Source organism: Blennius ocellaris, assembly GCF_963422515.1.
Source record: "Blennius ocellaris genome assembly, chromosome: 8".
NCBI classification, from domain to species: Eukaryota; Metazoa; Chordata; class Actinopteri; order Blenniiformes; family Blenniidae; genus Blennius; species Blennius ocellaris.
In genome coordinates this window covers 15963979-16036067 of record NC_137657.1, presented here as the reverse complement: position 1 = coordinate 16036067, position 72089 = coordinate 15963979, and the positions used below count along the sequence as shown (strand labels likewise).

The 72089-nt window shown below is 39.1% G+C and overlaps 4 protein-coding genes across 4 annotated transcripts; 3 read left to right on the top strand and 1 right to left on the bottom strand.

Moving 5' to 3' along the window:
• Positions 1–33337: 33337 nt before the first annotated feature.
• gnl2 (G protein nucleolar 2) lies at positions 33338–44152 on the top strand. The gene is made up of 16 exons (XM_080500304.1): positions 33338–33529; positions 34419–34503; positions 34583–34677; positions 35389–35528; positions 38028–38212; positions 38327–38393; positions 38479–38637; positions 38724–38837; positions 40138–40266; positions 41150–41254; positions 41404–41562; positions 42283–42390; positions 42470–42936; positions 43267–43349; positions 43532–43608; positions 43744–44152. Exons 1-16 carry the CDS (start codon positions 33466–33468, stop codon positions 43885–43887), a joined length of 2181 nt encoding a protein of 726 aa, XP_080356430.1. The 5' UTR covers positions 33338–33465; the 3' UTR covers positions 43888–44152.
• A 140-nt stretch (positions 44153–44292) lies between these two features.
• On the bottom strand, positions 44293–46169 carry dnali1 (dynein, axonemal, light intermediate chain 1; the record flags this gene model as incomplete). Its single annotated transcript, XM_080500507.1, has 6 exons — positions 44293–44325; positions 44423–44587; positions 44883–45061; positions 45210–45379; positions 45603–45739; positions 46089–46169. 6 exons carry the CDS (start codon positions 46167–46169, stop codon positions 44293–44295), a joined length of 765 nt encoding a protein of 254 aa, XP_080356633.1.
• A 661-nt stretch (positions 46170–46830) lies between these two features.
• On the top strand, positions 46831–49670 carry snip1 (Smad nuclear interacting protein). The gene is made up of 4 exons (XM_080500435.1): positions 46831–47108; positions 47306–47435; positions 48052–48596; positions 48744–49670. The coding sequence occupies exons 1-4, from the start codon at positions 46960–46962 to the stop codon at positions 49003–49005; spliced, it is 1086 nt and encodes a 361-aa protein (XP_080356561.1). The 5' UTR covers positions 46831–46959; the 3' UTR covers positions 49006–49670.
• Positions 49671–51246: 1576 nt separating this feature from the next.
• LOC308133069 (mitogen-activated protein kinase kinase kinase 5) lies at positions 51247–67275 on the top strand (the record flags this gene model as incomplete). The annotated part of the gene is made up of 28 exons (XM_080500338.1): positions 51247–51586; positions 51689–51828; positions 53290–53477; positions 53651–53819; positions 54224–54330; positions 54545–54715; positions 54920–55032; positions 55983–56142; positions 56291–56441; positions 56999–57103; positions 57367–57416; positions 57965–58060; positions 59145–59229; positions 59531–59664; positions 60652–60779; positions 61509–61645; positions 61836–61941; positions 62045–62202; positions 62437–62638; positions 62995–63163; positions 63422–63587; positions 64355–64540; positions 64653–64758; positions 65116–65353; positions 65478–65590; positions 66242–66339; positions 66436–66512; positions 66905–67275. 28 exons carry the CDS (start codon positions 51247–51249, stop codon positions 66999–67001), a joined length of 3990 nt encoding a protein of 1329 aa, XP_080356464.1. The 3' UTR covers positions 67002–67275.
• Positions 67276–72089: the final 4814 nt, after the last annotated feature.

Here is a 72089-nt window from a genome sequence, read left to right as displayed (position 1 = left end):
AATGGTGCAATCATACACCAGCTGATAAAGTACTTCTGCTATCTATCTATCTATCTATCTATCTATCTATCTATCTATCTATCAAAAAAAGGAAATAAAACACATTCGAGCAAGGACGGTGATGCTGGACATTACAATGTCTTGTTTGAAATGTCTTGTTTTGCTAGGAATCAAAGTTTTATTGAAACCCATGCTTTTCTTACTTTAAAGAGCAAAAAAGCAATGTGTTAAATGCATCATTTTCCTGTCCCACTGTGCCATTATACCAACCTCAAAACCCTCTTGTTTTCAAAATATCTTATTTTTAAGTGAGATCTGTCACATGGACGCCAAAAACATAATTAGCGGTAAATTCTGGATTTTACACGGCAACATTTTGCCTCTGAAATGTGGCTGACCGTGAGTTCAGCAATGGCAATTTGTGGGTGATTTCATCCACTCCTGGTGCACATTTGAACTAAACTTAGTTTGCATTACATTCTAACCATAACCTCCGCTGGTGCAAGCCAGCCGAGCCAAAAATGACAAAAGGAAAGCAAACAAAAAGAGATGAGGCAACAGAAAAAGGGAAACGACGTGTTGACTGAGGCTTAAGAAAAACAGACTGAGATTCATCATCATCATCATCATCATCATCATCATCATCATCATCATCATCATCAACCTCAAACATGCACTCAATGACCTATATTCTGAATCTTCAAATGAAGAGTAGTAGCAGTTCACACCATCTGCACCAATGTGGCTGCACCGCTCACACCCACAGAGGATTTAGATATTTTTTGTAATCACTTCCTGTGACCTGCAGGGAGCCCTTATAGAGTTGATAAAGCCAGAGGTTACATATGCAGCTCACTGACACTTTCCTCCTATTAAAGCATCACCAAACTCCCTCATTTTGAGTTTGTACATGGGGAATGGAAGCTCCATCAAACCGTGCACAACTCATTTGGGCACAGATCTTCTCGCTGTCAGAGATTCATGCAGCACACTGCCTATCTGCACTGCAACGCTCCTGAGAGAGAGAGAGAGAGAGCGAGAGAGAGAGAGAGAGAGAGAGAGAGAGAAAGGACGGACCTCTATCTGCACCAGTGAAAGATTTCAAGCTGCCTTCTCTGCTCTAATGGGTTGAAATCTTTTCCTGAATTTCCATCACTTTGAAGCTGCCAGGTTTATGCAGCTCCAAGGAATCACGCAATGCTGGACATTCAAAGCATCTTTAAAAAAAATGTCAAGAAAAAAAACACACCAATAGTTGTTTTCCCTACGTAAAGGTTTGTGTAAAATTGAACTAAATAGTATGCCCAAATAATTCTTAGATGTAGTTAATGGATATGTTCAAATGTATTTCAAGTTATTATTATTATTATTATTATTATTATTATTATTATTATTATTATTATTATTATTATTATTATTATTATTATTATTATTAATAATAATAATAATAATAACAATAACAATACATTTTAACCTATGATCGTTTGTGTTTGATTAATGATTCACACCGTTTGAAAAGAGCATTATCCCTCATTTGAATAGTTTCCCCATTAAATATAGACAAATAAAAAATGTATAATTCAATTGTAAAGAATACAAGAATATTAAAGCGGCTCACCTGCACATCGAAGTCCGAATAAAGCTGTTTATTGAACGGTGGAGGCTCAATTTCCTTTTTATAGGGGAAAATCCGTTAGTGGTATGGCTACAAAGAACTCCTCCTACAGGATGCCCTCTTGCAACCTTTCTTTCCTAATTCAAAAAAGCATATTGTCTTGATGTGCCACAGTTATCGACTCCCTGTCGAGTTGTTTCAAGGAGGCACAAGGAAAGAAAATCCCTACATCAAAAATATGCATTTAAATTATAAAAAAAACAACAACAAAAAAACACATACACGTGTGTGACGTCCCACTGACTTTTCTGCGTCCTCTCAGGTAGGTGAGTGTGGTTGCGCTCAAACACCTGCGTGGTGCGCGTTATAAATCCACTTTAAAGCCCGAATTGCATCCAACACGCACAAGTAGTTGCACAGCCATGATATTTGCATCCAAATCCCCAGCACTGCCATCGGGCATGACAGGCCCCACCCCTCACATTTTCACTGAGAGATGAAAAACCTGCGGTGGACTCATGCAACTGTTGCTGCTAGACAGCAACTTCAGATTCTACCCCTGTTTATTTAACTATTTTCTATCGATGCTTTATTTCTGCATGGGCTTTGATATTGAGAGGAAATGTGCTTATAGCTAAAAACGTAATTAATTAATTAATCACAAAATGTTGCTGATTATTATTATTATTATTATTATTATTATTATTATTATTATTACTAATAATAATAATAAAAATAATAATAATAATAATAATAATAACGTATTTCTCAGAGCAACATTGCATTAAATGAGAATTAGACAACTTGTGGCATTGGATATAACTTTAAATTGTAGGGGAACTCAGTAGCAACTTGTGAATTCAAAGTAAGAAGTAGATTTTATGGTTAAAATGTTGTATGAAATAGTAGTAATTAAAAAGGCACCTTAGAATACTACTTTATTACAGCAATGAGAGCATTTGTCATTATTGGCTTCAACTGCTGCAATGATTTTTTTTAATGTAAAGTACATTACTCTAATTTCTATTTTTACATTCCACTTAGTCCACGTTTAATTAAACTTTTACTTTAAATCTTCATCAATCAAGATGGGAGTTAAAAAAGAATGAAACGACTGAATATAATCAATACACGCTACGTCTGCACTTATGTCTGAACTGATATGAAGTATCATTGCGTTCCAAATAGTCCCCATTTCCTCGTTATCCAACAGGGGGCCATAAAAAACAATACTTGGAGATCCTACAGACCAGCATTCCTTGTATCGAGAGTAGGACATTTATCAACAGTGTTACGATGAGAAGGACTACTGGATAAACACCAGACACATTCAGTTACACTCATCCCGATGAAGGATTTATCATGAAAATGAGGCTACACTGCAGCCTGTTTGTTTTTCCACTTCGTCCCCAAGAAATAATGATAGCCAGAAACCTGAAAACTGCAAGTCATTGCTTTTTCCTCCTATAATGGCCAGTGATCTTTTCATTCAATCTCTGCATGCATAACTAGCAATGTGCAATCACACCGAAACATCAAGCTCTAATTTTCATTCATCCCTCCAACTTCTATAACGCTTGGATTCTGTTCAGGGTGCATCCTGTCCTTGTTACTTGTCTATCACAGAGCAAAGACAGACATCACATTTACATTCACTGGAAACCTTGGAGGAATGTATGCACAGGCAGAATGTGCAAACTCCACACAGAAAGGCCCAGCTGGTATTTGAGCCGATGACTCCTTGTTATGAGGCAGCAGTACCAACCGCTAAATAATCAAATTCATCTGAAGTCTCCAATCAATTGTAAGGATTCAATTGAAATGATTTGACCCACAAAAGAGGTTTTTTTTTTTTTTTTTACTTTGACAATAGTAACGACTAATAGCGATTCTTAAATGTTCAGATGGAATTTATTGTTGAAACATTTCTGAGCCAGCCTGACGAGAGGCAGACTCACACCACGATCATCTGATTGTCCTTGATTGTTCTCAGAAATATTACTATGTAAAGTTCCATGCATCTAATTATCTTCAATAACACTTCATGAGTCCATCACAGGACAAATTGCTCGTTGAGCTCCATACAATAACTGAACAATTAAACTGTTTGTTTTCACTAAATAGTGTAAGTATTAAACAGAGACGTACATGGAAACCTGAATTTTTCATCCCTTTTGAAGGATGCCCACTTAATAACCATTTCGCTACCTCCTGTGAACCCTCCTCCACTAACAATTATCTGGATCTGCCCCTGATAGTAAAAGACATTGAAGTCCTGAGAAGATCTACTGCCTATCAAGAGACAAAAAAACAAAAAACTGGGAGCCCTAAAACTGAACCAGGCAGTCATTTTTGTATCAGCTGTACAATGCATGTACATATAAATATTGTGAAGTCGACAGCAGGACAGCCAAATTTAGAGAGAGGCCTGAGGTTCAAAGATGATCAACAAAAGTGCTATTACTGTGACGCTGCAGAGCAAAGTGGATGTGGGAAAAATAATGCACAGATATTCTTCATTTTTGTAATATACGAGAAGAGTCTTGTTGTGATGAGTTCCTTGCATCATTCATCTTTCATTATTTTAGGGAGATTTTTTAAATCTGATTATTTGATGTCTCTAAATACCAGTCATTCATCCATTATTCTGTATATCTTTATTAAACTTAGCCACCTATCAGCAGGATACACACTGGACAGGTCGTCTACTCATCACAGGGCAAACAGGGAAAGACAGACTCACGTTCACACGATCAGCCAATTTCAGTCACCAGTAAACCTGGAAGGAAACTGGTATGCAGAGAAAACCCACGCTCACATAGGGAGAACATGCAATGCTGAATGATCTCAGGTAAACAACTTTACAGCATCCAGAGACGGTTGCGTGTACCTATTTTAATGGTCAAATATCACATAAGGGCTAAAGTGTATTCACCGCCAAGACAAAAATGTTGTTAAAATTTTGTTCGGATGAGGAATTTAGGGTTACATAGTTTCAAAAGAGTGCCCAAACAAAACAATGGTTTCTAAAATATTTCTGTCTGAATATCGTCCGTATGATGTGGTATGAGGTAACAGGAGTTGATTATCTTTGTTCTCAAGGAAGCCCCCCCCCCCCCTTTCTTTGGACACATACTTTCATAGCCTGAAGGAATTATTCTGAACTTGGCGGCTCTTGCAGGATGTGTCAAAAGTAAACAAACTTGTTAAATTGTTTCATATTTCTATGCGAGAGCCATACGGTACTGTAGCGTGTCTCAAACTCTTCTGAGGCTTGCTCCAAAGTTGGATATCTCCCCAGTCATCACTGCAGAAATCCTCATGACTCCCAGCTATTGCATCCAAAGTACACACAAGCTGTAGCTCGCTCACCATACACACACTCATAATACATAGTGTGCAGTGCCTGAATGAACTACCAGTCACATGCGTCCAGATAAGATAACAGATTTACCCTGGACAGAACAATTTATACATTATAAGCTAATAAATAATGACCAGAAAAAAGAATGGCAGGAAATCTGTAATTGAATTACTGTATACACATTCCAATACTTTGTTATCAAAGCCAAGCTTTCATTTTATACTAATTTCATGCTTGTGGTTCCATAAAATTTAAATCAAATGTGATGCATTATTACACAGAACACACAGTACTGACTGGAATAGAAAAAAACATTTAATCTCAACTGGAAATTGTGCTTCTTATCTTAAATAGTTACACAAGGGTGTCAAACTTGTAGCCCACGGGCCAAAATCATCCTACCAGCAGCTTCAAAAAAGCCCACAGAATGGCCTTTGTTTCTCAAAGATTAACGGCTGTACGCACAATACTATATTTACCTTCTCAGATGAATAATTCTCGTGATATCTGCGGTTCTGTCTTGAACCGATGCCTCCATCGTGTGACTACAGACAACGTAGAATAGTATCATTGTTGTTGTTGTTACAACTACAACAACAACAACAACAATAACAATAATAATAATACTAATAATAATAATAAACTGGGATTGAAGCCAAGGTTTTGGCACTTTGGTGATCAGAGTTTGATTTCCAGAAAAGAGGATATTTGGCCCTGGCTTTGAGACAAATGATTTACATAAAGATGCCATATCATTTTACAGTATCTTATCTTACAATATACCACCGTTATATTGACAAAAAATTCCATTAAATAACAAATCGTTATAACCAAAATTCTACATTCAGGTGGCCACTTCTATCTGCTCCTCTTGTTGCTCTCATTGTTTTTGAAGTAACTTTTTGTCAACAGCTACAGAGTTGCTGTCTCTCTCTGTGTTGCTCTTTGTCCCAGCCGTTAACGTTAACCAAGTCTGACCTGTCCTCTATTATATTGGTATTGTTCAGTCCAATGATTGTGGTATAATGTAAAGCCCTTTGAGACTGCTAAAGCTGTGAAAATGTGTTTTTAAAGTGAAGTCTGTTCACCTCTAATGCACTGATGGTTGTTTACCTTAGCTTGCCTTTATTAGAGCTGTCTCCTGCAGTCCACATTTGTTATTCATCTCAGTAGTTTTAACGTGGCTTCTTCTTGGCATTAGCTCATGAATTCATACAACTGTGTTTCGCACGACTGCTGAAAAATGCATCCCCACTGTTGAAAACATCTGAATTTCAACAATAACTACAACAGATCAAAAAGAATGTTTATGCACTACCATTTCATTTCTAATGAGGTTCAGCATTAGTTATAGAGTGAATCAATCATTCCACCAGATGTGGGCACTTCTGATTCGAGAAGTCCTCTGTGGTTTCAAACTCCTTCTGCTCAAGCACATCTAAACATAATCAATGTGTCTTCAAGAAGCTCGGTAGCAAGAGTGATCCTCTCATTGCAATCAGGGTGTTTTCAAGCAGTACAATGTCACGCAGTGCAAATCAGGGATCAGCAGTTCACAGACTTTTAGCCCAACCAGTGTGTCACTGTATACCTACAACAACACAGCTATGTTATTATGACATCTTTTTTGAGAGCGACCATTAAAAGAACATAAAGAGATCAAGCAAACTCAACACAAGACAGCATCCAACAAGACTCAATCATCCTCACAGTGACTCAAGACTGCCAACTTTTATATAGCCATGCACTTCTTCGATGACTACTTGTTTTTCATTTTCAGTAACTTACCCAACACTGCTCAAGTATCACTGACTGAGCATGTCACGCCGTAATAACAGTGCGTCATGTCATTCTCTCCTGGCTGACCTTTAAATTTCACAAATGTCAAATCTCAAAAAGAAAGCCATATTTGGCAAATGTGATTGACCCAGTGGATCAGTAGATGACTAAACAGACTGTAAAGGCTCTGAGAAAGCAATAATAGAATTCAGAATAGCAGCAGACCAAGTGTAAGCTGTGACTCTTAGAAACGTGACCTTTTCACCAGACTGTCAGATGTACTAAAATATTCATATGGTTCAAATTTTTGCGTTTGGCGAACAACGAAATATCCCTCTGATCATGAAACAACAAACTATGAGGGTAAATCATTGTTATGCCGTCCTATTGTATCTTATACGTAAACAAAGCTCGATATCCGGAACTGTTGCATGCTGTTTATTGTAACACTAGTCATCTCTAAATTTTGTGCTGCAGAAGTGGCGAGACAAAAATTCCTCCTGGGAGATCACACACCATTTAGGCGATGGTGCTGAGAAATGGACAGCTAATATTGCGACTCCGGCTTGAGAACAAACATCTCTGATTTCAGTTCACCTTTGTGCGAGAAAGAAACAAGACACAATTGGCAGTGATAATGTTTTTGGGGTTTTTTTGCAAATGAGTGTTACCTGTTAACCCTCAGAGAAACACATGGACATCCACTTGGTAACAGATAAGTCTTGGTTTCACCAACAACACAGCAGCAACATGTCCATAAATCGTCCGGACTGTACCACATATCCAACTATGGGTTGAAGGGTTGGAGCTGATTTCAGTTGACTTTGGCCAGATGCATGATAAAACATGGACAGGATACCAGCCCGTCACAGGGAAAACTAGATCTCATGCACACACATTCACACCTAATGCTACTTCTGTCATCAATTAACCTGTAACACAGATTTTGAGAGTTTGCGTGGAAACTTGAGCCCCAAGAGAAAACCCAGAGAAACAATAACACAGGGTGAGCGTGCAAAGTCCACACAGAAAGAGCCCAAACATGACTTGAACCTCCATCTATATACTCTTGTTCTTCCATATTGAAAAACATTGAAATATTTTCATATTTCAAATAAATACAGCTATAAATAATAGTCAGCTGAAGGAGATGGCATTGTAGTATGAGATGCAATCCACCAGAAATTACAATGGAAGCCCATTTATTACACTGTTGCTTTACTCGCTGGTAGGTCGTAGAAAAATATCAAGTTGAGATACTGAGTTGCTTTTGGCTGTAATTTTCAGTCAGACTGAAAACAACATAAATGAATTAATTCTTCTCGGGTTTTCTACGGAAATCAGCGGCAGTGACCACAGTGACATGTTGTGAACTTCATCTATAATCTATAAGCCTTGTTTTGATCCAGTCCAGTTCCAGTCTCTCTCTTGTTGAGTGTCACGTCTTGGTTATTGGTCATAGTTTTCCTGGATGTGTTCCATGTTTAAAGTCTCTTCTCTGTAACTGTGTCGCAGTTGCTACATCCTCCATGTGTCACACCCTGATTACTCATTGATGGCTGTTTCTCATCTTGTCTACTCGCCCCCTTTGTGTGCAACGATCTTGGTCTGTCCTCGGGTATGGGTCTATCTGTTTAGTCTCTTGCTGAGTGAATCATTTAGTCGCCCTTCTTGTGGTTTGCTGCTTTTTCACATATTTTGGTTTCTCGTTAAATTAGTTTGGATTGTGTTTTTTGTTACTCATCGGATGACATCTTAGAGATAGCTGTGTGTTTCTTCGCTTACGTCAGCCTTTGGGCTCTCCGTACACGCATTGACAGTGACAATGAAATGAAACAAACCACCTGTAAGCTCAACACTTTCCCTAATGAAAGGCTGAGGTGCTCATCGTATTGAATCTTAAAAAAAAAAGAAAAAGTTTATTGCGTTTGGACATCCATGGGAAATGTTACTTTTAAAGATATTTTACACCTTTTGCAGCCCAGTTTATTCTGGACTGATTTGTGTCAACTCTTTATAACTACATCGTACCTTTCTCATGCATATGATGGAAGCAAATGCATAGATTGACATACTCTATTCTTTATGTGCAGATACTAAAATCACTTCTTTCATCTTCTTGATATTTTTTTACCCAACTCGTGAGTAACGCAGTCAAAATGTATATCCTCTCCAATTTCAGCTGGGGAGTAGCCATCTTTGATCGACCATCTAGATTACATAACCGAAGTGCAACCTAGAATTGTAATGTATTTGAAAGTATTTCAGCTTTGAATATTTTACATGTGGAGTACAATGCATCTTAGTAACAATGTACAGTAATAGCACTTCCAAGCCAACAAATATGTGTGGTCAAGGTTATTATGTTAAATTTCCCCTCATATAATAGTTTTTCATTTAATTGAAACATGTTGGACTTTTATAGTCTTGTATATAAGCAGTCAAGTAAACATCCTACCAATGAAAAAGCTGCATGAGACAGAGAAACATAAAAGAAAACATTGGTTAAAACTCTCAATGTTCCTTCTCGTGCCAGTGTCGTGTGAGAGGTTGGATCGCAGTAGTGAGGGAGCCTGTTGTTTTACTGTGATTGGATCAGTGGGTGAGGCATCCTTTGTTTCAAAATGTTTACTTCATGGATCTTTACATTGATGGCTGTCATATTTTCAAACCATAAAAATAACAGTAATATGTTGAAAGTGCAATGTTTTGTGTATGTTTAGGGTTTTTTTTTCTTCTCAAAGATATTTTTCCATTTTAACCTCAGTGTTTACTGTGGTACTTTTGAAACTCTTGAATCAAGGTCATGTTTATTGAAAAAAGGCAACTCACTCATTTGCAAACCTGCAGTACATTTGTATCCATCTGAGCAGCCATAAACAACATGCACACAGCAATTTATCACATCAGTTTACTCGAGAGCAACTTAATCATGATTAAGGGCACTTAAATAAATGTCCTTCTGTCATGGGAGTAGAAGATGTATGTCTGGGTCAAATGTTACGGGAAGCTTTTTTCTTTGAAACTCTTCCCACTCCTGGAAAATGAGGATGATTCGCATTTGAAAGAACGCGCACAGAGAGTCCCGTCCTGCCAACATGTGTTTGCCATACCGGCAGAACATCACCTTATTCCTAAACATGCAAGCAATGTGGTTCCTTTCAGAGGATGTGCACCGCCGCTCATTACTTGTTCTTTCTAAAACAGGTATCACATTTTTGCATGAATTCAAAGAAAACTAAAACCTTTGTGTTAATCTTTATCATGAATCAAATCCTTAATTTTAATGATTATTTTGTTTTTACAGCCAATGTCCTCAGGATAACATTAGAAAACAAAGACTTGCAAATAAATGTAATGTAACAAATGTTATTTAAAATTTACAAAACAAACCTTCGAAGCAACAGTCCCTACTTTAATTTTTTTTTTTTTTTATGAAATAAATCGTACTCTGTTTTGTATATTTGTGTTTTTATTTCCCTTTGGTTCATCCTCTTCAATGTCAGTTGAACATTTAGTGTTATTCTCTGACAATTTGAACCAGGTGAGTTTCGTGGTCTAAAATTTCAACCGAGAGCGAAGTCCAAAAGTAAGCGAATCTAATTTGCTCACTACAAAGGCTTCTAAATATGCACCTGCAATCTGATCCTTGTTTGCATGATGTGAATTATGGTTAAAAATAAGGTTTATTTCCAGTGCATTAGTTTAAGTGAAAGTCAAGTTAAAAGCCGGTCTCTTGTCACGAGCTGGAGAGTGAAACATCCCTTACGAATGTAAGAGACTGCAAGAGATGTCTGACTCATCCAGATGTGAAACTCTGACATTGTAGATGATCTGCTTAAATTTGATTAAACCAGAATGTGAGTGCTTTTTATTTATTTATTTTAAATTTTTTATTTTTTTGGTCATATTTTCCAGGTGCTGGGAAAAATGAAGGTCAAGGGATTATTTCTGTTTTCTGGAAATCCGAACAAAACATTGCCGTGGCCTCTTGTATTTTACCATTTTTTTCATGGTTGGGGCTTTTTTTATTCTCATTATATTTCTATTTAATATCGTGCTCAAACAGTCAGTGCGTGCTCATTTACTCATAATGGAGAGGGAAAGAGTTGTGCCCAGTACTTTGTTGGCAGTCTTCTCTCGTCTGCCATATTAAAACAGCGGGATACGACCCACAGCTGTACACAGGTGCACGAGTTCTTCCCTCAATGAAGCTCTGAGGGAGAATCTGTTTACTGCCAGTAATTTGACCTTTGATTGTCTTTCTGTGCAACCAATTTTCTCATTGCCAACAAACACTACAAGCTGATGCTAAGCCAACGGTGAATTTACACCTTTTAAATATTCAAACTTTTTGCTTAATCTTTACTTTGGAGTTAAGCAACAATTCATCAAATGAAATTATTAACGGCTCACTAACATCACTTCAACTCCAGGATGATTTACCGATTTACAGGGACAACTAGTAACCACCTGGCAGAAGGTAAACGTTATTAATGAGCCAGGCTCACCATGGCTTTATGTAGAGAACAAAAAATGTAGAGATAATTGTAATAATCTCCAAAAACCAGAACTCTCTTTAAAAGAGATGCTTTTTGCATCAGTGTTCTGAAAATTGTGCGGAATTACAAATACCACTTGGTCAGAAACAGGATTGCCTATAAAAGTCATGGTTTTCCATCTTATGAATCTCAATAAATATTATCATTAGATACTCAGCTGAAGTTGTACTTCTGTACTTATCGGTATTCTCATTGAAGTGCAAGTACCTTCCATTACAGTCACTTATAGTGTGTGATTGAGAATGTGAGTCACTGTAATAACAAGCTAAATGAACAACTGATCTAATCTGCCTGCAGTCATGATTAAAAAGGGTTAAATTTAAAGTACTCAGTGAATTAGACTGAGAAATCACTACTAATTGTACTTTTGTTGGACTGATGGATCGACAGCCAGGGAAAAAAGGTATTTCAAGGTGAGGAGTTTGCATGGTCATCGAGGTCATTGCTATAAAGCTGCTGCTGTGCTCTGGCAGAGGCACAAGAGGAGGATTTATATGAGTCAGTAGGACATAAAACAATAGCTCTCAGGGAGTTGATGTGAAATTGATGAACGCAGTTAACTTTTACTCCATTGATCAAAACAAAGAAACTCCTGACAACCTGGCTGTTGTCTGCTGCTGAGATCCCAGAGCCTCATATCACTCAATCTTGTTGTTATTTTCATTTTCTGCAGAAATCAGCCTGAGACAGATGTCAGAGGACCATTTATTGACTACTGAGAGGTAATCTATTATATTATTGTTAAATGTCAAAAGATTGGGTTCCTATCCAACAATGATTTTATATTAACCTCAAACACATGTCTTTGGATGCTAACTTTTACACCATCATATCCTTCTTCTGTGATGTATGCTTGATGATAGATGCATTTGTCATCTGCATAAATCAAATGCAAATATTTGCTCAGGTTTTACTGTGCTATATAATTAATATGCATGACAATAATTGAAACAACTGAGGAAACTTTGTCTGTAATGGCCATATCAGACTAAGTTTAATCATTATAAAGGGCACTAATCCTCAGATACAAAAGGTAAATTACAATGAGGGCAATCTTTTTAAATTCTCTAGTCAATTTTAGAGTACAAAATGAATCAAAAGCACAATAATACTATTAACATTTGTTCGATATTTCAAGCAATACTTAATGAAACCATAGGGGCAAAACACTACCATATTTGTGTGATAGGTTGGAAGCATATGTTTTCATCCTTTTATAATTTCTCAAAGCCGTGTTCAAAATCCACCTTTCACAAAAATACCGTGACCATGAGTGGCAACTGTGTGAATTGAATCAGACTCTATTTCATGCTTTAGGAGAGCTTTTAATGCTTGGTGAGGGGTTTTCACAGTGGGATGTGGAGCTTGAATGGTATTATCTGACAATGGGATAGCGTTTATCCTAGTTGCAACACAGTAAGCGCAATTCGTTTTTCCATTTTTTTGCAGTGTGAAAGGTCACATGGCGTGCTTTATTTGCCTTGACATAATCTATACTAAAAGCTGAAATTCCTCTTTTTTTCCTTTGCCCTTGCTTCTACAGCTCACTACCAATAGATCAATGTGTTGCAAATAACACCCGGGTTTGATAACAACCTCAAAGCACTAAATGGTCAAACAAGTACCTTCTCCATGACACATACTGTATGTCTTATTTCTGTGAGTCAAATTTATAAGTTCATATAAACAAGTAAAAGCATTGAAAAATCTGCACTAATATAAAAAGCATAATTTCTGAAAATTCATTGGTGGAATGTGGTCTGTTTCTATACTTTTACCATTTACTGTATATGTCAATGGTAATTCTTAAGGGAATAACGGAAGGAGAAATAGGTGATAAAACCATACTTCTCAGATTACTTTGACCAATATGCAGTTTTCACCCCACTTTGTGAATCACAGCTCTTTCGATCTGCTGTTTTGTCTCATCCCCTTTCTCCGCATGGTGCATGGATTACACAGCTCCAGTCATGCTTTTTCTCTCTGACCGATATTGTTTATGTTTCACTCAACCGCGATTTGCCTCCCACAGATGTTCTGGAACTGTCCAGGGTGTTAATCACAAGTAACGTCCGCCGTGGTGTAAAGGAGCCTGGCTTCACTTCAAGCCCAAGCTCCTCTATAAGGCTGGTGTGTTTTTCCCATCCAGAGGCTAATGAGTTCATTAACACTTTAAACTCAAAGGGGCTCTTAAAGTCATAGTGGTAGATTGTAGCAGTTTACGGAAGATTGGAAGGTAAAAAGTCTCATTATTTGTACTTTCAAATTTATGATTGAAATTAACTTGAATTTTTCAACAAATAGAGCCAATGATCAATAATCCTTGACCTGAATAGTGACACTCAGTTATTAATTTTAAAAGATGTAAATCTTTAGAAAACTGAAAGTTATTTTATTATAATGAAGGGAAACCAGAACCCCATCACTGTTGACTTATTGTCGATATAGACGAGAATTGAAATAGAATACAATATAATAGGGGCTGCAGTGCAGTGTAGTGATTGGCTTGCTCTCATCGTGAGAATGCCCTCAGTTCCAAGTCCAGGTTGAGCTTGGATGCCTTTCTGTGTGAAGCTTGCCTGTTTTCTCTGGTTAGTGCAATTTCTTCTCATAGTCCAAAACCATGCATTCAAGACTAACTGGTAACTCTAAATTGCCTACAGTTTGGCCTGAGAGTGCGACTGTCCATCTCTCTGTGTGTTTGCAGTGAGGTGGGCTTGCAACTTCTGCTGGGTGTATCCTGCATTCATCCACTCAGTCAGATGGAATCAACTCCATCGCCCCACAATCCTGCATAAAAATACATGCAGCTATATAGAATATGGATGGAAGAACGGACCTAAGATATTGGTTCATTGCCATCATTTCATAAACAGCAAGCAAAATTATTGAAATCTAGAGAAGCAAGAATAAACAATTATTATCAATCTCCAATTCATAAGAATATAGCAGTGATGACATCCAAAATCCAGTTGTAATTCCAGTTAATATTTGCATAACTTCCTCTATTTCATAATTTTTTTTATTGCCCTATAATGACAGGATTAGGAGAAAAAAGGAAATAAAAAATGTTGATACGCACATGCCTATTACTTTCATCCATCAATCCCATTTCTACCCAACACACTCTATCCAACTTTGAGTCACTGAGGAATATAAATAGTTTCATAAAGTAAGTAAACCTTGAAAGCAATACATATACATATTGAGGTAATACATTTGGATTATTATCTTTATGTTTTTCTGGACAAATGTATGTACTAGTCCAATAAATGAACTATTTTCCAGAGAGCCCCGGAAGGAGAGATGTCTCAAGAGAATAATGCTAATGCTCATAGAGTTTTAATCAAGTTGTGATGTATCACTGTTGTGCCAGTCAACCATGTTTGTAGGTCTGGTATCCAACAAGAAACATCCAAATAAATAATCTTAGTTTCAGTGTTTAGAGTTGGATAATTGGTTTATAGAGTTGGTCTGTTGAAGAGCATGAACAGCTGTGAGACTTTAAAAGAAATTCGGCTTCGTCGTACTCCTCGAGAAACACACAAGGAAACAACTCTGTCCGAGACTGAAAAGGCCTTTTTCTTTAAAATCCCTAATAGCACGGCTGGATTGTGTCAGCACAAGAATGGATTGCCTTGCGTGACTTTACAAAATTGCAGTCAGTTATGTAACCACAACCCCTCGGTTAGTTTGAATGGCAACCAGAAGCTACAGGTCTGGTGCTTGCCATGGTTCTGCCGTGCCTGAGGGCTGCTCTCATTAGGGTTAAACTGTGATTCAGGGGAACATTGAGGACAGGTTTTGGGGAGTGTGGACAGACCTCCACAAACAGTGGTCTGAATAGACACACAGATATTCAGTTTGAGAGCATCCTCCGTGAAAACAATGTTTGTGATTGTGATGTCTGAATGTAGTAGGATCCTGAAAATACGTCGTACAGGAAATGCAGCAGAGTTACAAAAAAGGGACATGTGTTTCAAGATAAATATTTAAAGATTTGGAGAATAAACACAGTCTTCTCTCACCTTGGGGTGAGAATATATTGAGGGCTATGTGCTTTGAAGATTTCACTTTCTTGATGGAAATATTGGTTGTTAAATGATAGGAAAACAAATAAGTTGTCTGAAGGGTTGTTTTTTTCTAGTAGTTTCCTCATATCTATACAAAATATTGACTTTCATTCATTCAAAATTCTAACAATCAGCACATCAAGTACATAACACCTCTGTCACTTAAAGATAGTGCTTTGCTCCCACCGTGTCTGAATATATTGTTAATGTATTATTTACATCCTTGCTTTATTTTCTCTTGGTTTTTTCTGAAAAGGTCCACACTGCACATAGCAAGATAATTGCAGGACAATTGGCTCCTGTCATTCTGTCCCTCTGTGGAAGCCCTGTGAAAGACTGTCAACCTGTCCATGGTGTCTGTTATCATTTGTCCATTGCTCGCTGTTTTTGGCTCCAAACCCCTCTGATCTTAATGTAAAAAAGGCAGTTATAGAAGAGGGCTGAATGATGGATCATGTATTGTCTGCAACCTTTGCTACAGATATTTATCTAAACAGAACTTCTCAGCAAAAACAAAGAAAAATCAATAAGAAATGACATAAACGGGCATTTTAAAGAGGTTTTTAGGGAGTAAAAATGTGTTGTGTTGTTTAGATATTATCACTCTGAAGTCAGTGGAGCACATGTCTTGCACATTTCCAGTCTTCATCAAACTGTAAAGACCGCCAACACTCAATAACTATTAGTTTTTTTGAAACAGGGTTCATATGGAGCATCTGCAGCTCTTAATAAGCTTCAGCTTGTCACACATTGTGATTATCTTTGTTGTGATCTAAAAGGTCTTGCTAAGCAAAGGCCCTGCTGAAACAATGTGCTGGTTGTATGAATTCAATATTCTGTTTTGAACAAAAAAAGACTTGGAGGAAATGAGGGACTCCACATGTAATTTCAATCCCACAAAAAAAAACAGACATCAACAACATTGTAGTGGAATAGTGACCTTGAGCTGATTTAAGCTTTGGCACAGTTGGGTGTTTATGACTGGAATAGACCTTTTCTATTTATCTCTGAATGAAAATCATGCCATCCTGAAGCATTTCACTTTTTGAGGTCACACTTCATTACCAGTTACGGGACTGCCAATGCCAGATCTGTCTTTCACAATTTACAGCTGCATCTTGATGTTAACTGCTAATTCTAAAGTAATTGCACTTTTTGATGTGTGCAGATGTTTATTTTGTACTTTGGCAGTGTTTGGTGGAGAAACCTAGCCTGTCTAATGCAATCCCAAAAGCTACTCATTAAAAAACATTACAATGATGAGGCTTGCAGACTTAGATATAATCGATAATGTAATCTTTTGAATTGTTCAACCAAAGCTGACAAGATATGTTCAGTTAAAGGATTTGCTGGAACCAAATGTGATTCTTTTGGTATTAAGCAGCTCACCAAAAATAACATTTTGTTTTTTGCGCAATAATATTTGCTTCATTTATTTATATGTTCGTTTCTATAATTATATTTTCACATAGCCATGTCAGGCTGAAATTGGTTCATTACCCTGTAGGGCATTCTAACACATTAGTACAGGTTAAGATAAGTCAACGATAAACAATTCAGTTGATCTAAAAGTTAATACAAGTATATATGGCCACAACAGGCACACAAAAAAAATTGTGACATCTATAAAAGTATGAAATTCTTTTGAAAAACAGGAGGCTATAGTCCCAACATTAAGAGATTCCTTTAATTCAATAAGCTACATAAAGTGCTTGGGGGGGAATAGTGATTGTAGTCATGGAAGCATGACGTGCCTCATATAGTCAAGGCTCTGTTGTCAGGGAAATGTGACACTCCTCATGTAGTCACGCCTCTGTAGTCATGGAAACATGATGCAGTGTGTAGGTCAAAGTGACAAAGGAACAATATCAGTGCAAAAAATGGTACAAACTACATAATGTCGAATTCCATCTACGTTTACAAAATGGACCCTGGTCTGCAGTAACAGCAGCACTCTCATTCTGTCCTCATTTTCTTTGTCGGTTCATGTTTTACTCCTGTTGTTTAGTCTTGTTGGGTTTTCTTGTGTATCATTCAATATTTATTTTTGTTTGGAGTTTTTCCATTCCCCTGAATCCCAACCATTTTGCCTGTATATAAGTAGAAATGTTGAAACATGAAAAAGAACATAACTTTCATCATTCTATTGAATGCCAAAGCCTCTGGAATCCCTGAAAGGTTTTTGGGCAGAAGAAAACCACATAATATTCCCTTGTTTCTAAACTCAGCTGTTAATCATAGAAAAGACTTCCTCTGTTCACACTTTGTTGATAATGTAGTGATAAGGAATGAATAATAGTGATGTGGAAATGGTCGCTGTGTGTTGGTAACGGAAGCTGTGACTCAGGCTAATACTTTTCGCTCAAATGTGTTAAATTGCACTTTTGTCAAGTGTATTTACCATTCCTGTTGATTTTCTTTGTTTTCCATGCCTGGTGATCATTACTGATATCATGCGGAGTTCAAACGTGCAAGATGAATAATGCTGTGTTTCAACAGTTGTCGGTTTTTGCTTTGTTAAATTTTTTTAGTGAGTCAACTTTATGTTATTTCAGTAGTTTGTCATTGTTGAGCTTCACAGAATCACAGTTTTAGTTATTCATACTGAAATGCCTGTTAAACACGGCACAGCTGTTTTTATAAACCACAAAATTATCCTAACTGCCCCGAGTTACTCTTTTTGACGTCAACGCGATATAGGAAATACACTTTCACTCATATTCAGAGTAGAAAAGTGTTTTCAATCTCATGTTTCCTCACAGTGAGGAGATTTTGGGAGTATTAAAATTAATTTAAAGGTACTTGAGTTTCAGTTTCCAATTCCAACTGCAAACATGTTTCTCGCCCGAAGTTGTGATCCAGGTCTGACAAAAAAAAAGTCACGATGCAATTTACCTGCCTGCTGCACTTACTTGACAACTTGTTAGGATTGGAGAGGCCGTTGATAACCCACTCCAAAATAAACACATTTTTGTAAGTTAAGTCCTTCTCTTGGTTGGGCCGGGAAACAGATGTCCGATCTGGCTGATGAATCGAAAACATCTGAAACAACTCTTTTAGCCCGACTTCAATAAATATACCTTTCAACACATTCACAAGGAAAAACACAGAGGCAGGGACATTGTGGTTAGTCTTTACCTGTAGCATTTAGCCTTATAATAAAGAGGTTTATTTGAATGTTAATTATTATTGAAGATAGTACTGTTTTCTTTCTCACTCAACTCTACGGATGCCATTTGTAGATTTCTTCTGTCCTGCTTTTAGACACATTTCTGAAGATCTATAAATGACAACTATTGAGATGGTGTTTTCTCCTCAACCAAATGAAGGGGTAAAAGATATTTTCTGTCAAATTTGATTCCATTCTGAAGTTGTTTCAGGTTGTTGGCGATTTGTGTGTTGATCCTGCAGAATAGGTGAAATTGGTCAGCCTACATGTCAATCCATTTCCCATAAATGAAAAAAAGTGTTAGACATGTCAAAGAGATATTTTTTCTCATAATTTACTGACATAAAGACAATATTTGGAGAGCAATCGCCATCGTACTTGACATCCACAGCTTTATTGTACATTTGTAGAATTTCTGCATGTTTAGAGCTCAGATGATAAACGAGGACGACTGCTCCCCTCTTTTACTGCCACTGAAATTGAGTGACATACTCATGTTCTACAAGTGTATTAAAAAAGAGCAGCCCGATCTGTTATGTTCAAGTATGACTTCTGCCTTATGTGCATCTTGAAATATCAGCATGCCTATGTTCAGGTTTTGTTTAGTTTTTTTGGAATAAGTCATCCAAAGGCTGTCTATTGACACTGAACGTGTCTCAAATTCGAAGATCGCTGACACCACAAACACATGCTGTGTTTTCGAGATCTGAACGTGTTGGTGATTTAGCATGCCCTGCGCATACGTTCACACAGACGTATGCACAGACATGTGCACTTCCCCAATGGCCTCTTATAAACATTTGCAGTAACAACTCATAATTGGGCCTCAGTAATGACTTCATTTATTTAATTTGCAAGTGTGTAAGTGAAAGATAGGTAATTATGGAGGAAAAAAAGAAGTCTGACAAAAGTAATTTTTCCCCTAAGGATTTAAGACTTGGTTAAACTGTCTACAAATTACTCACAGCCCAATAATTGAGCTCAAGCATCGGTAGGCGACAGACCCTATGGAGGATGAAACAACTGATTACTTGGGAACAGAAAGTATGGGTCCTAGCACAGCTTTGTTCAAGAATGGAATTGTTAGGTACAGTAGCAAAAGACCTGACATTGAATGGGAATTCCTATTAATTATGTGTTTTAAATATAAGATTGGAAGGAAGAATGCTACCAATTTGGTTGAGGATTCAGTCGGACAATACACACACTTGATGATGATACAAACTCTTAATACCTTATTTCACCTTTGTTGCTGTAACTACTGAATGCAACTCATTATCAATTTTTAGATTTCTTGATTTTATTCCAGCATTATCAGTGACCTGTGACCTGGGCAGTCAAAGTCATTCATTAGTTTTTTTGGTTTAACTATCATGTATCAAAAAGTGGTTTCAACAATTCGTGATACATACAAAACAGTACGGCATTTCAGTAAGGCAAGTATTATGGAGGCCTCAACAGATAGAATGAGTCAAAATGACCACAGAGGGACATTAAGCAAATCCCAGACATGCTCGCAAAAGAACAACACATGGGACACTGATCTTGGTTTTGTTCGAATTCGTCCCAGCTGTCTGAAAAGGAACCACGGCTTTGTTGCAGAAGACAACATTTAATATCCTGTGTTTGATAGAGTGTAAAAGCATTCTTGTGTGACACATTTTCAGACCTTTGATTCACTTGGTGCTCATAGTGGATAATCACATTTCCACTGATTCTTTCAGCCATTAAATGATTGAGCAAACACGACTACAGGATATGGGAGATTTAAAGCTGCTTAGTTGGGGACTCACTGATTACAACAGACTTTTATTAACCTTTTTGCCCCCAAGTGAGGAAAATAAATTTCACCTTGCTCAGTGTGCTATTGACATGTTTTCATTGATTTGTTCCAAATATATATTTTTTTAAATCCAGAGAAATTTTGCACTTCATGTTTTCCCCGACAAACTGATTTTCTTTCACAGAAAGGAATGCAAGGGTTTTCACACCAAAATAAACCTTAATATTTTACATTTTCTGGATCTTGTCTGTCTTCTGAATAGATGACTAATAAAACTAAAAAAGTAGCAAATAAAAGTATTTAACAGGAGATTAAAAATGGAGATTAGACCCTGCAGGGTGCCCACATGACTCAAATGATGTCTGTTTCACAGTTTCAGTAGTTTCACAGTCCTGTAGTGCAAGAAAGTGTAGTTCACACATCCTATCTGCTCGCTCAATTTAAAGGTTTTGTTGCATGTTAAGTGCTTCTTAATTTTTCATGGTCCTCAGCCCTTTAAAGCTGATTCCTTAGAGATGTGGTTCAGAGAGGTGAGTGAGGAAACACCAACAAATACATACTACTCCACTCACACGCACACAACAATACATACACATAAAAATGCATTTCGACAACACATGCAAAAGCTGGAAGAGCTTCCAATAATTCTTTAGTTTTTCTTTTCATTTCTAGTCAAAATACAAATTCAAATAGTTTTCACATATGTTTTTTCTTTTTCTCGTGTTTGCCTGAAATTCTAGAATAATACAGATAGCTTTCATTTATTTAAAAAATCAGAAACTTTTAAAAAAATAAGAAGAAAAATGATCCCTGCAGCATCTGGCTAACCACAAACTCTGCTGTTAGCCCAATTACTGTCATGATGAATGAAGACATTCCATATCTGGATCAATCATTGAAAAAGCTTAAGGCTTTATTAGTTTGCATGGTTCAGAAACATTCAGTTTCAACAGACTCTGGAATAAATAAACAGCAAGATGATCAACTCCAAAAATGCTACATAATCACAAACAAAGGAGCATCTTCTCATTCACAATACATACACCATACTGCATTTTTCTGTGGCTATTTGGCCAAACCTAGAATCCTATACCTTCACTATGAACATAACTGCGAGCTCCAGCTGTTGTCGCTCACACCCCTCTGAAAGTGTGTTTGTGTGTATGTGATCCTAAGTGCCAACCACAGCATAAGATGCAATATTCTAAAACCTTTGAATGGCTTGTAAACAACAACATCGAGCAACTGTGTTTGGATTTGTCTTTCCCACCATGGTGGGATCCACAGTGGATTGCCTCTAGGAAGCAACATTTATCATATCTAATTTTGTAAGATGACTTTTTTTTGCATTCTACACCATTTTCATGAGTAGGAATTAATGAAATCGAAAACAATATAATTCTGGAATTGTTTCAAATTCACTCATTTGCCATTTTTCATCTCTGTGAAGAAAATTTAATAAATGAAGACACTTTCAAATGCATTATAAATACTTAAAATAAGCTTTTTGCTACCTCAAATAACTACACATCCATCCATCTATCCATCCAATCCCAGCTAACTGAGAGTACAATCAGGTCGTACATGGAAAAGTTGTAAGACCATCGCCAAAGATACATCACCTACAAAATAGCGTAGCGCATCAAAACGGCACACATCATTTGATTAGCTGAGATAGTTTCATTAGGTTTTACAAGAATAGACACCAAAACTGTTCAGCTGAGCAGGATGTTGAAAGCTAATTTATTGGATTGAATTGACAATTTCTGATAGTTTAGAACTGAACCAAATCAACATGTTTCATCTTGTGTACAGCAGACTTGATGTGCTCCTATTCTGTTAAAAATGGTCTTAGTAAACAGTAATTTGAAGGTAGTAAGAGCAAAATACATTCATTCTAAAACACATAAAACAAGTGGATCACACTCCTGGGAACAACATCTGAGCAAATATGGATTGATTACAATGTTGTTGTTTTTATTCCATTCGCTGAGGATTATGATATTTCTTAAGCTGTTTAAAGATGATACTCCAATTTTGAAAAACTGTGATGCCATGGATTTTGTGATATCAGCATCTTTATTCTGGTATCCACGAAAGTGATGATACTGCCCCTAAATGTCTTCACCAGAGTTTTCATTGATGTTATGTTTGCCTGCTAACATACTGTATGACCACAAAGAAGAAATGCAGTCACAAACGTGTCAAAATTGCATCCAAGATTGGGAGACTGGAAAGAGTGATCCAGAGAATCTCACATCCATCTACACCAAACTTAATGGTGCACAAATGATGGAATGTTTTTGAAAGTAGGTGAGGCATGAAAGAGACCATAAATAGGCTACCAGGCCCAGGGTTTTGGAAAGGTTCAATGCAACATTACCCCAATGCAAAACACCACAGGAGCAAGCTGAGTGTCTTCATCTCTCCTCATCCTCCAGACAGACGGAGTGAGGCGAGAGGCAGATCGACCTCAGTAACACCAAAACTCAGTGCAAAATTTATGGGACCCTGCACAGCGAGACAGTCAGGGTGAAGCCAAATCTGCTGTTTTTGTCTGCCCGCATAGAGAACACATTTAGGTTCAGTCAATTCATCAAAAAACAGGGGCTTTGGGCAACCGTGTGTAATTTACAGGTCCTCAGGCCCACCATGGAGAGAGAGTTATGTTTGATCAGTGCTGTCTCGGGGCCAAAACTGAAGCCGATGGCAGATCATGTTCTACTCGGGTCAGATCAAAGGGAAACCATTAGAAAAGAAGGGAAAGTCACTAAAAGATCTCAGGTCAACATGCTCTTGAAAAATGTTGCACCCATGAGCATCAGCAAGTGAATAACGTGGAAACACATCTTACTGGCACATCAAATCCGACAGATGCTGAGTCATGTAGTTGTGGGGCCTGAATCCATTAGGAGCAAATTTCCCCCAGTTCATTGGACCCAGCGCGTAGAGTCAAACACAAAGACGAGTGTGGAGGAAGAAGAAGGGGGGCAAGAGGGCATACGGACTACATGGGAACAAATAATCCCTTCACAATGGTCGACCAGTCTGGGTTCTGATCTGCTCCACAGAATCTCTCTATGGTCTGAAACATTCCTTCAGACACATGTTTGGTTCCTCCGGGAGACGGACGCAGGTTGGCTCTTTATCCTAACTCCCCCGTCGAAGCCAATATATCAGATCTCATACAGCTCCCAGCAGGAGGTTGGCAGACTCACTAATTATCATTTTTAGAACAATTTTGACCACTCCAGAAGAAGTTTTCTCACCACCCACTTGTAAGGCTCTACTCTTAGAGGAGCATCTTGCTTATTTGTCGATATTCCAAAAAGTTTTTTTGGGCCGCAGGTCAAAGGGTTTTGCCGTGTAAAACATTGTTTTTTTTGGCATATTTGTGGATAGAGGTCTGAGCTCCAGTCAAGTGGGCCAAGAAATTGTTTACAATATTTTAGATTGCATGTCAGAATTGATTTATGTTGAGGAGACCAGAAAAGTTGAGGCTTCTGACAACTGGACCAAATCAGAAACTTGACAGAGCCCTGCAGGTCTAATGCCACTTATCTCCCATAAACACAGTTTCCTTTTGGGCACATTGTAAATTCAGAGCATGAACTCTTTTGTCCGTGTTCGTTCTGAGTAGATTCAGAAAGCAACCCCTGATTGAGCCAATCTTTCAGCTTATGCCTATGAGGATAATTTGTTTCCAAACACGGCAGCTGCTCTGATAGCCACAGTGAGGGGTCAGGTGAACTCCATAATCAGACTACAATGAAAAGCAGATAGAAGGTTACAGTGTGGTAAATGTTATTGTGAACACAGGTCATTCCTCTAAAGCTGTATTGTGCTTTTGTCACTGAAATGTAATCCCAGAAACTGTTAAATGGTTATGTAATGCAGTTTGGCAGAGATTCTTTGTGGCGAGATAAAGATGTACTCCGTCTTTTGTCAGGTGTTCAGAATACAACATATACTTGACATATTGTGAATAGATTCATTTTTTTTAACTATATACTGTGATACAGTTCAATCACTCGGGTTATGCACAGAAGAAACAGTCAAATTTCTTATTCACACTTGAGATAATTCATGCCACCCACAACTATGCAGGTAAAGAAGATGGATGAATGCCCCAAAAGCTTAAAACTGTGGGAGTGCTGACCTTCATTTGTTTCTTTATCACCTGACAGAAGTGATAGTTCACCTCAGCAGAATCGTGGAGCAAGTACAGCCTGGTCCAGATGTCTCTAAACACCTGGTAGGACCACTACAGCTCTTCAGTAAACATGTTTCAGTGCTATGTGGGAGGAGGCCATCAAAGTGTGCCTGAGTCTTTTTGTCTTGTGTGGTTGCCACAGGTTAGATACCGCAGAGGTCCAGTGGAAACTTATACTGATGATCAGTCGCTGCTGAATTCTCCTTTAAAGGTAACATTTGAAGTGCTGTAACACTTTGCCAAGGACACACGGGTTGGGAAACGATAACATCTAGCAACAACTGGAGACACGCTTTATAAAAGACATGACTTGGTTAAATCAAACAGCTTTGGTTCTTTTTTTTTTTTTTTTTTTCCATTGGCAGCTCAAGTGGTTATGGAGCATTTACTTGCATTGGTGTTCTGTATGACGAGCCAAGTTCATTATCTACCCCACTGCCATGGGTGACTGCGATGAAAACAGAAACAAACAAAACCTTTTGTTCGAAGGAACCTCTTCCACTTTTTTCAGGATGAGAATGCGTGACATTATGAACTATCTACTTTTCACATATTGTATTTCATCAGAAAATGGTGACAGACAATGGTGCTGTTTGTGACAAACCAAGAAACCGTCAAATCATTATTAAGTGCAGTTGATATAATGTTTAACAGTTTTGTGTGAGTAATAGAGCCCCAAAAATGAATTTCTCACAGATACGTGAGGAGTGTGTATATCATTGCCATATGAATTGTCCATATGCATGCAACATGAATTCATGTCCAGACATATTTTCAGATGGCTGGGATTACCTTTTCTACCCTAAATTTCTTCCCCTCTCTCCTTGTCTTTTTAATTCAGTTTGCATGTGGAAAATTGAACTCTGCCATTTAGTTCAGGACCAAATGTGTCTCTTCTCTTGAACTGAGTAAACATTTGGGTATGTTTGTCGTAGACTAGAAAGAAGGATAATGTGTCTGCCAAACCACACTACTGGCCCATAGATAGGAATTTAGGAGCTAATTGGTCCAATGTTGTACTTACTCTTGTTACATCCCTCTGTGATTTTCAGTATTTTCCATATTTCTTCCGTTTCATAACATTTTATTCATTTAAGACAAATAGTTTTTTGGGTTTAGTGTAAAATGGAAATACATTTATTATTTCAGAAAGTAAAGATAAATTGAACTTATTACGTATTTTATACTGTAATAAATATATGTACAAATTGTTGTGGCCAGAAAATAAGAAGTTGTAGTGGTGCCCTTTCTGTCAGTGCCAAATCCTATTTATTCAATAGACCCATGCAATTTATCAATAGTCCATTTAGAACTCATCAGAATGAAGCCAAGCTTCTCATGTACACTTCAAAATTTGTCTTTGAAGATGAGTGATCAGGGAGAAGAAGTTTCAGTTCAAACATGTGAACGTGATGTTGAAAGCTTAGAAACATCGCCGTGGAAGTGATGGAAGTTCCTCACTCAAAGAGCCAGTGTTCTCACGAAGATCAGGATGGGAATTGAGAGGCTCGGTGCTTCTGCTGCTTTTCCCAGAGTGTCTCATTCCTCTTCAGGCCAAGACTGCTGCCAGGAGAAGTTCCAGGTGGTCTCCAGGCTGCCTTTGATCCTCACCAACTGGGGTCTCTTGGACAGATCAGTCAGTGTAATCACTTGTGTTTCAGAGTGCTCCGGGGAAACAGTAGTGCTTCATTTCCCTTTCATTGCATGACCTCAGCAGTGGCAACCATAGCCTTGAGGTGACACAGACCTCCGTCCAAATAGGCTTCTCTGTTGTCCCTATCTAATTGAAAGGGCAGCAGATAAATGCAAGAGACAAGCAGTCTTGGTGAGCCACAGCAAAAAAAGCACAGCGGAGGGAGAAGGGTGGCGGTGCCCACCGCCAGTGAACACTATTCTGATTCAAGTGGGGAAAATTTGTTGGCAGGAAGAATCAGGGCACACCGCCCATCCAAAACTCGCCATGCAACACTTAATTTTAGCTGACCCTTTCAGTTTACATCATGGCCATCGTACGGGTTTGTTACTGACACTCGGCATAGTAGAAGTAAAAACTGTGCTTGCATGAACACAACTTGGCAAGGCCAAGCTGGTGCTGCTGACCAGATGCACAGGCGTGATGAAAGGAAGGGCCTGAACCCCGTAACAGCTCATCTTTGGACTAAGCTGTGTTTGACTTGGACAAAGTAAAGACGGACCTGCTGCCAGCTACTTTGAGCAAGTGTTCAAGCAGCAAGTAAAAGTGCTTGGTACATCAAGATTACATGAGAGGAGCATTCCTGCAATTCACTTAAAATTAGTATTACCTTTCTGAGAAACTCTTGATACACATATTTTTCTTATCAGAAGCTAATGATCTTATCACAATGTTAAACAACATGTGATAACGTGCATTCTCGTCCTTCTTTTTGCTCAAGGTAAACAGAAAGGGTTGAAAATTAAAATTTTCTGTTTTACAGTGTGTGAGAGGTTTTCATTGATGCTGTTTTCATCAAATGTGCAAGACACAAACCTGTGTCTCTTTAATGCGTCATGTTCCGTGGTTTACCGCAAAACCTTTTTCCTTTAAAAGCCCTTTGAAATTGTGGTTATTTAGAACCTCAAGGCCTGTTTCTCCTTAATAGTTCCCACATGTTTTGCGAGAGATATCAATCTTATCAGGCCAAAGTACTAACCAAAACGGATTTGTGTGGGGAAAAAAAGCAAAGTGTCAGGCTAACCAAATGACTTCTTGTAAAAACCTAATTCTTCCCCCCAAAAAAGCCCACATTCAGTTTGCATGTCAGGGATAAAGTAAGCATCTATGATTTCTGCAAAGTGACACTTGTGAATGTTCTCAAGATTCTTAGTGACGTCAGAAAACTGTAAATATTTTGGCCTGATATTCATATTATCCCTCACACTGACAGTTGAATTATTTCGTTATTCACACGTTGCACACAGCCTGTACTGTCTACACTGAGAAATTGATTTTTACCTTATTGAGGCTTATCTTGACCCAAAAAAATTGTGGTTTACATGCCACAGATTAGCAGTCATAAACACCATTCATTTACAGGCTCCACAAGCACGTCCTAAAGGTCTTTGCCAACAGATTATGCTTTGATTTATATGGTGTGAAACTTGTGGCCACGACAAGCTACAAACTGAATGAGTGGAAGATTTAAGCTGAGTGGAAATAAATGGCGGAGGCTATTAAACATTAGTGAAACCAATTCTCTTGAAAAACATCTTCCATCATTTCATCTCCAGCTGGGTTCTTCCAACATTAGGTTTTCATTTGTTGATGATTCATGGTGTGCACTTCTCATTATTACCTCTTTTGTCAATTATGCAATATCCGATATTATCTTTCTATATAAATTAGGTGTTTGTGTAATCTTAAAAGTACTTAGCTGCAAAGAATCCAAAGTTACTAATCGGAATGTTAATATTTCAAAACGTCTTCTCAACCGCAATTTAGTTAATAGAGGTGATTCATAATTTGGAAATTCATCTAAATAATTATTATAAGGGTTTCATATTTAATATTCTATTGCATAGTTCATCGTTTTCACCTCTGACATGATTGCCATGGTTCATGACACGTTGTGCTGTTTTCTTTAAAGCAATGCACTTTTTAATTTCCATTATAAGTAATTAATTAAAGTAAGAATAATTTACAGAAACTATAACATTTTTTTTACTTATTTTGCTGATGATATTCAAAATGATTGCCTCAGTAAATGGCTAAATTTCACCTTCTGAAACTGTGTTTTTGCATTGATATACATTTTTTACAGTGAGGGTTTTCATCAAAACACATTAAACATTGTTTGATTTACTCATTACAGAATGGTGTGAGCAATAAGCACCTAAGTTGTCCTCCATGAAACAATTAAAGCAGAAATGCTGGCTTTCTGTCACACACTGTTTCAAGGGGGCAGTTACAAAGAGAAATAATCTTTAGGCCTTTGTCAAGCTTTCTTTTTTTTTGTTTAGTGAGGCCCGCCGGTGTCTGCACTCTGTCATCTATGTGGAGTTCCGATTTTGACTCAAAGCAGAAACTCTGCAAGTGAGCCAGGCTGAAATATTACCCACAAATGCAGACATCCACATGATCATTTATGGGCTGCTTCAATGCACCACTACTGAGATGTGAAATAGCATCTGTCACACTAACCCTATTTTACTGATTCCTGTCTTACTTTGTATTGTACATTTTCAAAACTTTGAATAACTTCATAATGTCGCCTGCAGAAATCTTCTGCATCTGGTATCTCTCATTCTGTGAAGGTGGGGGTGGTGGTGGTGGGGGGGGGGGGGGGGGGGTCCGTTTTGAAAACAAAGGTTTGCGATACTTGTAGCAAAAAAAGCGAGAACGTCTTAGCTCAATTGTGTTGTTCATGATTAAACTCTTCCTAATTTGTGCTGTAGCTTTATTTTTGCAGGTCTTCACTGTTTTTCATTAAAGCAATCACTTTCAAGCCTAGTTTCCTGTTTTTAGTTCTTCTTTCCTTTGTCTTGGAGAATCTTTTTTTCTCCAGGAGGGTTTAATTTCAACAATTGGACAATACTAATCGGAAATGTGTACACGTCCCTGTGTTGAAATGCAATAATCAAAAATGTTCAAGCAGGTGTGAGTCCAGAACTATTTCCCTTTTCAAGGCCAATACATTTTCTTCTTACCTTTTGATGCGTTTCACACTATTGTTCACTTCAAAAGAATATGTCATGTGTTTTGCACTGGTCTTCTCATCATTTATGTCAATGTGGAATGGGTCTCTTTAGTTGGAAACAAGCAATCTGTCAGACACATGGTGGAGTTAAGGTATTAATCTGCATGAGGTTCTGTCATCATTTTATCAATGGCAGGTGTTTGTGTGTTAACTGCTGACACTCTTTCCCTGAAACTTAAGTCTTCAATAGCAACCTGTGAAGACTAACGTCTGAGGTTGAAAATCTACTCGAATGATTGATGCTGCAGCTTTAGTCCCACTGTTAGACATAGACAAGCTGGGTGCTGCAAAAATATGAAAACTCAAATATCTTCATAATGCATCAAATGCTTTTCTTCTACTAATATTGTTGGCACTTTATTTTTGCATGTCTATTAAACTTGGGATATGTAGCAGTATGAGATAAACTGCTTCCTCATATTCCATGACTATGGTTAGATGAGAAGCCATTAAATAGTAGAACAAACATGAGGATAATGTAAATAAACTAAGCTGGTACAGACATAATAAAAAGTGGCCATCATTATTTGGTTACTTACTCCTCTAGATATGGATTACAAGAAACTGGTGGTAATCTCACTTGCATTAATTAATATTAAATTAACCAAAAAAACCTCTTGTTGGCATAAACAGACACCACAAAATGCACCACGTAAATACCCCAACTGAAATTAAACATGGTCGTAAATGAGATTGGATTACAACAACAACAACAACAACAACAACAACAATGTCAGATGTTATGTTGTTAAACGTATTGTAGTTTCTACTCCCTGTCAGGCTCCACATGTGACCTGTCATTACTTTTAAAATTCTATCCCTGCTCAGATAACCATCTGCCTCCATCTTACCACATCCCTGTCATCTATATCCGTGTCCTCTTTCACTCCACATCCATGACTCTTCTCTCTGTTCCTCCTCCTCTCCTCCAGCCTGGAAGCTCCATCTTCAATATCTGTTGTCCAATATATCCACCTCACCTGGTCTGTATTTGTCACTAAACTGTTCAAACTTGTCCAACCTGGTCACTCAAATTACAATATCAGCATCCCTATGCTCAGCCTTTATCTTTGATATAGTGTTACTCCCTCCAAACCATACATCATGTCAAGTCTCACTACTGTTGTAATTATTCTTCTCCATCTGCTCTTAGCTCTCACTGCAAAGTACAATGTCATCTGCAAACATAATGGTCCATGGCGCCTCATGTCTGACCTAATCTGTCATCTTGTCCATTAACAACTGCAAACAAAAACATACTCTTCCCTACCTCAGACCTATCTGTCACTTTGTACCACGCTCATAAGCTGTTCTACCAATTCTGAATTCCTCACATTGTACCTCAGTTTCTCTCCTGGCATCCTATCATCTGCTTCTTCCAGGTGTGCTGTGTTTTCATTCTTCGCAGATATTGTGAGTCGTGCTTCAAAGAGCTTAGAAAGTAAGTGGATCAGTCCTTGTCTGGTTGCCTTTCTGCATGCAAATTCTGTTGAATGCTTCTCCAATCAGTTAAGGGTCTTTGTGGTGGAAGTCTTGTCTAACCAGACATTTTCACGCAAATCACATGAGGAGGGTTGCATAAAGTTCAGCCAACCTGTTGGTTTAGCAGCTGTAAAATGTGCATCCTCTATTTACAGATGTGAGGATAGACAAAAGATACCTTACATTCATTATGATGTCAGATGACAGAGCACATAATGTAAACTGTGTTCGATTTCTTTTCACTGGCTTTAAGTGGCAGGAAATCTCATCAAGTTCTCCATGTGTCATTTCTTCCATCGTTTACAACATTTTGACTAACTCAGCTGTCAGAATAGTGACTTTAAACAGTTTTCAGATGATTGGTTTCATATCCTCTGTGCAAAGAGTGATCATTGACAATTTACCGGATGTATAGAAAAAAAAGACAGGAACATTAATAAGCTCAGTACGAACATTTTGCCTTGTAAAAGTCAATACAGCAACAAAATCTTCTCCACAGCTATGATGTTTTTCAGCTTTATGTTCTGCCTAATGAGGGAAACACAACAATTATCTCATTTTAAAAATCATTTGCTGCAGTGGCTTGGTGATGTCTGTTCCCATTTCATCTGCATGAAAATGAACAGAGAACATTCCTCAGTCTCCCTGCTGTATAAACTGAATACTGACTGGATGGCATCTCTCCAACCTGGAGTCTCTACGAACTTGCCTATGTTGGCCATGAGCCACACTTGTGCAGCGTACCGTATGCACTGTGAAAGCATCAGCATCACCACATCCAGACAAACGCATATTTCAAACATTTTGGAAGTGTCCGGTGGAAGAATTAGATCTGTTTGGCTTGAATGGAAATCATTGGCTATAAAACTAACCTCATCCCAATAAAACAGACATTCATGATTAGTCGATGTACACATATGGTTTATCTGCAATGTGAAGTTCTTCCAATTTGACTTGTTAAAATTTTTTAAGCAGGGCCACAGTCATCTCTGTGTATAGCATTTAGACTTAGACATTTGAAAAACCTGCAGAACATCTGCAGGAATGTCAGAAACAGAAAGTATACCTACATACATTGCTTTACATAAAAGCTAATTTGGGGGAAATCAGACTCATGGCGTCAGATGTCTATATCTAAAATCTTGATTTACCCATCCATCCGTCCATCCATCCGTCCGTCCGTCCATCCGTCCATCCATCCGTCCATCCATCCATCCATCCATCCATCCATTCCTCATATTGCTTTATCCAACTCAGCTGGAGCTGATCCTGACTATGCAATGGCAGGGTCCTTCTTGGACAGGCCACCTGTTCACCTGAGGGAAAACACAGAAGAACAGACACACACACTCACATTCACACCATCAAATGCATTCATCCCAGCTCATAAATGCATGGGTCCTTTATAACTTATTCTACTCAGTTTAAATGTCCAACAGCCATCTATGCTTCAAATACCTGGGTGTCCACATCAGCGAGGACCTCACCTGGACATTCAACACCACACAGGTGGTCAAGAGGGCCCAACAACGGCTGTACTTCCTGAGGAGGCTGAAGAAATTCGGCATGTCTCCCAGGATACTCAGGAACTTCTACAGCTGTGTGGTTGAGCGCACCTTAACCAGCTGCATCACAGCCTGGTACGGCAACACTACTGTCACGGACCGCAGTCGCCTGCAGAGAGTGGTTAAGATGGCCGAGAGGATCACCAGAACACCACTGCCCTCCCTGCAGAGCATCTACCAGCGCAGGGTCCACAGTAGAGCTGCCTCCGTATTAAAAGACCCCACCCATCCATAACACAGACTGTTCACGCTTCTGCCCTCAGGCCGGAGATACAGAAGCTTGAAACGCAAAACAAATGGACTCAAAAACTCTTTCTTCCCTATTGCCATCAGACTTCTGAACAGCTTCTGAACATGTTTACATTTAATCTGTACAATTGCACACAATGCACATCTCACTTTCTGACTAATATTTTGCACTGCTCTGTTATTTTATTTTATTTTATATTTTATTTTATTTTTATTCTATTTTCTTGTGTATATACTTATTTATTTATGTATGTCAGCACCAGGGTAGACAGCAAAGTAAGAATTTCATTACACTGTGAAACCTGGTTTTTACTGTTGAAATAAAACACCTTGAACCTTGAACCTTGAACCTTGAACCTATGTAATGAATGTCTGAAACCAGCATGGCACAGCAGGTTTACTCGTGTGGCACATTTTGTAGCACCCCCTTCTGGAGCATGGAAGCAGTGAAATATAGTTTGGGGTTTTTTTCTGGATTTCAATGTGACAGCTGGACATTCTATGGAATTTGTATGACGCAATTCTTCTTAGTTTGCAATTTACTGGGATTCATATGCGCGATTTTAAAAATATTATAGTGTATTTGTTATATTATTTTAACACTTTGTTCACAAAACAAAAACATATTTACATAATTTCCACAATAACTGACATAAAGCTTCAGATGTGCTGTTTTCTGTCGCCCCGCAGAGAAAGTGGAGCCTCTTATTGGCTCCTGTGGTTGTCACTCTTTGACGTCACATTTCACACTTCCTGTTTCACCAGGAGAGCACGTGTGAGGTGCTGGACTTCGAGCTGAAGGAGAAACCAACGCTCAAACTCCAGCTTTCACACACAGTTTCGTGTGTTCTCTTCTGTTTCTGTCCTCGAAAGGGTTTACCGATCAAGTGGTCAAAATGGTGAAGCCGCGGTTTAAGGGCAAAAGCTCCATAAACCCCTCTTCCTCCAGCAGCAACCCCGGTGAGCTAACTCCTCGTTAGCAGCAGTTTGTTTACAGCTAATGCTAACTGCTGCTAGCCGCTGCTGAGACTTGTTCCAGCTGTTTCAATTCAACCGGTTATGAAATAAAAACCGAGTCGGCACGATGTGTTAACATAAATCCCATTACTGTTTGTGTGATTTAACTAAATGTTTGCTCCAGGTTCTGTTATAACATGCTGCTTTGCTGCACTTGATCCTTTTACACGTTCAAATGTCTAGATTTACGACCACAATCAATACGTAGTGGAACTCTAGCCAGGTCTGTGATCAAATGATGTATTGATCTCGTTTGCTTGAAGTGAATGTCAGCAGTCCTCAGGTGTTCAGAGAGTTTGTTCCAAAGGTGAGGAGAGTTGGAATTGGAACTGCTTTACTTTGTTTACTTCACTTGGTAAACCTCTTCCTGAACACTTGAGAGTCTGGATGTTTAATATTCTACATGTACATTTGAGATCAAAAGCTTTATAGACCAGGAGTACATTCTGAAATTATCCTTTGATTTTATATATCTGAAGGACGCAAGCTGATTTTGTTATTGTCATAATGTGGTTGTGGTGGTGGTTGTATTATTTGCTGTTTTACTGTCAATAGTTTTTCAAACTTTATTGGCAGGTATAGGGTTGAGTCTTCAGACAAAAACAAGTAAAATGCTGCTGACAGTTGATTATTTAAGATTGTTTAAACATGTGGATAAATGAAAGTATTACAAGAAGTGGAGGGTAGAAGGATGAATATATTCTGATAAGACTAAAAAATAAAGCAACAAGACAATTGTTAAAGTTATACAATTGGAAGAGGTTTCAAGATGCGTTATCACTTTTGTTTTGGTGATGAATCATCAATGTCAACTCTTGTGTCTCTTTCACAGATCGAGTCAAAGGGGCTGGTGGGAGCAACATGAGGGACCGAGCCACAATCAACCGTCTGAATATGTACAGACAGAAGCAGAGATGGTAAATAAAATCAGAGCTGTTGTTACTTGTATATCTGTAAGTGTTGTATTGACGTTGAGGATGTTTTTTCTCTCCTCAGTAATAGCCTTGGAAAAGTCATCAAACCTCTTCAGTTTCAGTCAACAGTTGCACCAGGAACTGTGGCCAGAGTCGAACCTAATATCAAATGGTTTGGTAAGCATATGTCCCAACAATATGTTATATGGTATTGCAGTGTGTGCTACAGCAATGTTGATCATTTGGGAGGACGTCTTTTATCAAACCTTAAATTTAGTAAATTCCTGGTTTATTCCAATGGAAAGTTTCCAACTTTGAAAATTCTGAGTCTAGTGTTCACCAACATTATTTCACTGACTTTATTTAACTACTTGACACAAGATTTGCCAGCCAGAAACACAGCACCAGCATCTGAACACAAGCAAAATATAACATTTGTTTCAGCTTAAGATCACACCTTTAAAACTGGTAAAAAAAATTTCTCAAGCTCATGTTCAATGTGTGACTTGCTAGTGAATCATGCCTAATTAGACAAGTCTGAGGACTGTGTTGCTCTATATGTCTGCTTTCTGGGTTTCTTTTTAACTTTCTTGATATCATAAACTGTCTGGGCGTTTTAGTTATGAGAAGTGACGATGCCAAATCCTGTCAATGGTGATGATAGGTGCAAAAGTTTAAGTATTGACATTCTGTACTATGGCTTGTTGCGATAATGGTGTTTTGTGGGGGGGGAAAAGATTTAATGACCTGGAGTTGTGAAGGTTGTGGTTAGCGAATTAAAATTTGCCCGATGTAACTTGTCTCGGAAATTACAAAGAATTTTAGGAAAAGAGAGGCCATTTAAACCAATTCCCACCATTTTGACATTTGTGTCATTGTGTGTTGTAGCAAATACACGTGTGATCAAGCAGTCGTCCCTCCAGAAGTTCCAAGACGAGATGGGAGCCATACAGAAGGATCCGTATCGTGTTGTGATGAGACAAAGCAAACTTCCAATGTCCCTGTTGAATGATCGGGTCAAAGCCCATGTGAGTATGAACCAAACGGCTGCTTCTATTGGCTCTTTCTCGGTAGGGATTTTTTTTTGTGAATTAACACTTTCACAAATCTTGGCATCACTGCACTGGCATTTCGACATCTCAACATTTTTACGTGGCTCTGATGCAAATAAGTCCTTTTTCCTGTTTCCTTGGATTTTTGGGGGAGGGGTTGTTGTTTGTTAATCGTGTGACATGAAAATGAAAACAGATTTGAGTCCTCATTCAGCCTTGTCCTGCTGTGAAACTAAGGTCACTGGCATTGTGTTTAGCTTATGTGAAGATGCCTTCTGCAAAGTTATAAATTGACTCCAGAACCGGCGAGGCTGTAAAATAACAGCCTGATCTACCCGTCTTTCTTCATGTGCTGTACTCGCTCAACTGAGGCAGCTTAAGGTCAATAGATAGATTTATTGACTGGCCCCCCGAGCCATTTTTATTACAGTCGGCATGTTGTCGTTTGTGTCTTTGCCATTAACATCATATAGGTGTGTGTGTGTGTGTGTGTGTGTGTGTGTGTGTGTGTGTGTGTGTGTGTGTGTGTGTGTGTGTGTGTGTGTGTGTGTGTGTGTGTGTGTGTGTGTGTGTGTGTGTGTGTGTGTGTGTGTGTGTGTGTGTGTGTGTGTGTGTGTGTGTGTGTGTGTGTGTGTGTGTGTGTGTGTGTGCGATAGACATTTACTGATGGTTGGATTCAACATTCATGTTAATTGATTAGTGACATGCAGCACTGATTAATTCATTTAAGAATGTAGTGTATTATCAGTTATTATCCTAATAATTTATTAGTTTTGTCAGTTTGTTATTTAAGCAAAATGTCCAATTCCTGCTTTAAAATGTGTATTTGGACCGTAGGATGAGAACACGCCGGGTTTTGGAAAACTGCTTGACTTAAGCATAATCTACAGATTAATTGATGATGAAAGTAATTTGTTAGTTGCAGCTCTGTTCCAGAGGGATTACCTTCTTCAGAGGCAGATGAAGTAATTACGAGACTTTTGGTTTGGTGGGGGAAACATATCTTTTTTTTAAAAAAACCAGAGGCCCTGTCTGAAAAGTTTGGCAAGTGGTCAGAGCAGCCGACTGGAGGCTCGCAACAGCCTTGTTTCTGACAAAGCTTGTAACTTCCACCCTTCATTTCAACGTTGCAATAGCAGGACGGCTTGTGTTTTTAAGATCATTGGAAAATATAATCAGCACTGGCACAGCCTTCAATGTTTCACTGGCTTTGTCATTGCATATTTGAGGGTTCTGTTTTCTGTATACATTTGTTCTGTATTTCTGTCTTCAGCCTTCGGAAGGACTTTTTTTTTTCTTTTCTTTTTTTTTTTTTTAACTTAACGTTCCCTGTTCAGTGCACTTTGTGATCCCTTCCCTGTTAAGGTTTCTCTATAAATAACTTTCACTCTCTGTATCACTGCGACTGTGTCAAAAATTGGCTGTAACACCAAAAAACGTCTTTGTCGAGCATTTCTCTGGATGAAACATGACTGTGCAAGTCAAGTTTTCAGCAGTTCAGCTGTAACTCGTATATGTATTTTTCCAAGCATTTTGCTCCTACTGAAGAAGAACAGAGGCTGTTGAAACTACGTGATCTGATTGGTGATTTGAGGGACTGCTTCAGGGGTTTTTCCTCCACTTGGTGACGCTACCAGGACATTGTGGCGTGTGCAGTTTTAACCCCTAAGTTTTTACTCGGCAGATCTTTAAAATGCCATCAAAAGTGATTCATTGCAATTTTAAGACTTTTTTTTTTATCCCCCCCCAAGCATTGTCAGACAATTTAATCTGCAGAGCAACTCTAAGTATGTTTTTATGTTTTACAGAGCCTTTGTCAAGCTGTGCAGAAGTGATGTAGTCAGGCGGCAAATTGAATAATTATTCAATAATGCTTCACACGCAACAGACCAGAAGTTGGAGGCAAAAAAAACACAGAGTTTAAGGGAAAGTGACTAAAAACTGTTCAACTGCACTGCTTCTGAAAAACTGCTGTTACAAAATACAAATTGCATCAAGAGTAAATGGTATAATATTATAATCTCTTTGAAGGCAAAATCATTCAACTCTCGTTCAAATCTAATGATGACAACAAATAGTTGGGGTGTTTTTTGAGGGATGGGGTTAAACCAAAAAACAAACTTTGTTTAGCCTTTATTTACCCAGGTAAGTTATGAATAACATTTTCTTGAAGGAAAAGAAAAACACTAAACATCTGAGTATTTTTACGGCATTGTTTCAGACCTAGAACAAATACTTATTACACAATAATATAAAGCGAAACCTGCATCTATTTGTTTTTCTGCTCAACCATATTTTACCGGTATCAATTGTGTTCTTCGGGGCTCTAATATAAAGACAAAACCGTCCAGTGAACAAAAAAAATGTGGTCAAACTTTAATATAATATCTACTGGCATAATCTTGTAAGTTCTTGGAAAAATAAAATTTTCACAGCTCATACAAAGGTTTTTTTTTTGTTTTTTTTTTACGGCAGAATTCCAAGGTGCACATTCTGGACACAGAGGCTTTTGAAACCACATTTGGACCCAAAGCCCAAAGGAAGAGGCCCAGTCTCATGGTCGGGGATGTAAAGGGCCTGCTAGAAAAAGCCGAGGCCTCAGCCATGAGCTACAATGCTGACAAGGACAAAAACCTTGTAACTGAGGACACGGGGGTCCGGTAAGGGTCTCACTCAACTAATTACCAATATGAAAATCATCTTTTGCAAATCTGCTGGATTTTCATTTTTTTTTCTCTTTGGAGTAAAATTAAATTGCTTTTTAATGTCGACAGAGAGGAAGCACGAGAAGAGATTTTCAAAAAGGGTCAGTCCAAGAGGATCTGGGGAGAACTTTACAAGGTATCGTCTTCACAATTGAGTGCTCGTGTCGCTGCAGATCTTTTGCTGCGAGGTCGGTCTACATACCTCTCTCGCATTGTGACAGGTGATCGACTCGTCGGATGTCATCATCCAAGTGCTGGATGCCCGTGACCCCATAGGAACACGCTCCAAGAACATAGAGACCTACTTGAAGAAAGAGAAAGCCTGGAAGCATCTGATCTTTGTTCTAAACAAGTGTGACCTCATCCCCACCTGGGTCACAGTAAGTCTTGTTTCCCATTTGGCTGCGGGGGGGGTTTGGTGGTTTTGTCATAGTTTTGTTAATGTATGCTGCTGTCTTTGAACTAGAAACGCTGGGTGGCCGTTTTGTCCCAGGAATACCCGACTTTGGCTTTCCACGCCAGCCTCACCAACTCGTTTGGGAAAGGCTCGCTCATCCAGCTGCTCAGACAGTTTGGCAAGGTGAGCAGAAACTGGAACATCTTGGATTTGTTGTACTTATTTGCAAAAAGAAAAAAAGGGGGGGGGGTGGGGAGCATACCACGGCACCGATCGTAGTCTACTCAGAAATTGATAGTCGACATAGCTTTTTTGATTTGTAGATTAAGGCTTGAATACGTTGATATCTCTTTTGATTGCTCAGTGTTAATGCTATATGTAGGTTTTTTTAATGTAATTCTCCAAAATGGCAGCTTTATTGTATGAAGAGATTTTAAAAACGGAGCCATTTATTCACTGGTGTATTTATTTGATTGCATTATATCAGTTGATTTCCTCTTATAAATAATTTCCTTCTGCAGTTAATAAAGTATTCCCATTCTATTCATACTTTGTAAAATGCACATACAACAGTCCTTTAAAGATCTTATATGTAGCATTTTTCTATTTCTTAATATATAATTCCAAGAATTAATCAACCAATTAAGATCGTGATTTGAAGTCCTGCCACCATATGACCGATGTCAGCAAGTTTACTAGTCTATTTAACCTTGTGTTGCTAATTTTCACCACATGGTGGCGTAAGCACTAAATATGTGCACTGATTGATGTGTGCTAAACTGAGAAGCACGTGGCACGATCACCACATCTTCAACACAATCTACTTCCCCGGTTTCTAAAAAAGCTGGGACTCTGTGATTAACTGAGATAAAAAAACAGAAGGCGATGATAGACCATAAACAATGTTCACAGATATGAAATGTAGATGGAAACTTGTTCGTTTTGAGTTTGTTCTAGGTGACACATCTCAAAAACAGTTTGGATGAGGCAGCTAAAGGTTGCAGAAGTAATCATTACAAATGGTAAACAACTGCAGGTGCATTTTACAATTAAGTACGTTTATTGACAGCAGGTCAGTATATGTTTCATATATGTTCACGTGATGGGAATGAAAGGAAAATGAAAAAAAAACTGCCATGTTACAATTGAAAGTTAATGAATCTGCATTATAATCAAATTCAGAATGATCTAATAATTCCCTAGAATGTCTGATGTAGAGTTTTCTTTAAACTCCGAAGTTTAAAATGGCCTTAAATTGATCATGTTTTCGCTTTCTAGAATCTTTTAAATCTTTATGATAGTTAACATACAAATTCCTTTTCAGAGAGTTTTTCTGAGGGGGGGTGTTTGGAGTTGTGACAGATTTACTTGATTTATTGCTTATTGCAACAGAGACCCATATAATGGTTTGTCCTTGAACTGAGGGCAGATTGAGGCTTTTGTTTTAAATGCACCACTCATAACTTTTTTTTTCTTCTCTCAGCTCCACACCGACAAGAAACAGATAAGTGTGGGTTTCATTGGCTATCCAAACGTGGGCAAGAGCTCAGTCATCAACACTCTGCGGTCTAAGAAGGTCTGCAATGTGGCACCTCTGGCTGGAGAAACTAAGGTACTGTCAAAAAGCCTTTATTTAAAGGTAAAATGTTTGACTTGCATCGTAGTGTATGATTTATATGGCGGTGAATTGCTCTTTGACTGTGATGAGGTGCTGTGAGGTGAAAGAACTTGGTAATTGTCGATATCTGCAACAACAAAATGAATTGGCTATGTATGCTTCACTATATGACTAGAAATCTAAGTGCAGATTGGACCAAGAGAAAGAACAACAACATTTTTTATCTGTAATTTCCTCTCTCCTCGGCTGCTTATCCTCTTTGGAAACCAACACAGGCCTGAAACCTCCAGAGTCCATAGAAAGGTCAAGGGGAATGAAAGGAGAATACATCTTTAGCTTTCTGTGTTTGCCAAAGTTGTAAACTTGGACCACAACAGCAGTCTTTTTTTTTTTCCCCCACTTACCTATCCAATGAATCTGATGGGCTCACAGCCAACACTTCTTTATTTCTCACCTTGTCTTGGATTCGAACTGCTCATCCGACACTGGCAAATGCAACGCGAGCCTCATGATCTGCAGCACATTTTGACATTTTAGCATTGAGATGTGTTTGTTAGAATAGTACAGGTTCTCTAACGAACCACTTATTTGTTTCTGGATGCTTGAAATACTGTTCTTGTAGGTTTTCATGGAGGTTGAATACAGTCCGAATGCAAACATGAATACAATGTGCGGGAAAGACTGAGTTTAAACCTGATGGCGTATTGGTGCTGAGTTGTCTGTGTACCTCCCACCAGCTCGTTCTGTTGCATGGAGAGTCTAATTTGCTCCTGGATGTTTGTGTTGCCTGTCCATAGTGACGTCTGCCCTTTGCTGTGTTATGGTTTTTCAGTATTTGACCACACAAAGCACATTGTTTATTTGACTTTTCTCTCAGGTGTGGCAGTACATCACTCTGATGAGGCGCATCTTCCTCATTGACTGCCCCGGTGTTGTCTACCCTTCAGAGGACAGTGAAACTGATATTGTCTTGAAAGGAGTGGTGAGTCTCTTTCATTACCTGGCTGTTCAAGGTACCGTGATGCTCAATATCCGTTCAGGAGTCGGACGTTTACCACCTCGGCTTTCTCGCCGACTGGTTGCAGGCTATTATCACCACACTCCTTTCTTCCTCCTTTTTTTTCTTCAAAGGTTCAAGTGGAGAAGATCAAGAACCCCGAGGAACACATTGGGGCCGTCTTGGAGCGGGCCAAGCCAGAATACATTCAGAAGACATACCGTATCCCCACATGGACATCTGCCGAAGACTTTCTTGAAAAGCTGGCGTTTCGCACCGGGAAACTTCTGAAGGTTGCTCTTCCATTTTCTTGTTTAGACAGCCTCTTGTAGCTATCCTATATTTCTATTACCAATATAGCATTTTATCCCAAATACGTATTGCAAACTGCAACAGTTTATTGATTCTGTTTAAAAACTGTAATTTTTTTACTTTTTCATTAGTTTTTCCATGTTCTTTCAATTCAAACTGGCACGCCTAGAAATATGAAGAGAAAAAAACGGTTCGCAAAAATTATGAAATTTGAGAAATTTGAATTGATTGACAGATTTGATTTCATAACTGTGGTCACACTGCAGAATTCTGAAGCACAAAAACAGCAGCCTAAAACTGATGGTTCTGACATGCTCCTGGTAGGAACTTCAGGCAAATATGTGATCCAAAAGAGAAAACAAATGCAAATTAGGGCAAGAGAAAGAGAACTGTTGTTTGAAGAACAGACTTTAACGCTCATGGCCATTACCTTGAGCTACATCAAATCAAATTGTTATTGCATGTTGACATAATATAATAACAAAACAGCCTTAATTTGTCCTGCCCCCCCCACCCCCTCCCCCCCAAAAAAATATCTGCAGCATCAATTTTAACAGGGACGTATCAAAAAAAACATTTAATTCACTCGAAGTGCTCAATACTGGCAATCTGTTTTTTGCTACTTTATGTAGAATTTTTCCCAACAGCTTTCATTCAAACAGGGCTTCTGTTAAATATTTGAAATTCTGGATCTTTTACAGGGTGGTGAACCAGATCTTCCCACAGTCTCCAAAATGGTGTTGAACGATTGGCAGAGAGGACGCATCCCATTCTTTGTGAAACCCCCTGGACCTGAAGGAGATCTGGAGGTATGAAAAGAAAGAGATGGCGTTGTTATTTCTGAAGCAACCTGCGCACGTCTGTTTTCATCAGTGTATGTTCCTCTAGGAGGAGAAGCCTCTGCCAGTCAAAGGGCCGTCTGAGGTAGAAGAGAATGTACAGGAGGAACAGCAAGACAATCCAGACGCCACCTCTGAGCAACAGCAGGACAGACAGAAAGAGCAAGTCCAGAAGATTCTGGCTAACGTTCGCCAGAACTTTGGCAAGATCAATGTGGCACCCGAGTTCAGCGAGGAAGACTTGGTTCCAGTGGAGATGCCTGACCTGGATATGCCAGACTTTTCCGGCTCCGATGGCGAGGAAGGCAGCGAGGCAGACGAGGTCAAAGAGGAAGACGAGACCAGTGGCGAACCAGCCAATGAGGAGACGGAGGTCCCCGAGTGCAGTACCTCTCAGTCTGAGAAGGCAACCGGCAAAAAGAGTTCAAAGGAGGTGATCCGAGAGCTGGATGAGAAGATTGCAAAGTACAAGCAGTTCCTGGACCGAGCCAAATCCAAGCGCTTCTCCGCAATCCGGTCAGTGTGCAGTTTCCCAATCCTCACTTTCCATGTTTTCTTCTTGTATTGTGCTTATGATGCCACGCATGATGGGTGACCCCTTGACCACTGACGGCCATCAGTCATATTTTGGCGGTGTGTTTCATAGCTTTCATGTGTCACTTTGTTCTCTAAACTGGATCTCTTCCAGTTTAATTTCAGCCCACACACTGAAAAAAAACAAAGTCAAATACCGACTGCATAGTTACTCTACGCATAATTTCATTACTTTTATTTTCAGCAGGATCCAGCAGCAGTAAACATTGCGTTATGTTGAATAACAATTTACTCTGTCATTTCTTTGCGCAGGATACCAAAGGCACTTTCTGACAAAGCGTTCACAGACATGAAGACTAAACAAGCAGCGACAACAAAGGAAGCGCAGAACAAAGGTTGTCAACGCTTCTGTCATTAATCTCAGTAGTAATGATTCAAAATTTCCAGTTAATCAGAACATAAAACACAGATTGTGGTTCTGTCGTATTTACAAATGTGGATTTAGTGTTTATATTTTTGTGTCTAGACAAAGTTGATCAGGTAATGACATGTGATGTGTTAATTCTTGTGAATTCAGCCGTAAACCAGCGGGGCAAGAAAAGGAAAGCTGAGGATGTGGAGCGAACCCAATCACAAAAACTGACGTCCAAACAGGTATGTAATGTTTGTTCTCCCTGACATCAAACACACCAGTCTCCACACAAAATAAATGTCTGTTTCTCATTGATGCACCAAAGATTTGTCAGAAAGAGGCTTGACGACCAATTCCTCCTTTCTCCATCTCCACAGAGAAGAGCAGTGGATCGTGCTCAGAAGACAAAGAAAGTTGGTGTGCGTTATTACGACACCCACAATGTCAAAAACAAGAACAAGAACAAAAAGGTTCCAACAGCAGCCAAAGACGGTCAGAGGGTCAAAAGATCCAAACACTGAAATGCAGGCTTAAACACAGTCACACAAGATATTTAATAAATCCGTTTTATTGATACTGCGACAAGTTGGAAGAAGGTGTGAAGCTGACTGGTGAAAAGTCTGTCTGAAAAGGACTTCATTTTGTATCTGGCCTTTTAACAATGTTCTTTTCACTGCAGCCCACAACTGTTTGAATGACTTTTCATTCATCAACTACAAGTGAACAGTTCTCTTGATGTTCAAGAGAAAATCTACGGTAATTGTTTGAAGTATACTTGTCATGCATTGCTGTAATAAAAACGTATTGGAAAAACAGTCTGCTCGTATTCATGTGTTGCTGAGAAAGAAGGCAGAGTCCCTCCTTTATTAACATCGGTTACTCAAAACAGGGCCACTGGATTCTTGTTCTTTTTTTTCTCCCTTGAGTTACTTTGATGCGATTATCAGTTCGACCTGGGCCTGAAAAAAAGCAAGACAATTTAACACTTTAGATGGACAACATTTATGACTGCTGTTTGAAAGAAATATATAATTTTGGTTCGTGATTTGAAAATACCTTAAGCTGTTCGTTGGTTCTTTTCAGGAGATGAATCGCCTCAATGTGCTTCCTTTCTTCCAGCAGGCGCTTTTCAGCTTCTCTCTTCTCAATAATTTCACATTTAGCTTTCTGTTCATTCAGCTGCTTCTTTAGGTCATCTACCTCATTTTCAAGGTTTTCAACCTGGGAATATGATTGAGAATTGAAAAAGGCTTGAGGTTGTTTCTGAACCCAAGTCAATTCTGTTAGAATGTGTTTTGTAGTCATTGTGAAGTAGAGATTTGGTGCTCTCTATTGAGCAGAAAGTGGAATTACATTTTAATGACGTTTCTATGGCTGATGCATATAAAAAAAAAAAAAAAAGAAACCTATCTTGCAGTATTACAATATCTAAACAAGTCAAATGTTTTTGAAACCTTTTAGTTTCAGTGACTGATGAAGCTTAATTGTTTGAATGTCTAACCCTTATAAAACTTACTCTTTCTTCTGTGTAAATGTTGCCCTTCTCACTCTGCAGAGCTTTTCTTATGCCAAAAGCCACACTGCTTTCATACAGCGCTTGGTCGGCAGCGAGGGTCATTTGAATTTCATTTCTGACCCGCAGCAGCAGCAGGCCCCTCTCAGCACAGTTGATAGTGACCTGTCTGATGAGTTCATCTGAAAGGTGAATAAAATTATTCTTGGTTGGGGGGGGGGGGTTGATTTTTTTTTTTTTTGGAAGCTTGATTTAATCCATGACTTTTGGTTAAGTAACATCATGCATGTTTATTATGTGAATATCTGTATTGAAACGACGGGGACTTACCGAAACACTGGGAGTAGAGCTCCCGGCGGATGGGGCAGATGCCTGTTATTCTCGCCTGCCTCTGCTGGATCTTTGTGTCAAGTAGTTCCTCCAGGTTTATAACATCCACTCTTGTGCAAGGTGCACTGGACACATGCTGCATCCAGTGCTGATTCTCCTTTGTCCATTCCCTGTAAATGTACAATATTTATAGTAAGATTAATGCTTTAATCATCTCCTTTGGAAATTACTTCAGCACAATCGGGTAACCCATAGTTGACCGAATCACATTGGGAGCTCCCGATGTCAAAGACTTGTCAGCAGTGGGGATTTGAACCTCTGAAGGCCACTTGTCAACCAAATGGTGTGATTAGGTGTGAACTTTCTAAACTGCACATGCTGGAAGATTCTAACCTGGGTGGAAGGATGACATCCAGGATCTCCTGACATTGCTGCCTGGTGGCTTCCGCGGAAGGAGACTTTGGTTTGGGAGGAGGTGGAATGGGTCCTGAGTCAACCAGTTGTTGAGGGCTCACTCTCAAAGGTCGTGCCTGAATTGGGAAAAATACCCCCCAGTTCTTCAGTATAATGCACACTTAGGATGTGACTTGTGAGGAAACCTATGGTTGGAATGTGTCCAACAAGTGAATGACTGACTTTTCAAAAGGTGGTTTATTTCACGAGAATTTGATTCTCTGGCTGACCGGTTCTGGCCCACAGGCCGTAACTTTGAAACCCCTGTCACTGAACAATTGAACTATATCCTGTTAATCATGAATTTAAACAACAGACGTTTTACAGATTGCCCCCAATTATCAATCTTTCATACTTTAAACAATACAGTCTCTCATTTAATGCTCTTATGTCAACTGGTTAAACGTTAAGCTCTTGTGAACTTACCCTGGCTGATTTTGGATCGGTACTCTGGCTGATCAAAACTGGATTTCCGTATTTCAGGAGTGAATCTGCAGGTGGAATCATCGTATGTTTTGGTGGAAGATTTAAGAAACAAAAATAATAAAACAAACAAAAAAGTATACAAAGAAGTTTCTTAGTTTCGTTAAAGGCTTACAAAACAATAACACCGCTGCCGACAAAAACTGTGCTCTGTTTATGTTGTCATGACAACAGAGTCCATGCGTTTCATTTTATTCACTCCGACTCTAATTACCGTTTGTTTAAGCACAGCACATTAAAAAAAATTCTGTGAAACGTCTATGTTACTTATTCTTCATTAAAGAAAAAACAAGAATTTTTTGCTCTTCCACATCGATTTAATTCATACACACACACACACACACACACACGCGCGCGGAACAAGTAATTGAGAAATAAAACATTCAAAAATGTAACAATGTACGTTCTCGTCAACCACGTTACCTTTACTGTTTTATTGTTTGTTTGCGTTTTTTTTTTTTTTTTACAACAAACGTTGTGTAATACCAACGGTCGCAAACATCAACATAATATCCACTGAATATTTAGAAAATATCAGCTAATAATATTTTGCAATGGTTTGGGCTTTTTGTCGAGACAAAGGAAATAAATACGTTTAAAATTCACAGCGGAACCCATAGAAGCGTAGACAGAGACCAATCGGACATTAATCCTCGAAGGACCGCAGTAACCGGAAAGGCGTCGTGCGAGCCGTGTGGAAGTTTTTTTTTTTGTTTTCTCACTGCGAAGCTTTTCTTTGTTTTTCTGTACTTTGCCGACGGGATGGTGGTGCCTGCTTAATAAACGACACTCGGCCGAGTAGAAATCTCCGAGGATGGCTAAAGAGAAGCGGCACAGGAGAAGAGACTCTCCGGAGGTGAAGATAAAGCAGGAGAAGCTGAGCCCGGCTAGGCCACAAACATCCCGCCGCTCCAGGTCCATATCCCCCGGCAGCTCCAGTCCGCAGAGGAGCACAACAAACAGGTAAACCCGACAAATCCACATCAGATTAGTTTCATCTTCCTTTTTTATATTAAACTTAACAGTAAATGACACTCATATTGACCCGCTAAATAAAGGCAGTTGCTTCATCACAGTTTCAGTGTTTCGCAACTTGTGGCGTGTTTACGCAGACTGAACCGTGTTGACATGACTTCGGTCTTTTTCGTTTAATCACGCAGGTCTCCTGCTCGGACGAGGGACCGCTCACCGGGTAGAAGGGAGCCTTCCCCCGCAAGAAGAGGCAGCAGGTCCCCGAGAAACCAGAGGAGCCGCAGTCCTCACCGCGGAGGCGACGTGAAGATAAAGCGGGTGATTATATGTATTCGGTTTCCCATTCCCCGCAGTGTCGACACTGCGATGTTACTTACCTGTTGTTATAGTATTGACATATTTGAGCAATATGTTATATTTTATCTTTGTTGCTTTTTTAAATTACAAATTAGTCAATCTTTTGCTTTAATGACTTGAATATTTATGCTAAGGTGTTAATTCATTATCTTTCAAGTTTTTTTTTTTTATTTCAAACATAAAAGTATATATTAAACAAAAAAAAACCTATTGAAAAGCAGTAGGAATAAGTAAATACTTATAAACTCCTACCGCCTTCTAATACAAATGGTCAACAAAAATGCACCTCGGACATAATCTTCATCTCCACTTAATGTCTGCATGAGAAATATTTATTATGAGTTAACCAAAACAAATATACAATGTGACCCCTCAACTTAGCCCCTCTTCGTCTCCATAGCCTTTTGAAATAATCCTCCTACATCTCTTTTTAAAGTGCTGTGTAGTAGTGTCTCCATTCAACTTGTCATCTAACCCATTCCACAGTGCCACTCCGCAAACTCAAATACACTTTCATCCAGAAGCACAATTGGACTGAACTGTTTGTATGAATATATTCTTTCTAAAATTGTCACAGGAACGTGATGACCACAGGGGGAGTGGTGATGAGAGGAGACGACGAAATGATCAACCGGAAGAGAGGCGGAGCAGATGGGAGACCGACAGGCCGCCGCGAGAGAGAGAACGCGGCGGAGAGAGACACCGAGAGCGCGGTGCGCTTGCAGCCCAGCGCGCAGAGCGACAGCAGCACGATGAGCGGCGCAGGGAGAATCGCCAGCGCCGTGAAGAAAACCAGGAAGGAGCTTTTGGACGGTCAGTCGAAGAGGATGGTGACCCAAACGCTCCTCCAGCCGAGAAAGAGAAGCCAAACTTTGAACTTTCGGGGGCACTCACGGAAGACACCAACACATTCCGGGGGGTGGTGATCAAGTACAACGAGCCGCCTGAGGCACGTATTCCAAAGCGGAGGTGGCGACTGTACCCTTTCAAGAATGACGAGCCCCTCCCAGTCATGTACATCCACAGACAGAGTGCCTATTTGTTGGGACGGCAACGGAAAATTGCCGACATTCCCATTGACCACCCATCTTGCTCCAAACAACATGCAGTATTCCAGTACAGGTATGTGTTACGATCATCTGCTAAAAAGTTTCATCATTTCTTATGTTTTAGAATTAATAATCGGTACAATCAGTAAATGTTGAAGCGCTACATGCAATTTGTTTTTGTTGCTGTGCAATGAAATCATGCCTCCTCTTGCTTCTGCAGACTAATGGAGTTCACACGGGCAGATGGCACCACTGGCCGCAGAGTGAGGCCTTACATAATTGACCTTGGTTCTGGAAACGGCACCTACCTGAACAACCAGCGCATCGACGGCCAGCGCTACTACGAGCTCAAAGAAAAGGATGTTCTGAAGTTCGGCTTCAGCAGCCGCGAGTACGTCCTCCTGCACGAGTTCTCCGACACGAGCGAGGTGGATGCCAAGCAGAGAGAAGAAGAAGAAGAAGACGAGGGCCTTGATGAATGAGTCGTTCCAGCGTGTTGCTTTTGCCCAAATTAATTCAGGTTTGTTAAAGGCATCATAGGTGTCAAGATAATGAAAAAGAAAAAGAAAGTGGGGGGGGGGGGGGGGGGGGGGTGCTTCTGCTGGTGAGGGAGCAAACAAATTGAACTAGTATAATCAGGAATCAGTTAAAATATTGGAACAAGTTTGGTTTTGAAGTATATACTGTGTAATTACTGAACTATTACTTAAACTTGCCACAACAGTCTTGAAGAAGACTTCCTATTCTCAGGTTGTTTGTGTAATGTCTGTGATGCATCTTACATTGAACAGTGCTCACAATAAATTAGTGCTCAGTGCCAGATAGAGGAATTGTTTTCTATATATATATATATTGGGGGTCTGCACTGAGTACTAGCTTCAGTTCATCCATTCTGTAAGTGGAAGTGTACATCACATTATTGGAACGTAAATTCTAGTTATGTCTAGTAAGCTTTGCTTATTGTCAGAGTAAACATTACAAACACTGCTTGTAAAAGCCTTGTTTTTGGCTCTTTAGTGTGGGGAAAGAAATGGATGCTTTTTTGTGGTTCCTCAGTTTGTATTTAAATACTTTTGTTTTCATCAGTTCAGAAGTATTCATAGTCAATTTTCATTTTTGTACAATATAAATAAAGATTTAAGATTTACACGCTGAATAATTTCTTTTACCTGCAAGTTTTTGCTTGTTTATCACATCTGTTCAAGTCGCCTACCATAGATAGAAAACATTTATTGCAGGAATTATAAAGCACATTCACTTGAAATTGTTATTTGCAGAAAATCATTAATCTAAGGATATTTGCCACTATTGTGGTCTGTATGGTTTGTCGTGCTATTCTTGTTGACTTTTAGCATAGAATTCAACTTTTGAATTAAAGACTTCATAAACAGTGTAACTAAAAAAATCTTATTTGCATAGAAATAGTCTGCTGACAAATATTCTGCATACATTTATATGACACATTGCCAGTACTGCTCAATTCTTCTGAACATAGACTATAACATTGCTCTTTGTTTGGGCCACAATCATGTTATTCTCACTAAAAGCTTACTATTTAATCATTTCTGAAAATTGATTCCCAACCTGCAAAATATAAGTATGTGGGCCACCAGTTGCTGCAGTCGGCCACCACTTTATAAAGACATTCACAAATGAATGAGTCACTTTACAAGGCCAAGATGTCTTTTCCAACAGCAATCAAAAGATGTTTACTAACGTCTCTGAAAGATGAGAAACTTGAGCCAACACAAGATGCAAATATGTGTGTCTGTTGTGTCTTTAACACAAATGACATGAACTTATCAAACTGTTTTATGCCACAATTTGGTTGGTAATGCAACAATGTGCTACACTGTAACTTTGCATAGCTTTTATTCCTGATCATCAGTATCCAATCTGCTTTTTGCAAGTTGTCACAAATACTGACTTTACTGGAATTGGGTTCAGTTTGAGTGAAACTGCAGATTCACATCATGGGTGTGCTGCTGAAATATCTGCTTCACATTCAGAGGGAAAAAAATATTTTAATACAACACAACAGGATTAAGGATATATATATTTATTAAAAAAAAAATATATATATATATATATATATATATATAAAACATGGAGGTTTGTTTAAATAGAATCCTTTTCAAGTGAGCCAACAGAAAAAGCATGGCGTTAAGTACAGCTGTAGAATTAAGACATGACCTGAAATGCACTTTTGCTGCTGACCGTGATAGAATTGAAGAACTCTGTTGCTGATGACCGAATGTTGTCATTTTGGAAATGTTTCCGTTTTTAACCGTAGTCAGCTGAGATAGACCCTAAAACTGGATAAGTAAGACCAAGTATCTTGAATGATGGAGGAAAAACTAATCATTAATAGTATCAATGGGAGCCACAAAAAAAAAAGACGCAGATGGAAAGAAGAAAGCGTACATGTTGGTATTGACATTATGTCGCGCGAAAAGTTCTCCTGCTGAATAATATTTCACAGCAGAGGTCATGAGAGAGTCGAGGCAGAGAGGAGTCCAGTTTCAGCCCGACGGGCGGAGCGCAGTGGGAGGAGGAGGAGGAGGGGGCGGATCATGGCGAGAGTAGCACAGGGACTACAGTATTGGTAAATATGTGGCTCCTGCGAGGGCGGTGACTCACCTGGGGAATTGCAACAGAGCTGCACTTTAGTGGAAGCGGTCCGAACTTAGACTTGAGTTTGACCCGCGGGCCGAAGTGAGAACATGTACACGACGGAGCGCAGACGGATGAGCCTGAAGGAGCTGAAGAGGAAGGATCCGGTGTGGGTGTCCGCTGGGAGTTTGTGGCAGGACACTCTGGCCATCGAGCTGAGCGCAGGCGGCGGCCCGGGTAAACACATCGTGTCCCCGCGGAGCCGCACCAGACCCGTGTCCGTCACGTACATCGTGAGCGAGGACGCGTCGGTGCCGCAGACTGAGGAGAACTTATCCCTCAAGTGTCTGAAGGAAGCCTGCGCGGACGCACACGCCGTGTTTAAAACCATCTCGTTCGAGAGAATCTCCCTGGGCACCACAGACATCCTGGATAACTTCTACAACGCAGGCAAGTGCAGGCACGCAGGAGGGTAAATTGGCAGGTTTACGCGTAAAAGCGCGTGTTTTTACGCGTAACTCTCACGCGCACTGTGAAACTATCTTCCCGCAGATGTGGCAGTGGTGGAGATGAGCGACACTTTCTGCCATCCCTCACTTTTTTATCACCTTGGAGTGAGAGAAAGCTTCAGCATGACCAATAACATCATCTTATACTGTTACAAGCAAGACACTGATCTGCAGGCTGTGAAGGTAACGTGTCCCTTTGTTATTCTTATGAAGATAGGGTTGAAGATAGGGATGTACAGGGTGGGCTAAAAAAAAAAAAAAAAAAGCATTGCTTCTGCCCAAACCCTTTTTTGGTTGTGTTCTTGAAGGGAATATGCCATTGATGCATGTAAACAACCAACCAAAAATAAACTTAATTTCATTTCACATGATGAAACAAAAACATGTGTCTTAGACCAGGAGTTTTTTTCTTCTTCACCAAAACAAGGGACCTTGTGCACTCATAACAGAGTTTAGACAACATGCCCCCCACCCCCACCACCCCCATCTGTCACACTGCACAGGCCTTTCCTCTAAGTTGGATGAATGGCTTGGCAACTTAATGTCTTCCACCTTTCACCTTATACCAAACTGTTGTTAACAGGTCTTCAGATCCACAGACCATAGAAAGCACAGCTCTGTAAGCCAGTTATAGTCCTATTATTTGAAATATCTTATATAGTCTGCATCCACTTTCTTAGTCTTTTGCACTCCAGCCATTCACATGATTTCTTTGAAAAATTAACCTTACTTTACTTAAAGTGATCTACAAATATTATGTGCACTGTGCTAAAATGTGTCAGAAGAATATACCATAAATTATTTATATACTGCAAAGAAATGCCAAAATAATTTATACAACGTTTAAAATATAAACCAACAAGCAGCTAGTGATTGCATAATAATAGTAAATATTTAACTCTATGCACAGAAAAATGTATTGATACCTCAGGACACTCTAAATTATTAATCATAATGGCAATAATGACCATTTTCTGTTTATCATCTTGTCATAATTTTAGATTTGAAATGGTTGTTTTAGTTTATAACAAATGAGCTGCAGTTTTCAGTGGCATCACCCAAGTCAGTCTTTATCCAGAACTTGTAGGTACAACTTGAAGAAAGTCACAGATGAACGATTGTGATGAGGACAGTCAATGCAACACAGGAGTTGGGCAATTGTATTAAAAAGGTAGACGACAAGTGATTATTGGACTTTACAGAACGAAAACTGGATTGAAAAGCCATTTGAGAACATAAATAAAATAAAATTATAAAAACACAAAATCCTTGTAAACCTGCATTGGCAACACAAATATACAAAAATAGGTGATGCAAATAATTAGATAGTATAAGACAAAATACTGAAAGTAAAATAATGGATTATTAAAGAAAGATTTTAATAACTAAATCTTCCACAATAATGCTTTCCTTATCAAGATAAGACAGGTGTTAAATCCAAATGGTAGAATTGAAAGAAGCAACCTAGAGTCACAGATATTAAAAGATATAATAAACAGTATAATGATGCAACACATACAAATAGTGAAATATTGTCTGCATGATGAAAAATCCTTTGTTATCATTGATTAAACCATTTCGTGGTCAAAGGTGACACTCCAGTGTTAATTGTTCTCACATAAAGGCTGCATTGTTTCTTCCCAGGATCAGTGTGGGAGCTACACCTTCATTCCTTACATGGTGTCACCTCAGGGCAAAGTGTTTGCTTGTGACGCCACAATGATGACTTGCATCAATGAGTTGATGCAGCCGACTTTCCAGCTGGAGCCTCTCCTTACTCCGCTGGTGGAGAGGCTCGTGCACCTGCTCAACAACGTGCACGTTCAGTCCAGGTACCGGCAACGGCAGCGATCTCCTCATCATTATGTGCTTTGCTGAAAATGTGCCGGGAGGTTTCATATTACACATAAACGCTGTAAATTACAGCTTCCTCCACGTTCAGCTTGCGGCTTTACTGGAGATTGAGAAATCTAGAATTACTCATGGGGTTTTTTTGTGCTGACAGTGAGTATTTCCGGGAGTCAGTCAGGCACGAGATCCGGATGGCGCGGGAGAGATTCAGCGGCCAGGCCCTGAGCGAGGAGTTGAGCCGCATCCAGAAACGCTTGGATAGTGTAGAGCTGCTCACGCCGGACATAGTCATGAACCTGCTGTTGTCCTACAGAGACATCCAGGTTTGTATTTATATGTTTATATATCTGGGTGTCTATGGGTGACGTATGAAGTATAATAAATATCAAGGCTAAAAACAAATGAGACTTTTCAAATGTGTCATTTTATTAAGCAAAATAATGATGAATACAAACAATTATAGCTGTGATTGCAGAAATAAACATTCAAATGCTTGTAAAAGTTTATTGGTTAATATATTTTGAATTTAAAAACATTAAAAAAAAAATCTCAAAACGCATCAAATTTCAATAGATTAGATTCAATAGACACCAAAAATTATTCCTTTCCAGTTTTCTGTAGATTGTGTAGATTTTTTCTTTTTTTTTAAAAAGGGATCTAAATAATTCTTTGTGTTTTCATGCCATCAAAAGTAAATTGTACGTTATAACCGGGAATTGTTTTTCAGGACTATGATGCCATGATCAACCTGGTGGAGACTCTCACTGAGCTGCCCATGTGTATGGTAGCAAAGCATCAGAATATCAAGTTTCATTATATATTTGCTCTAAACAGGTACCCGCATCCTCATACCAACAGCTGCATGTCCTTGTTTTTTTCTGATGAGTCAGCAAAGTGAAATGTAAACAGTTTCCTGTTCTTCAGTTTCACTTTTGTGCCTCTTGCAGCTCTCAGCATTTTGTTGCTTTGTATATACACACAGGCAATATAGAAATAGCGTTGCCAAAGCTGAATCGTATGAATGTCTTGTTTTTTTCCCCAATGCCAGGAGGAATCGCGCAGGAGATCGCACAAAAGCTCTAGAAGAAATTCTTCCCATCGTAGAGTCGGGAAAGAAGGTGGGATCAGACGTCTACTGCCTGTGCGGACGGATCTACAAAGACATGTTTATGAGCTCAGGGTTCACTGACCAGCGCAGCAGAGACCAGGCCTGCTATTGGTACACTTTGTTTGTTTTCAGGCTCGTCATACAAACGTTTCCACCTGAATAAGGCAGCATTTATCTTTTGCTTTTACCGGTTTCATTTCATGACAGATCCAATAACATAACTTTGTATTACACAAATAATTCAATACATTTTAATGTGCAATCCCCCCCCCCCCCCGAGTTTATCCACTGGTTTACTTAATCATGATTTTGCAGGTATGGAAAAGCTTTTGAGACAGAACCAACGCTTCACTCGGGCATCAACAGTGTGGTCCTCCTCATGGCGGCGGGACAGGAATTTGAGACTTCCATTGAGCTGCGCAAAATAGGTGATTTATTAGATGTGTATTTTACCACCAGAGAAAGTCTTTGATGACCTGTTTGTTATTTTAACTTTTATATTGGGCTGTAAATGCTTCCGTATTTGCACTGCACAAGTTAATCCTGATCATTCTGGTCCAGCATGTTCTCAATGTTTTCCTACTCCAACACACTTGAATTTAATGGTTGAGTCATCATGACGCCTGATATTGAACCACTCATTACAATCAAATGCGTTGAAGCGAAAACGTAAAAAAAATCACACAGGGTTATCGCCCTCAAAGAATGACTGCCTTTGCAAATGTGTAAATGGAAATTTTTAGGATTTTAATTATGCCACCCTGTCTTAATTGCATGTTTCTATTCATCAATATAAGTTCAGATTGTCTTTGAGATGTACTATTTAGAGAACAACACATAAATCTTTATCGTTGTTCATGTTGGCACTTGCAAGAATTTACTTCAGCATTCAGCGCCTTTAGCGCTACATGTCATGATGTGTTCTTTGGCGTTCACACTAATCTTTAGAATTTATCCACCCACCCTATTTCCGGTACTGCTTTATTGACTTTGTGCAAAGGCATGATCACTCTGCACCAAGTGAAGTCACTATTCAATCACAGGTCAAACACAGAGAGACACACTTTGACACGCACTCACATTCACACCTACAGATAAATTTGATTCAGCAAGTAAAGTCAAACACATGTTTTTTGGATTGTGGAAGGAAACCAGAGTACCTTTGAGAAAGCCCACAAATGCAAAAATGTATTATTTTGTGCAAATGATGCACCTACCGTCACAATGTGCTGCTTTGTTTCATCCTTGGTCCATCCCAGCACACTGAGAGTTCAATGGTCTTGCATTTTTACTGGGGATTTTCATCCAGTGATTATTTCTAAGGTTTTTTTTATTTGTTGTTGTTTTTTTCTTCCATGTGTTTTTGTGTTGAATACAGGTGTGACTTTAAATAGCCTGCTTGGTAGGAAGGGTAGTTTGGAGAAGATGAAGGACTACTGGGATGTAGGTTTCTACCTTGGTGCCAACATCCTTTCCAAGGAACATAAAAAAGTTATAGAAGCCTCTGAGAAGTTGTACAGACTCAAGGCCCCTATATGGTGAGACTCAGTCGCTCATTAATAATCAGAGCTAATCACACAGATTCAATATCAACATTTCGTCACAAGTTTTGTTTGAGTTGTAGCAAATCATGTGAGTTTGGAAGCAGTTTGCAAGAGACCAGATTCTATATTTGTTGTGTTTTAGGTATGTGGCGTCCATTATGGAGACGTACATCCTATACCGCCAGTTTGCCAAGCAGCCTGAGGTCAGATCACCTAAACAAGACATGGTGGACTTCTGGATGGAGCTCCTTCTTCAGACCTGCAAACCCACCATCTCAACAGACCGTTGCCCCGTAAGACAACCCATAGTACTTCAATTTGAACTGCATCAATATATGCTCATCAAAAGCATCTTTTGTAAAAATGAGTGCTTCAGAAGCATGATCAGTTAGTTCAATGAATCAAATCAAATCAAATGTAATATGTGGAAAAACTGGTAGGATTGACAGGTGCACAGAAATCTATGGTCTTTTTCTAACATAACTCAGTGATCAGACTTCCGGACTAAAGTTGTTGGACATTACTTGTTCAACCGGTGTCTATAGATGGGTGGAGGGGAATGAAAAGCTTCCTTCCTAAGCAGTTTTTGCTGTTGTGTGGCCATTGTCTTGATAGCTGAAGGAAGTAGGTGTTTGTGTTTGTGCATATACCGTACCTGTCTGCTTACGTTTTGTTATTGTCGCCATTTTCCCTTCATTCATTCAAACATTTTTTTACTCATCGGTTTGCTCACGTTAGTGGATGAAGTAATAATATTGAAAAGGGGATAATATCAGTGAAAATTGTTTAGAGATAAGAACCAATGCAAACAGTGAAGATTAATTTTCTGGAATCATATATGTTTTTTCAGGTGCTTGTTCTGGAGCCCAGTAAATTCCTCCAACCAGCAATAGTCCGTGTTAGTGAGGAGGACGAGAGTCGCACCGTCCAGTTGCAACACGTTACATTGTTAAAGGTATGCAGACCTCCTGTACTTCAATCTCTGTCTTTGCACATGCTCAGAATTGCACAAGTAAATTAAGGTTTATTTCTTGTTCATGTTTGTTCTGAAAAATATAATGCCGCGTTGTTTCTACGGTTATTTGTGTGTGTGAGAAATGTCTTTTTCCCTTACCTCAATAGTCGTTCACTTTTTCTTTCACATTTATGGAGATGCACTGGAAAACTTGACTGACGAGTCATCTTGTGTGCTAACGCACTTATTTACACCTTTTACAGAAAGGATTACACCAGTGGACTTTCCCAGCGTCTGCAATCCGGGGAGTGAGGTAAAGTGGAGCACCGCGTGTGCAAACATCTCCTCTCTGTACTTCAGGGCGTGTTTCAGCCCACAGGAAAGCCAGAGGAACCAAAACATGGGTTGTCGATGAAACACTTGGCTGGCTGTCAGAGCGCTGCTCTGTCAATACAGTTTCGGGCATTTCTTCTTTGACGTTTGTGGACAACTTGTTGATTCCCCCATTACTACGGATCAGTGCTGCTGTGAACTTTGGCCCATCTTATCTTACAATTTACTACCTGGGAATTGCTCAACTGGAGGGCTTCTTTGCAAATGCTAACAATTTAAGTAGAGTATATGATTATTGGTGGATCGTGGAAAAGCTGTTGTATTGGAGATTTATATATGTACATCAGTCATATCATAGCATTGTTAAATGTTTCCCCAGTTGTCTTGCCTGAATCTAACACCAGAGTACAAAGAGATTGACTTTTGTAGAGTGTGTGTGAATGTTATGTATGTGGTTCTTATCATATGAACACGTTTTGTTTTTTCAATTTGGATGTAAAATCTGTATTTACATTTTTATCTCAAAAGTGCATCAAAGATTGATGAGAGGAGCTGCTTTCTGTATGTACACTACAACTCAGATGACTTCCAGCTCTGCTTTCCCTCAGAAATTCACTGTACAGGGTGAGTGACGACAAACACATTGTGTGTTTCAGTGTGTGTGCGTGTGTTTGTGAGACTTGCTCAACAACCAGGTTTGGATTTTTCTGGGAGGATGGGAGGGATCCGCCCCCCTCATTTCTGTGCTTCTACCTGTTTATTTTTGTCAAAAGAACAAAAAACACAACATCTATGTTTAGTGTGAAATGCTGCCTGCTGCTGACAAATGGACTGTGTACAATCTACATAAAGATAAACAGCTCATCATTACCAGATATAGGCGCTGATGTTGCAAAGAGAATGGGAATTTTTTTTTTTTTTTTTTTTAAAGATTTAGTGTAATTATTGACGTAGAGAAATGAGTATCAACTATTTACTCTATGTGAGTCATATCCTTTGTTGCCCTTTTAAAAGTACACTCAGGACAGATCTTTTTTTTTTAAATCCTGCTACATAAACCACTTGACCCAAATCACAACACTACATTTCCTCTGGTGGCATCTTACACAACAGGTAGCTTTTTGTTTAAATTCATGCACCCTTTAGTTCTATTGTACATCCATTTTTTTTATATCTATATCTCGAGATGGTTATTTTTTTTCTTTCTTTTTTTGTTGTTGTTGAATTTTTAGGGTCGTATTTATTGAAAAGGTACAATGTTGGAAGACAGGAAATATGGGGATCCAATTAAGAGAATTACATGCAGTAAACTTCTGTCCAGAATCGAACCGGCGACTCATTGTTGTACCAACCACTTAACACTCACGTTGTCTCTGCCTCCCAAATGTGGCCAGGTTGATAAAAAGGAAGTCACAGTAGTCAGCAACTTAATTATCCATTTTAATACAAGACAGGGTAGCTTTTTTTGTAACTCAAATTGTAGTAACAAGGTAATTAAAGGTTTTTTAGACCAGGAAAACATGAAGTTGGACAATGCGGTGTGGAAGATGGATGGATAAAGCTGTGGCTAATATATCTTTGATTGTGTTTTTTTTAACAACCTTAAAATTGGGTGTGTGAATTGTAATATAATGAACCCCATACTACAGAAATACTCCCAGAGCTGTCAATTCACATTAATTTTCTTTTCACACTGTCGTCCCACCAGGTTCTGCGAACTGGTGAACTCCCTGCTCCAGCAGGCTGTGAACCCTGCTCAGGACCCTCAACATTTAACAGAGGGAGTGCTGGAGGTCAGTCAGAGTCCATCGTTTCTGTTCAGCAGGGTTTGCTCTATTTTAGATCTCAAGTGTCGTAACTAAAGAACAACAACTCTTGCATGGGAAAGTCAAATTTAAAGCACACAATTTCCATATATTTCAACATAGTGTGCAGTATTTCTCTTAGTGCAGAGATGAAGAACTTGTATATTGATGTCATATTTTTCTCCTATAAAAGTTTTTCTTTCACCATGCGGCTGTGAAATTCCTCACAGGCTTGTAGTTTTTCTTTTTACTGAATCCTCATTCATGCTTTAAAAAAAAAATTCTGCAGTACATCTACGAGACCACTGAGAATGGCGACAAGGTGGTTCTTGGTAAAGGGACATACGGGGTGGTTTATGCTGGAAGAGACCTGAGCAATCAAGTACGCATCGCCATCAAGGAGATCCCTGAAAAAGACAGAACGTATGTGAAAATGCTTCTTTTTTTTTTTTCAAAACAAATAATCTATCTCACTAGGGAATAAGAAGCCGCTCTGTTTCTCACAATGTCTTTCCAGGATACCCTTAAAAGGAAGGAGTATAGCAGACATCATAATCATGATCGTTTAATTCCCTGTGTGCTTTGTTTAATACGGGAGAAGAGTGTTTAAACTTCTCATTGCTTTTATACACACTGCATTTTTGTGTTCAAAATAGAACTCTGCAAACATAAATCCAAACTTTTACAAAAACATCTGTGTCCAAGATATATCAAAGCTTCCTCTGTTACTCTTCTGCTGTTTTAATTTTTTAGGCAGTATTCATCAAGGGCGCGAATGCAAATATAAAGATAATATCTGGAAGTACAGGTGCATCTAATGTAAATGAAGTTGAAAAGATCATTTATCCCTTAATTTAATTCAAACAGTGACATACTTCTCATAAACATTTTGAAAACATATGTTTGTGTTATTCTTTATTGTTTTATCCCAATAGATAAGTAAAAACATAGTTTTTCAAACTTGGAAAATGTTTCATATGGTATTTATTTTTTTAAACTGTATGCCATAATTATAGCAATCAGTAATTTAAACACTTCAAATCTTTTAGGTTTTATATTTTGAAGGTGGGAAAAAAATGAACAAAATCATTATTTCAATGATATTCAATGATACAGTTTTACACGCACCTCTATGAAGTGATTAAAAAAATAACTGAATAGTGAATGTGCTGTTCGAGTTTAGGCAGTCCCAATCCCAGTCACTTAGGCAATTTATATATTTGGAATAAAAACCTGATCGTTGTACAACAATGTTCCCATTCCTTCACCCCAATAACTTTCAACTTGAAACATAACAATGTGATCACAATGTTTTGGAGATGTTTTCTACATGCCAGTCTACAATGGGGAAAAAAAACCCCTCAAAACAACCTTCTAGTTACATGCTTATTCCTTTGTGCTGTTTGCCAGGTATTCCCAACCCCTCCATGAGGAGATAGCGCTGCACAAGAGGCTTAAACACAGGAATATTGTCCAGTACCTGGGCTCAGTCAGTCAGGATGGATTCATCAAGATCTTCATGGAAGAAGTACCAGGAGGTATCAAACCCGAGATGTCATTTTATATGTGCGGGTGTTCAGAATTAATTCATGAGGGAAACATGTATGACCGATTAATGAAATCTATTTATATATAGGGTAAAAACATTTCTTTAACTTAAGCTTTTTTCTTGCTTATCACATCTACTTATACAAACACTGGGTCATTTTCTCTTGTATTTGACACAGAAACATAATTCATACATTCAGTTGATCTTATAATGCCTTGGTTGTGTTTTCTTGGACTCTATTGTGTAATAATTGTGCATTGATCGACTGATATTGTATCTTTTGGTTATTGGGAGAACAGTACAAAGGGATGTCTTTCTGGTGGAAATATATTTCTCAAAATATATAGATACCTATCCACCCAGTTTTAGTTTGTATTTCATTACTCAGTGTGCGGTTTTGTAACAGGATGATGCCTTTATTCAGCATTCAGGAAGTGATGTGCTCAAATCTGTAAAACTGTGTAATTATGCAACATCTACTGGAAGGAGTGGGTGGTTCAATACTGTATATTAAGGAGGGAAAAAAATATCCAGGCAGTGACAAGAAAACTCTTTGAAATATCCCCGTTGGAAGCATTCCTGCTCATAGCTTTGATGAATATTACAAAATACTGGAGAAACCCACTGTCAAAGTAATCACATGAAAGAAGCTAATTGTCATCCTCTGTGTGGAAATCAATGTGGTTTTTTTTCTCTTTTTGCTTGGTTCTTCTTCTAGGAAGTTTGTCATCTCTTCTGCGCTCCAAGTGGGGTCCTCTGAAAGACAATGAAGCCACAATCATCTTCTACACCAAACAGATCCTGGAGGGACTCAAGTACCTTCACGATAACCAGATAGTCCATCGAGACATCAAGGTCAGTGGAACACCCACTGATTGTATTTTAGTTTTGGATCACGGGTTGTTAAAGTGCCAACTCCTTTGAAGATAACTGGTGACCCCCGAGGGGAAACCACACCCCTCACTTTAAAATCCACTAATCTATCGCACTTTCACTCTGGTTTTATGATATGGGGTTGTATAGCATCTGTATTTCTCTGCTGCAGGGCGACAATGTGCTGATCAACACATACAGTGGAGTGTTGAAGATCTCTGACTTTGGAACATCAAAACGCTTAGCAGGGATTAACCCCTGTACGGAGACTTTTGCCGGTGAGTAAAACACATTAATGATGAGACGATAAGAACAGATGACAGTGACTTTTTTCAGTGTTTTATCTGCCTCTTGTGGTTTTTAACGGTGATTTTCCAATAGGAACGCTTCAGTACATGGCCCCAGAGATCATCGACCAGGGGCCTCGGGGTTATGGGAAGCCTGCAGATATCTGGTCTCTGGGGTGCACGATTATAGAAATGGCAACTGGCAAAACACCCTTCCATGAGCTGGGAAGTCCTCAGGCAGCCATGTTCAAGGTGATGAAAGTGATTTTTGAGAGTGGAGACAAGGCATCTGAAAAGTATTGAGATTTTCCAAAACGTTGTTATGACACAGCATTATTCCAAATGGTTTAAATAAATTTTTTTCATCAAAATTCTACACACATTTCTCCATACTGACAGCATGAAAAACTACTGACATCCCTTTGATATGAAATGACTTCTTACGAAGGGAAGATAATATAATTGTCTGCCGCCATCTTTATCCAGGTGGGCATGTTCAAGATCCACCCCAAAGTTCCAGAGTGCATGTCGGACGAGGCCAAGGCCTTCATCATGAACAGTTTCGTGCCAAACCCAGACGACAGAGCCACCGCCACAGAGTTACTGATGGACGCTTTCCTTCGCTCATCTCCCAGGAAAAAAGTTAAAATTGTCCAGGAATCAGACTCAAAAGACTTCCTCAGTGCTGGTGAGACAGTACAACTGTACTTATGTTATTCATCCATTCATCTTCTAAACCGGAGAACACGTTAATTCCACACAGAAAGGCTGGTATCTAAACCTGGACCTTCTCGCTGTGAGGCGAGAGCACCAACCATTGTTCCACCATACGGCCCTATGTTATCCATGTGTATCAGTTTCATTGTAAAATCATCTACACCAGTAGCTTTCAAAATGACTCCAAATGGGAGATCATAACATGAATATGTTTTTTATGAGAAAAGCCTGTGGGAGTGTGGTATCCACCCAAAGATTACTAAATGCCAGAGATTTCTAACTTGCATTCACCAGAAGTCTCTTAACACGCTCTCATTGTATTTGCAGCTGACTATCAACGCAGTCTGTCTGTGCCTATCTCCATCTTTGTGGAAGATACTGATTCATACTCTGGTTCAGTCGATCTCTCTTGTTCTCTCGACCTGCGGCGGAACCAGGCAGACGTGAGAGGAGATGAAATCTCTGAGAGCCCACCGAGTACCAGCAGCTTCCTGTCGTGAGTAGATTATTGCTCAACTACAAAGTCAAGGTCTTGTATCATTTCTGCATCAGTACAAGATCTTGCATGATTGGTTCACCACTATGAGGTTTCAGTTTGGCAGCCTGGTCAGGTTACATCCTGTCGCGAAAGAAAAAGGGCAAATTACCTCCCTATCAAATTGCAAGATCTACTTTGTTAAATCAGAAATGAAAAACCATAATTCCGCAAGTATTATCTTCCTTTATTTGTTGATCTTATGTCTCTATTGTCCAGGATTCAAGATGACTCAGTAACAGACTTGTGCAGTCCAGCTTCAACAGAGGAGAATATCGGCCTTTTCATGCTGAGAAAGGACAGCGAGAGAAGAGCCACGCTGCACCGAATTCTCACTGATTACATCAGTAATGTCGTGTCCAATATACAGGAGGCTGTGCCTCAGGTAAGTAAGGAAAAGTCTCAGCTATAGTTCATAATACTGAATTATTATTACAATGCTTCTTGCATGACACATGGTGCATTTCTCTTAAATTATAATAGACCAAGACAATGATGCTTGATCCCATATTGATGGGATTTGACACAAACTGTTCTGTGTTCATTAAACAGAAACAGGATCTTACATGACCTGATTGCAAATGTTCGCTTCAAAGTTACTAATTTAGAGCTTCAGAGTCTCGATCCAGACTGGCCTTGATCCTTGTTTTTCACCTTGACAATATATTATTGAATAATTTTCCTACGATGAAATACAGTTGCAAGTGCGGCTGCTTAATTTGTATACTTATTTGTTTATAGTCGGTGTTCACTGTATCATCTTGTATGTACCTTTACAACCATGTGTAGCAGGTTTTTAGCAATCCTCTGGCAAACCGGTTTTTACTATAGTTTCAAAACCATCGAGTTTTTTCTTGTGTTTATTTTAGCATTTATTTTAAGAAATACTTATATTGTGTCTTGTAGACTTATTTATATTTGATGTGTTTTAGGCTGTTCAGTTTGAAGACAAATAAAATCTTTTCAAAATGGCTAAAACAAATATAATATAAAAGAGCACATAAATATATGTTGAAGCTGGGAAGTGAACTGTCCAAAATGTTGTCATAAGTATCTATTTCTATTTCTCACAGTTGGAAAAGTCCAGAAGTACTTTCAGAAAAAATGTATTGTATGCTTATTTTCCTTTTTTCTGTCTCTCTGTTTTAAAAGTATGGCGAGGGCTCCTCGCTCACCACGGTCCACATTACTAAACTCATTACCTGCCTGCGAGACAATATCCACTCCCCAGACAGGAAGCAGCTGACCAGTGGCCTGCTGGAACTGCGGGCGACGCTGCTCGCCACATCAGTGCCTCTGAACAATCTGCAGGCGGTGCTGTTTAGCTTCCAAGATGCTGTAAGTCACTTCTGTGCCTGGAAACAGAAAATAAGACTGGCATGCATTTAGAAATACACTGTGATAACACATTTCCTCTGCATTCATATTCAGTCCTGTGCTTCGTTTGTAGGTGAAGAAAGTGTTGAGGCAACAACAGGTGAAACCTCATTGGATGTTTGCTCTGGACAATCTTCTGAGGCAAGCAGTGCAGGATGCCATCACTGTGCTACTTCCAGGTAGAGCTGACATATGTTCTATTGTGTAACATGTTCAAGCTAAATGGAGGGAATGAATCAACATCGGGACTTTTGCAAAAGAAGCATTATAAACGCAGTGCCTGAATAAATATCATCTCGCTATTGGTTTTTTTTTCCCATTGGTGAATTTAGACATAAAAGAAATAATTGATCAATACATAAAGACAATTGGTGTGCTCGGCATATACATTAAAAAAAAAGCAATCACCGTAAAACAGATGTCTGTCTCATCCACCTTCTTTTAATGCAAAACATGTTTGTTTTGGGCATGTTTGCTTGTTCTCTTGCCAGTACTTTCTTCATTAACTTTCCTCACTCTCCATGCCCGGCTCCTAGAACTGAAAATCCAGCTTCAGTCTTCATTTGAGATTGAGGAAAATGCTCAAGGGGAACTGTCAATGGACCCGGACACACCTGTAGTTCTTTTCCCTGCCCAGCCGATGGTGCTAGCAGACACACTGTCCACAAATGGAGGCCTGTATGCATCCAGTCCAAACTTCCCTACAGACCTTGTAATCACCTCTGATGCTCCCCTCACTGAGAGGCTAAGAGACATGAGAGTGGAGACCACAAGGTAATATTGAGCCGATTACCTCATGTTTGACATATTTCTCCAGGTTTTACTATAATTGTAAAAGTATTTGACTTTGCCTAACAGCAAACATTTAGAATTTAAATGTTGCTTTGTTGTGTTCCAGGCTGCTGAGTCAGTTGAGTGAGAAGGAGAGAGAATACCAGGAGCTGCTGAGAAAATCTGTCCAGACGAAACAGGAGCAGATAGATGCACTTAGGAAAGCTTCAGTCGCTGAAGGTAAACCTGCTTTACCTTCAACCTTTAAAGGTTTGAGATGCCTTTTAAAAGCATTGTATATCAATAAATGTAGATTTCAATCACATACAGTAGCAGTCAGCCATTATATTTACCTCTGGTCGGTGTACACAAACTCACTCAAAGTTTAAACAAATATCTAAAATCTGCTTGTAAACTGCTTATTATATATACAGTGAATAGTACATTGTAGTGATCAGTGTTCATGCTGGATATAACTGAAAGTGTTTGACAAGTTTTTCACCTAAAAAACTAGTCATTCTCGATTAGGCGGTAGGGGTTCAGGCAGCAATATGACAATTGCAATACACAAGAAGCAACATGACCTGAATTACATGAAGGGACCAAACCTTCTTTCGATTACAAGTCCAACTAATGATTCCCATTACGCTCTCTTAACACTCCCACCAGTCAAACTCAGCCACGCCTGAGCTTGAGGCTGATGGGGGATTTCTGCCTGACTGGTTTCTGTTAGAGGTACAGATTGTAGGATCAGCAGCTCGTGTGCTTGGATGATAACATGTCAGTTTGGATAACAAACAAATAATATCTTGCAGTGGGAAAAGGATAGCACATTTACATTTCATGAAAAACTGAGTGAAATGTAACTTGGATATTTCTGTACATTACTAGATGGTGAGCTGACTCCCAAGAAAACATCTAATCCAGAGACAAAGGCCATGGTGCGCTGGCTTAAGTCCGTTCCTGTTGATCAAGACACTATTGATAAGGTACACTCAGTAGGAGCCCTACCTTTTTTTCGTTCTTTCTTCTTTTTTCCTAAGGCTGGTTGGTGTTACTCACACATGTGTGATCCTGTTCTCTAGCTGCTCTCTCATGGGTTCACCTTGGACTGTCTCCTCCACATGGCCTCCAGGGACGACTTGATGTACTGTGGACTGAGGTGAGCTGCTTCCACACGTCACTCTCATACAACCCGTCCGCGCAGAAACAGGAAAATACCGTGCTGTGGAAGTAAAAACAACATACAATTAGATACGGGCTGATTTTTAACATTTACTTCGCAAATTTGTTCTATTTAAATCATCAGGAAAAGCTGCATGGATTGCTGGTATACATTTTAGTTGATTAGTCAATGTTGCATTAATTTGCACATTCGTCATAGGTTCTGATGACACCTGACAAAATATTTAGGTTATATAATATATATATATATAGCCCAGCACAGACATTAAACGCAGCACAGACATTAAATGAACGACATTGTGACTGTTGCTGTTCTTTTATCTGATTTCCACACTGCGTCTATAAAGTTGTGTAAAATTGCTCTTTCAGAGGTGGCATGCTGTGTCGTGTCTGGGCAGCTATCACAGCTCGGAGAAAGACCCAGCTCAGCACGCACAACGAGGACAGTGAGGACACACTCCTTTAATGGCGTCTGATCTCGTCCATCAGAGGACAGGTTTATTGACAGGCTGGCCCTGTATTGTTTGGAGGAATAGAGGCACTGGTGAACATGGATGACGATCAGTTTTACTTGTTTGTTAAACTGTGAATGTATTGTTCTTTTTAATGAAGCTGACTAGTGTTTACAGTTTTTTGTGCACCTTTAGGAGGTTATTGATGAAGCTTATTTTAAAAGTCTTGCCAGCAGTATTTTTATTTAAACATTGTTCTCAGGGCTTCGGCAAAAGGGGCTGCAATAAAAGGAAGTGGTTTTCTAATCAAAATGTGTGTATTCTATTTGTTGTCTGCTGTTCTTTTGCATGAGCTACAGTGATCTTAACAGTCTCAGGCCACCTGACTGGTTTTCCTTGAATTCATAGTTTGTGCATTTCAGTCAGGTATTTTCTGATGAAAGATGGCTTATGCTTCGGATGGAATATCACACATTTCTGGAGGACATAAAAGGCTTTGTTTTAAGGTGATAACTGCTAAATATGGACTCTGTGTATTTCTCTCCAGACTGACTACACTGCTACTTATAGTACCATATCTGCATGTGCCTCTGTATGATATGAGATTATTACCGGTTTATCTTCAGTGTTGGATATTTCACAGCTTTCTCCTGATGCTTTGGCATCGTGTTTGACAGAAAACCAAGATCTAAGTTATTGAGGGAAGATTATATTTTGGATGAATATGTCTGCCTTCTGAGCAAGTGTGAGTTCTTTGTGCAGCATCCTGTTACTTCAAATAATGAAGAGGAACATTGAATAGCGCCGACTGGTCTGTTGTCTGAATGAAGCTATTTGTTCTCAACATGGAGAGTTTTTTGTTTTTTTGAGAGAGAGAGTGACGAACCATGGAAGAAGTGATGAACTAGTGAACAGTCCTTGAATTCCACATGCGTTTCCTCATCTGTTTTCACAATGTTGATGTCTCCTTAGAAACTTCTACATGGACGTTGTGTGTCTGTGTGTGCTGCATGTTTGCATATGAGTAGGTCTACTGTTTAACTTTGGACATCTAAATGTGGAATTATTCTCTGGGAAATTATTTTTGTCTCATCTTCAATTCATGGCTATGTGTTCAAATGTGGGAATTAAATTAAAAAGACTAATATTAGGAGTGTTGATTCATGAAATAAAGAAACAATTAGGTTAATGATATGAGGGATTTTGTGTAAATGGAATATTCTTCAATATGTGAGAAGAATATATGCATATCTTTTTTTCAAGCGTCATCGTCACTGTGCAGTGATCTCACTGCTGCTGGTAAGAGGATGTTTATTATGATGACTGGAGTAACAGATACATGTAGATGTGACTCTATTAGGAGACTTGAGTTGACCTGAAATAACCTTCACCTTGGTCATTAACAAAATTAGTTTGGACATGTTTTGCAGCAAATATACAATTACTTTGGAAAGTGCAATGGTTTGAGCAAGTGATGGATTATTGTAGTGAACAGGACATTTACATAAAGTTTTTTTCTTTATTTGTTTCTTTATATTACCACTCTGTTTGTTGCAGAACGATGACGAGTTTGAACCAGGTTGGGGTTATTGCTGAATGGGTTTTGCCATTTCTCCTTGTGCTTGCATGATTTGTCTTTTGGTAGTCCGGTTTCCGCCAACAGTTCAAATACGTGCATTTGAGGCAAATTGGTGATTCCTATTCTATTTGACGAATTGTGTCTTCATTGATAGTCATAAGCTGCAGTCCCTCATGACCCTAAATAGAGAGATATTGAAGATGGTTGCATGATTGATGACACTATATATTTTATACCCTTGACCATGCACATCTTTCTGCACACTGTTAACCGAGGGATAAAAATCTAGTTCTGACCGTATGTCTTAGCGTCTCCTTCAATAATGTGATATATAATGTCACTTTGCTGTGTCCTCAGATTTATCACATGATTTATGTCTTCAGCATCATCAGGTTTGTCTCCTTGAGCAAAACCCTGATCAGAGCTCTTCCTGTAGTGAAGATCACAAACTTTGATTTACCATTGTAGTAAGTCAGGCTGCGAAACAAATCAAAAGGTGAATAATAAATCAAGGTATCTCTCTGTTATGTCCTTGGAAGATGTCAGAAAGAAAATTAAGAAGCAGATGTTATCAGCCAAATTCAATTTTCTGTCTTCTTATCCCCTCGCCTCAATTCACGTTCTCATAAATTAATAAATGACTGCAACAAAAGAAAATGCTCTCTGCAGTTGGTATTTAAAAAAGCAGTCTTTTTCAAAGTTCGATTTTTATATGTTCAATGACTTGAATTGAGTTGAGTGTATAGCTTTTTGTGTTGTCATGTTTTGTAAAGTCTTTCTCAAGTGTGGGATACTGTGTGTTAATGTCAAAAAGCAGGCGGCAGCTGTCACCCTAAACATATTTCTTTTCACAGATAATTGAATATTATTTGAGTGCATCCCCCTGAGTATAACTTAATAAGCTTTATCACACAATGGTATTAGGATTGTCCAGCTAATAGGATACAACGTCTTTGCTTTGATGAGACATATTGGAATACATAACAGACTCCCACATTACATTTAAAATGTGAGTGCATAATTGCATTAGAAAACGGGACTGAATGTTAAAGTATTCATTTCAACTGATTAGCTTTTGTTTACTTTTTCATTTCCAGTCCTGCATTTTGGCCTAAAGCTTATATCTGTCCTCTTTTTAGTGTTTAGTTAGAATTTCCATTCCCCGTGGCAGGCATTAGGTTTCAGGATTGCCCTTATTTCTGAGATTACTGTATTTCTAAAGCTGTGACGTTCGCATTGTCTTTAGTTTATCTCTCTGTATGTGCCCTAAATCCCTCCATCTCTATTCTGTTTGGAGGTGGAGCAAAACCACTTATAGGCAAATAATAAAGATTGCTGTCAGGGGGATTTTTCGCACACACTTGGGAGAATTGAGGACACCACACTGGGAGGCCAAGGACCCCGGGGATTACTGAGCTCACCCTCTTTTTCGCCTGCTTCCCGAGGACATGCCATCCCACTATCTTGGACTCGGCTTAGGATAAAAGGCTGGATTTAATTTGAAATGCATAAAACATACTTTGCAAGGATGTTTCTTGTTTTTTTTTAGATAGATCAATTGAAAAAACAAGAGCATGTTCAGTCATGCTTTGTTTTTGCTGCGTTTCTACTTTGGGATTCATATGAACTGTATAGTTACATAATTGTGACACAAACTATATTTCAGGTGCAGACCAAATGTCTTTATAGCGTGTAATAAGACCACATGACAGCAGATCACAAGCACATACTTTCCATTGGTGTCACTGCTTTGAGAATTTGATGCAATGAGTTTGTAGGAATTTTAACCTGGTTCAACCTTGTACATTAAATATCATTCAACAAATTTGATGCAAAGGATTTTTTTTTCCCATTTTCCACACGAACCAACTATATATTGCTCCGTGGTATGCATCTTCCTAATGAGACTTTAGTTGTCTTTAGGACCCTCAGGAGAAGCCGGAAACAATCTCACAAGCAATTAACTACAATCAAATAGTTCACTGTGCAACTGTGTCAAGCCAAAACCAGGTTGACGATACTTACAGCTGCACTGAAAATACTCCCTCACTAGTTCTGAAGAGTGTAGACTTAATCCTGACTGTAATCTAGAGACTTTAATCCAAAAGAAAGCATAATCTAGCTGGGTGTGCATGAGCATCTGTGTATACGTATGTGCTGCACAGCTCTTCCAGGGCTCAACCTCAAGACCTTTAACCCTTTGTTTATCTCTCTTGTCATTCTATCTCTATTAAGACTCCTCATTCATATGAACCACATCGGTAGTTTCTGTCCCAGTGGGCTGAGTGTTTTGACTTGGTAATCTTATTAGCACTTTGACAGAAAACACAAAGAGAAGTTCCTTGCACTTTTAAAGAAGTATCTTCTCTTACTGCTCATGAAATAAAAATTAGCATTTAATTGTGAAATAGTGAAAACAAAAAATATCAAACTAGGCTAGAAAGAAATCCAAGTGGGTAAAACTATACTAGTACTACTCCCACCTCACAACCATGCGTGGGTTTTCTCTGGATACCCTAGTTTCCTGCAGTTAGAAAACATTAATGCAGTTTGCACATTGCTTTAGGCCATTCTCAATTGGCATTTGCTCCAGCTACCTGCAACCCTAAATTGGAGAGAGTGGTATAGAGAATCAATGTAGAAACATAAAGAAAAATGTCGTAACTTGGCGAACATTTTTTCTGACCATTGCCTATAAAGCAACACTACTTCTATTGGCCTTAACTGTGGTCCAACTGGCACAATGTACAAAGATTCACAGCTGAAGTAGTATGTTCTTCCATTGTAAATTTCACATGGCATTGGCATGTTCACATTTACGTGTGTTAAAGAGCCGTGTGCTACTTTCTAGTTTTTTGAAAGTTTCCTTGCAGCGTCACAAGTTGTTGATGGTGCTCTCATGTCTGATCATTTAACCTCAGTGAAACTCAGTCTGTTGTGGTGCAGGTTTCCCTCCTTACAAATTGAAGCAGAGGTCAAACGAATGCTCTCTCTCTCTCTCTCTCTCTCTCTCTCTGTCTCTCTCTCTTCCCCTCCTCCCTTTTTTAGGGGGTTGCCATGGAAATGAAAGCATGGGGGGGGGTTCTATTATTGAAGCAGTTGTGGGATTGGTGGTGGGCTGCACGTTGGTAATAGTGGAGCAATTCATGCACTCATAAACAGAGAGTGCGGTGGAGCAGAAGGGAGGTGGAGGGGGTGAGGAAGAGAGAGAGAGAGAGAGAGAGAGAGGCGAGGAAAAGGAAAATAGAGAGAGGGGCCTCAGGGGTGAACGGAAAGAGGAGCCAACTCCACGTGTTTTGGCCCTGTTTCTAACAGATAACACGTTTTCGACCATTACGTCATGGTCTGCGAGGCTCTCTGCTGTGGAATCCCATTCCTCATGGAAGACTGGAAACTGAGCGGCTGGTAAGGCCACCTGTTGTTGCAGAGTCCAGAGAAAAGCTGGAAGAAGTGCAAAAGGCCTTAACTACCGCAGTCTTAATTACACATCTTATAAAGAAGAATAAAACAAAGTGACTTCCAA

Bases quoted from the DNA above. Each gene is read 5' to 3' on its own strand.
- gnl2 (XM_080500304.1), top strand. From the start codon at position 33,466: ATGGTGAAGCCGCGGTTTAAGGGCAAAAGCTCCATAAACCCCTCTTCC. The intron at 35,529-38,027 runs GTGAGTATGAAC...TTTTTACGGCAG, and splicing joins ATGATCGGGTCAAAGCCCAT to AATTCCAAGGTGCACATTCT. The intron at 38,394-38,478 runs GTATCGTCTTCA...GCATTGTGACAG, and splicing joins TCTGGGGAGAACTTTACAAG to GTGATCGACTCGTCGGATGT.
- snip1 (XM_080500435.1), top strand. From the start codon at position 46,960: ATGGCTAAAGAGAAGCGGCACAGGAGAAGAGACTCTCCGGAGGTGAAG. The intron at 47,109-47,305 runs GTAAACCCGACA...TTAATCACGCAG, and splicing joins CAGAGGAGCACAACAAACAG to GTCTCCTGCTCGGACGAGGG. The intron at 48,597-48,743 runs GTATGTGTTACG...TTGCTTCTGCAG, and splicing joins CATGCAGTATTCCAGTACAG to ACTAATGGAGTTCACACGGG.